This window comes from Psittacula echo (assembly GCF_963264785.1).
Source record: "Psittacula echo genome assembly, chromosome: 2".
Taxonomy (NCBI): Eukaryota; Metazoa; Chordata; class Aves; order Psittaciformes; family Psittacidae; genus Psittacula; species Psittacula echo.
In genome coordinates this window covers 161,698,947-161,771,035 of record NC_137737.1, presented here as the reverse complement: position 1 = coordinate 161,771,035, position 72,089 = coordinate 161,698,947, and the positions used below count along the sequence as shown (strand labels likewise).

Below are 72,089 nucleotides of genomic sequence, written 5' to 3'. Positions count from 1 at the left end.
TTGGTGGTAGCAGTAGTGATTTGAGTTACACTTTAGTTACTAAACTGTTCTTATCTCAACCCGTGGAAGTTGCATTCTTCCGATTCTCCTCCCTGTCCCTCCAGGAGTGGAGGGAAGAAAGGTGTGGGAGGGAGTAGACTGCGTGGTTCTAATTTACGGCCTGGGCTTAAACAACGATAATGTTAAAGAGACGAGGAGTAAAATATGAAAGAAACAATTTGGAACAATTGCTAGTATGGTTAAAAAGTAAAGACTTGCCCGCGGAAACACCGCATGTATTTGACTGTGAAATTTGGAAAAAAGCTGGTAATCTGATCTTTGACCATGCTACAAGGGGTGACTCAAATGCCGTACACATACAATCGATGTGGTGTTTGGTATATGAGATGCTAAAACAGATGCGTTGTGAAAAAACTGTGACAGAGGAAGTCAGTGGAGTATTAGTGACTGGAAGCCGAAACAAGGAATCCACTCACAGTGGAGAGTCAGCAAAACAGGAAATAGCAGTCCAGACGGACGAGAGTGAAGCAGAGCGGGAGGAAAGTGAGCCAGAAAGTTCAGATGAGGAGGAGACTGTGGTCTCACAAAAGATAACATGGCTGTCACATATGCGACCTGCAGTTTTTCGTAAAAAGGGTTCAGGCAGAATGATGATGGCTGCAAGCTGCAGGGAGCAAAAAGAGGAAGATGAAGGGAATAAAATAAGAGAAGGGTGGAGAAAGGTGCATTTAGACGGAATCAAGGAAGGGGAAAAGTTGCAATTAACCCCTCACTTGGCATTTCCGGTAGTAGCCCAGCCCAATCAGCCCGGGACCCATCAGGCCTTCAATTGGGAACTGGTTAAGGAGGTTCAAAAAGCTGTGATGCAAAATGGGCTACAGTCACCATTTACCCAGACATTATTGGAAAATGTCTTAGGTGGACAGCTTGTGACCCCATTTTATTGTCATCAATTAGATGCATTGATTTTAACACCAACCCAGAAGTTGTTGCGGAAGGACAGATGGGCAGAGCTGTGTGAGGTGCAGGCTCTAGAGAACTTAAATTGGCAACAGGGTGACCTGTGGATGATTTTCTGGCAAAGAACAGCCACATACCCAGATCAGCAAGTGCCTACATGGAGTTCGACATGAACCAAGGAACAACAAAAGGTGAAGGAGAATGGGAGCGAGGCACTGGGAGTGAGAATCCCAGCAAGATAAGAAGGAGCTGGAATTTACTGAGTTGCTAAATTGAGGACTGTTGGAAAACTTTGAAGGTCAGGTTCTCACACCTGTGCTTAACCAATTATATGTTAGTTGTTAAGGGCCTCACAGATATGTATCCAATCACAATGTGCCAAGTTAGTGAAAACAACTTTAAGAAATAGTATATAAAGAGTTAGTTTTCTAGAATAAATGGCTTTTTCTGATCACATTGATCTCCGACTGAGTCCATTTCCGTGACAGTGACCCACGCCTGGGAGTAGGGGTAGATCATCTAATGGGGACAGGTGCGTTTGCTGTTCCTGAGACTTAGGCTCAAATGGTGCCAGACGTTTTAAGAGACTCAGCACGCTTAGTGTTAAGAGCATTTGCGACTATTCTGGAAAGGGGGAAGAAACCTGTCTCTTTTACCTCGATAAGACAGGGGAAGGATGAGCCCTACACGCAATTTATAGATCGCTTGCGAGAAGCCGTAGATAGGCAGTTTGATCTTTCAGAACAAAAAGAATCTTTGTTACTAAAATTAGCTATTGAGAACGTGAATGTGGACTGTAGAAAGGTTTTGCTGTCCATGCCAAAATCTGCAACATTAATAGAGATGGTAGAGGCTGGGGGCTGCATAGGCTCTCTAGAACAGCAACAAACAATGTTAGCCGGCGTGTTTGCTACGGCCATGCAACCCCTAGAAACCACAAATAAAAGATGTTATGCTTGCGGCAAACTAGGTCATCTTAGCTTCCAATGCCCGAAAGGCAAAGCAGCCAAATCCAAGGAGCAATCAGACCAGGTCCCAGGACTGTGCCCCCGATGTCAAAAAGGTCGTCAGTATGCCAATCAATGTCAGTCAAAATACGATCGGGAGGGCAAACCCCTTGACCAGGGATGGGGAAACCGGAAGCGCAGCGCAGGGCAGGGCCGTGCCACGACACAAATGCCCCTGAATCTGGTGAGTGGACACCCATCGTTAAACAACAACCTTCAGGGTGCTTGGACCAGCTCACCCCAAAAACTTGTGGAAGTGCCAGAGTGGATGTAGTGACTCTACTGTCCACACGGTGGCGCTTAAAGCACATGGACTGTTAGGCCACGGCCTTAGAGCCCTGTTATTGGGACGGTCTTGTGTAACGCTGCAAGGTATCTTTGTGCTTCCTGCCGTAATCGATGCAGACTATATGGGACAGCTTAAGGCAATGGTATGGACTCCAAGCCCTCCAGTACATATCCCTAAAAACACACGTATAGCACAACTTACTCCATTTTTAAATCAGGCACCCAGAACTGGGTCAAAGAAACGGAGAACTGGAGGCTTCGGCTCCACAGGACAGGAAACAAATACTATGTGGACATTAGAGATTCAGGAAACAAAACCACACATTCGAATAACAATGAGCTGGGGAAATCAATCAGTGCAGCTTGGTATGCTAGTAGACACAGGAGCAGATGTAACAGTAATTGCTGAGAAAAATTGACCCCAAGACTGGCCATTAATTAATCCTCAGGGAACCTTAGTAGGCGTAGGAGTGTGGAGCAATGGCTTGAAGAACGAGGACACGGTCTTTATTTGGGGCTAGACAACCAAAGTGTGGACTCTTATGATGGCCTGCACAACCCTGGCTTGGAGTTAGTTGAAGTAACTGAGCAACCTTGAACCGTCCTTGACATCAAGTATAAGAGGAAGCTGGCGCTGGAGATTTTGAAGAGGAAAATATAATAAGGAACTAGCTAACCGCAAGGAACGTACCCTGCTGGCGCAGAGACTTGCACACAGAAATAAGCTTAGCCAATCATTGTTTAGAGTTAGGCGCGTGGACAAGGTATCATAGCCAATGATAAGATGAGTAGTATCGTGTGTACCTTGATCAATAGTATAAATATTGTTGCTTTGTGTCATTATAGAATCATAGAATCATAGAATAGTTAGGGTTGGAAAGGACCTTAAGATCATCTAGTTCCAACCCCCCTGCCATGGGCAGGGACACCCCACACTAAACCATGCCACCCAAGGCCTCATCCAACCTGGCCTTGAACACCGCCAGGGATGGAGCATTCACAACCTCCCTAGGCAACCCATTCCAGTGCCTCACCACCCTCTCAGTAAAGAATTTCTTCCTTAGATCCAATCTAAACTTCCCCTGTTTAAGTTTGAACCCGTTACCCCTTGTCCTGTCACTACAATCCCTAATGAAGAGTCCATCCCCAGCATCCTTGTAGGCCCCCTTCAGATACTGGAAGGCTGCTATGAGGTCACCACGCAGCCTTCTCTTCTCCAGGCTGAACAGCCCCAACTTTCTCAGCCTATCTTCATACGGGAGGTGCTCCAGTCCCCTGATCATCCTCGTGGCCTCCTCTGGACTTGTTCCAACAGTTCCATGTCCTTTTTATGTTGAGGACACCAGAACTGCACACAGTGCTGCAAGTGAGGTCTCACGAGAGCAGAGTAGAGGGGCAGGATCACCTCCTTCGACCTGCTGGTCATGCTCCTCTTGATGCAGCCCAGGATACGGTTGGCTTTCTGGGCTGCAAGCGCACACTGAAGCCGGCTCATGTTCATTTTCATCGACCAACACTCCCAAGTCCTTCTCCGCAGGGCTGCTCTGGAATCTCTTCTCTGCCCAACCTGTAGCTGTGCCTGGCATTGCTCCCACCCAGGTGTAGGACCTTGCACTTGGCATGGTTAAACTTCATCAGGTTGGCATCAGCCCACCTCACAAGCGTGTCGAGGTCCCTCTGGATGGCATTCCTTCCCTCCGGTGTATCAACCGAACCACACAGCTTGGTGTCATCGGCAAACTTGCTGAGGGCACACTCAATCCCACTGTCCATGTCACCGACAAAGATGTTGAACAAGACCGGTCCCAACACCGATCCCTGAGGGACACCACTCATTACCGGTCTCCAGCCGGACATCGAGCCATTGACCACAACTCTTGGCGTGCTGCCATCCAGCCAGTTCTTTATCCACCAAGTGGTCCACTCATCAAATTGATTTCTCTCCAATTTAGAGACAAGGATGTCATGTGGGACAGTGTCGAACACTTTGCACAAGTCCAGGTAGATGACGTCAACTGCTCTGCCCCTGTCCATCAGTTTCGTAGCCCCATCATAGAAGGCCACCAAATTGGTCAGGCAGGATTTCCCCTTAGTGAAGCCATCCTGGCTGTCACCAACCACCTCCTTGTTTTTCATGTGCCTTAGCATGCCTTCCAGGAGAATCTGCTCCAAGAGTTTACCAGGCACAGAGGAGAGACTGACTGGTCTGTAATTCCCTAGGTCATCCATTTTCCCCTTCTTGAAAATGGGGTTATATTTCCCTTTTTCCAGTCATCGGGAACTTCACCTGATTGCCATGATTTTTCAAATATGATGGACAGTGGCTTAGTAACTTCATTGGCCAGCTCCTTCAGGACCCCCGGATGGATGTCGTCAGGTCCCATGGACTTGTGTACATTTAGGTTTTTAAGATGGTCTCGAACTAGATCCTCTCCTACAGTCGGCCTTAGGGTCTTCATTCTCACAGTCCCTGCGTTCACCTTCCAAGACTTGGGTGGTGCAGTCAGAGCCTTTGCCAGTGAAGACCGAGGCAAAGAAGTCATTAAGAACCTCAGCCTTCTCCAAATCCAGGGTAGCCAGTTCTCCCGATATCTTCCGGAGGGGGCCTACGTTGTCCCTAGTCTGTCTTTTATTCGCTACGTACCTATAGAATCCCTTTCTGTTATCCTTAACATCCCTAGCCAAGTTCAATTCTAACTGGGCCTTAGCCTTCCTCACCTGGTCTCTAGCTTCCCGGACAACATCCCTGTATTCTTCCCAGGCCGCCTGTCCCTGCTTCCACCTTCTATAAGCCTCTTTTTTCCTTTGAATTTTCCTGAGCAGCTCCTTTTCCATCCAAGGAGGTCTCCTGGCCCTCCTGCTGCAGTTCCTTCTCATTGGGATGCAACACTCCTGAGCTTGTAGCAGGTGATCCTTGAATAACAACCAACAGTCTTGGGCCCCCGTGCCCTCTAGGGCTGTATCCCATGGAACCTTACTAAGCAGGTTCCTGAAGACGCCAAAGTCTACTCTCTTGAAGTCCAGGGCAGTTTTGAGCTGCTTTGGAGATGTGGGGCATTTGGGGGAGGTTTGGGCTATTTGGGTCTGGTTTAGGACAGTTGAAGCCACTTTTGGGGTCATCTGAGATGATTTGAGGCAATTTTGAGCTGCTTTGGAGATGTGGGGCATTTGGGGGAGGTTTAGGCTATTTGGTTCTGGTTTAGGACAGTTAAAGACACTTTTGGGGTCATCTGAGATGATTTGATGCAATTTGGGTGGGGTTTTGGTGCATTTTGGCATTTCAGGCTGGTTCGGGCTATTTTGGGACACTCAGCAGCTCTGGGGTATTTTGGGCCTTTTGGGGGCAATTTGGGCAGGTCTGGGGGCACTTGGAGTGGGCTTGGGACATTTCTGTCTGGTTTTAAGGCTATTTGAGGCAGTTTGGGGGCAGTTTGGGGTTTTTTTCTATTTTGGGGCAATTCAAGCTGATTTTGGCTGAGTTTTATGTAATTTGGGCTGGTTTGGGGGAATTTCAGGTGGGCTTTGGGGCAATTTGAGCTGGATGTGGTTAATGTGGGCATGTTTGGGGCACTTCGGTTGGGTCTGCAAGCAATTTGGTCAGGATTCTCTAGGATGCTTTCTATAGGACAGTGGTCAAATCAACACAGGGGTTTCAATCAGGTCCAACCTTCCCTGCAAGCACCAGCTTCAGGAGCCACTGCGGGCTTCAATCAGGTCTGACCCCGCCTCTTTACTGCTGCCCCCACCCGCCAAATGGACTCCTCCAGCCTGGGTCCCTTCCACATGGTGTGTCCTTCAGGAATAGGCTACTTCAGTGTGGGTTCCCCGCAAGGTCACAAGTCGTACAGCAAATGTCCAGTGTGGGCTCCTCTCTCCAGTGGTTCTGCCAGGAGTCTGCTCTAGTGCTGGCTTCTGACAGAGTCACAGCCTGCTTCAGGCATCCCCCTGCTCCGGTGTGGGGGTCCTCCCTGGGCTGCAGGGGGATATCTGCTCCACCATGGGCAGCTCCTGCCTGCTTCCTCCCTGACGTTGCCATTTGAAGAGCTGTTTCTCTCACACATTCTCACTCCCCTCTTTCTTTTGCTGTTGCACAGCATCTTTACTTTTTCTTAAATATGCCATCACAGAAGCATTACCACCATTGCTGCTGGATTCCGCTTTGGCCAGTGGTGGGTCCTTGGAGCTGTTTGGTTGCGTACAACATGGGGCCAGTAACCAGTGTCTTCCCAGAGAAGCCAACCCTGCAGCCCCTGCCCTCCGCTACCACACTGTTGCGCATAAACCACATAGAAGACTGCTCTAATCTATCAGTAAACCATCTACCAATCAGTAATATCTGAAGCTATAAAATTGAAATTAGAAAAGAAAAATTTCACTTTCAGACATTTTTATGCAAATCAATCAACCACTGCAATAAACAAGCAAAGGAAGTCGTCTCCATTATTACTGTGTTCAAGTTTAGATGCATTTCCAGGAACTTGTACTTTAGTCACAAATAGCCAGGTCAGACAAACAAGTAAACCAGTGAAATTCACTGCCTTATGCCACAGATATGCCAAGCTTATACTGTTACACACAGAGAGAAACAAAAATTCTCATGTACTAGGATTAGCTCATTTTCCCTACAAAATGCAGGAATTGCCTCCTAAACTATTCATTTCCTTTCCAAAAGCAGAAACTCCTCCATAAATAAGGACTGCATCTGCAAAACTCCTTTCTAGCATCTGCCTTTCAGATGTCACAAACATCCCCATATACACGCACCCCTTCTTCACTTTGTGGGACCTGAGGCTGCTTGCCAAACTGTTGGGAAGAAAATCCAAATATATGAACCAGAAACCCTCCAGCAGATACTGGCACCTAATTCCCAAAGAGGACTGTATCTTAAGTCTTACCTGTTCCTTTGGCAGTGAGCTGAGGCTGTTTCATTAATACATTGGCCACTATAAATCTTAATCTTAGAAGCCAAACTGCCTTTGTGTTTCGGCTTAACTGATTGTCTATCCCAGCTGAAACCAGGACCCTGATGCCAATAAGTAACAAATGTCACAGTCAGGCCCTGCAACCGAGCTGGGAACTGAAACAGCTCTGAGAATCTCACTTCAGAACTTCCTTTGTGACTTGGCATGTTTCATCGCCATGGACACACACAGCTAGCAAACAGCAGCATTCCTTAGAGAGCACAGGCTGGCAATCAGCAAATGCTGTCCAATAGACCAGGAACAGCAAGCCACAAGAAGCTATCTGGAAAATCCATGAAGACCACAGGAGCAGGAAAGGTCAGTATTTCCTTTAAAACACCCACCCCATTCTGTATACCAACTGCCACAAGGCCTGGCTTTCTCATGCAGATGTAGGAATTTCTCTAGCATTCATGCAGCTCTACAACTGCCTTTCCCCTAAAACCACACAATTAGTACTAACTCAGTTCTATTATTGCCTGTTGTGACACCCTTCTGGGTCAAGTCTGTTTCCCAAAACAAGTGCAATGATTTCTGTACAGAGTCTTATGTCTCCCCATAACTGCTCTACTTCTGATGCAGCTGCCATGTTCCCAGCTTGGAACCTGTTCTGCTATTACTGTGGCAGGCGATTTTAGTATATTTATTCTATTTTGTTCACTTACCTCCCTGAATTTTGCATATTTTCTTTAAAAAAGGTCACCATTTGTACTACAATAACTTTTATGTTCATTAAAACCATTAGTTACCAGACTTCTCTCCTGTTCTAAATCCTTGATTGCACTGTTCCTCTTTTGAATTAGTTTAGAAATTCAGCATGCAAGGTACTAGTTACCCCTCTATTTTCCTATTATATATGCAAGAATTATTAATAGAATCATACAGAACCATAGAATAATTGGGGTTGGAAAGGACCTTAAGATCATCCAGTTCTAACCCCTTGCCATGGGCAGGGACACCTCACACTAGACCATGTCACCCAAGGCTCTGTCCAACCTGGCCTTGAACACTGCCAAGGATGAAGCATTTACCACTTCTTTGGGCAACCTGTGCCAAGGCCTCACCACCTCAAAGAACATCTTTCTTATGTCTAACCTGAACTTCCCCTGTTTAAGTTTGAACCCATCACCCTCTTGTCCTATCACTACAGTCCCTGATGAACAGTCCCTCTCCAGCATCCTCGTGGCCCCCTTCAGATACTAGAAGCTGCTCTGAGGTCTTCACGCAGCTTCTCTTCTCCAGCTAAACAGCCCTGACTTTCTCAGCCTGTTGTTATAGGGGAGGTGCTTCAGCCCCTGATCATCCTGGTGGCCTCATCTGGACTTGCTCCAACAACTCCATGTCCTTCTTATGTTGAACCAGAACTGCACACAGTGCTCCAAATGGTGTCTCACAAGAGCATAGTAGAGGGGCAGGATCACCTCCTTCACACTGCTTTTGATGCAGCCCAGGACATGGTTGGTTTCTGGGCTGCAAGCGCACACTGAACCCAGCTAGTGTTCGTTTTCTGTAATAATGATGCACTTTCCTTCCTTTAGTATCTATTGTGGACTTCACTGTGCTTCTTGGATTGCAGGTATCTCAGCAGCTGTAAAACATAATGTTGTATGTTAAAAAAAACCCCCAACAAACAAATCCCCTTCTGAAATGAATACTTGAAAAAAAAAGGCAAATTCTTAACGTAGCATTGCAGGCACAGTGCTCACACTGCCTGAATATATATTCAAATCATTATATTATCACTTACTGTTATTTCAACAATTCCCTGCCTCATTCACATCACAGAAATTATGCTAAATACTAGACATCCCTTTTCTATGCTATATTATCTTTTAATAACTTGATATATACAGAAGATCAATTTTTAAAAGTGCTATATAGGGCACAATCATTATTCCATCACCTTCACTTGGTATCTCTCAAACGTTGCAAAACATCTTCGAACTTATTCCTCAAATTCAGGAAGTGTTTAGCTGCACTTACCAGTGAACCTGTGCCACACAGTCAAGACCAACAAAACCAATATTCTGAACCTAAAGGAAAAAGCATGAATACCATAGAATCATAGAATTGTAGAATAGTTAGGGTTGGAAAGGACCTTAAGATCATTTAGTTCCAACCCCCCTGCCATGGGCAGGGACACCCCACACTAAACCATGCCACCCAAGGCCTCATCCAACCTGACCTTGAACACCGCCAAGGATGGAGCATTCACAACCTCCCTGGGCAACCCATTCCAGTGCCTCACCACCCTCTCAGTAAAGAATTTCTTCCTTAGATCCAATCTAAACTTCCCCTGTTTAAGTTTGAACCCGTTACCCCTTGTCCTGTCACTACAGTCCCTGATGAAGAGTCCCTCCCCAGCATTCTTGTAGGCCCCCTTCAGATACTGGAAGGCTGCTATGAGGTCTCCATGCAGCCTTCTCTTCCCCAGGCTGAACAGCCCCAACTTTCTCAGCCTGTCTCCATACAGGAGGTGCTCCAGTCCCCTGATCATCCTCGTGGCCTCCTCTGGACTTGTTCCAACAGTTCCATGTCCTTTTTATGTTGAGGACACCAGAACTGTACACAATACTCCAAATGAGGTCTCACGAGAGCAGAGCAGAGAGGCAGGATCACCTCCTTCGACCTGCTGGTCATGCTCCTCTTGATGCAGCCCAGGATGAGGTTGGCTTTCTGGGCTGCGAGCGCACACTGAAGCCGGCTCATGTTCATTTTCCCATCGACCAACACCCCCAAGTCCTTCTCTGCAGGGCAGACATGTACAGACATGGTCAGACATGTACAGCTCCTATCTTGCTGCTGTGCTTCATTATTCATCATCCAGTAATGTCTGACCCTTCTGGAAAACAAGCCTGTGCTCTAAACATGCATTTTACTCTGGTAAATTTTTCTAGCATCTTGGTTCTATTCCTCTCCTGGACCTGATAGTTACAAACAAGGCAGTATTAGTTTGAGATGTGAAAGCTGGGCATAGCCTTGCAGTAACCACAAGATGATGCAGTTCAGGATCCCGAAAAAAGGGAACAATGCAAATAGTAAGATCACAATCCTGGACTTTAGGAGAGTAGAGTTTGAGCTATTCAGTGTCTGGAAAAATCCCATGGGAGATGGTCCTTGAAGAGAAGTGCAGGAGAGCTCCTCCAATCTCAAGAACAGTCCATCCCGAATAGCAGGAAGTCAAGCAAGGATGGCAGAAAGCCTACATCGAAGACCAAGATGCTCCTTACAAAACTCGCATGTAAAAATGAATCATCCAAGTGTCAGGATAACGCAACCCAGGATGAATACAAAGACACTGTCTGAGTGTGCAGGAAGCCAAAGCCCATCTGGAATTGAATACAGGAAGGGATGTGGATGGCAACAAGAAAGGCTTCTATATGTATATGAGCAGTAAAAAGACCACCAGGGAAACATGGCCTTTAAGCTGAAAGAGCCAGAGGATGATTGACAAAGGATGCCAAAAAGGCTGAGCTACTCAGTGCATTGTTTGCATTTGTCTTTACTGGTAAAACTGACCTTGTAGAATCTGAGGTCCCCGAGGCCAGGGAGAAAGCCTGGAGCAAGGAAGCCTTGCCAGTAATGGAGGAGGCTCAGGTTAGCCAACATTTCATTTGAACAAAATGGACGTACATAGTTCTACTGGAGCTGACAGGATGAAGAGGATGAAAAACTTTTTTACTGTGAGGGTGGTCAAACAGAAGGAACAGGCTGCCTGGTGGGCTTTTATAGTCTATGTCCTTAGAAATACTCAAAACCTGACTGGACACATAATTAAGCAACCTGCTGTGGTTAACCCTGCTCTGAGTAAGGGGCTGGACTAGGCAATCTCCTAAGGTCCCTTCCAGCCTCAGCTGTTTGATGGTTCTGTGAACATGTCCTATCAGTGGTGAGTGAGTAACACGGTGGGAAGTATCAGACCAGAATTCCTATGTGCAGTGTGAAGTGGTGTCTGTGTGTACCCAATGCAGATGAGCTGAAGCAGGACACTTGCTAGAAAGGCATTTCCAGTCAAGGACAGAAGAATGCTGCATAGTGCTTCCACTGCAAACCACTCCTGCTACCCCCAGTATGGACTCATTCTGCCTACCCAAAATGTCCTTGAAATCTTGAGAGTTTAAAAATAAAACAATAAAGTTTTATTGTAAAAATAAAACATTGTGTTTGACCTGCTATCCAGTGCTTTGTCACATACCTACCACAGGCCAAAAATACATAGTCTACTGCAGAAATACAAATACATTAGCTATGATAATATTGTGCTTTGGAATAACTTGACCAGTATAAATAGAAAATGACACAGGTAGAAAGAGAAGCTTCTCATTCTGCCTTAATCAAACTGTCTTTATTAAAGGACTGACACCGTCTCAGCAAGAGACAAGCCAGACAGAACAACTCGTAACAACACAGAAAACCAAGGCACGGTTACCAATGTACTCTGGCAGAGCTGTAACATCTTCCTCATGATAGAGTAAGCCATTTTACCTTAATTTGACTAAAACACCAAAGCAAATTTCAGGATATTTACCTATAACGAAACCAAAATAGAACACAGAAAAAGAGATGTTGAATTGATGTTCAGCCCTGAATGTTGTGTACTTATCTCCCACCCACCATCTCTGAGAGAAGAATCCAGTCCTAGACAACGCGCACATCCGTATGGCACATTCAATGTTCCATTAAAATCCATGGCACACTTTCCATGGCCAGATCTGGGAGGATGTTTCTTTAGCCATTTTTAGACCACCTTTATGGTCATTCTTTCACTTTCTCTATATTCATAAATATTTAGTTATCTGTGTCATATCTGAAATGACATTATAGTTTAAGATGGTGTCCAAGAAGGTATCAGTTTATGTTACCTCAGGCAGTGGAAGGATAAAAACATGGTTGGTCTCCAAAGTGAGTGAGTACTTTGCTTGATTACTGAATCCCAAGATTAAAACTGGTTGCAACGCTTCCTTTTCTGCTCTCATTTCATAAGAAAAGACTGACTAAACTTTCTAAATCCAGGAAAAGGATTCAGCTGTCTCTTCAAATACAATTGCAGGACTTAGCTTTGATGGAGGAATGGGGCTTAATCTGAACTACTGTCCATAACATTTTCTACAGATAACTTTCAGTCCAGCCTGATGACTTAGCACTTATGTTTTAGAATTTGCTTTATGAATATGGAAGTTTTGGGTATGCCTCTGTTAGCACTTTAGTTCTTAACTTGCTGCTGAAGTTTAAAGGACAAGGTCTACTGCCTACAGAAAGACAGTACAATAATTGGCCAGTGGAATTTGACTTTGTACTCCAAACTATAGAAATAAGACATTATACAATAAAAGAGAAATCTTCAAAAGATGTGTATTTTTAGATTAGCAGGACTACTTCTTAGTTAACTAGGAAAATAAAATTTAAAACATGCATTTGTGCATGTTTCAACTCACAACATAGGCCAGACATGAAACATTCAGGCCAAACATTCTAGCTGCCAGAATAATCACTGAGAACATAAGAACATAAGAGGACCTTCCCCTCTACTCTGCCCTGGTGAGACCGCATCTGGAATATTGTGTCCAGTTCTGGGCCCCTCAGTTCAAGAAGGACAGGGACCTGCTGGAGAGAGTCCAGCACAGGGCAACTAAGATGATTAAGGGAGTGGAGCATCTCCCTTATGAGGAAAGGCTGAGGGAGCTGGGTCTCTATAGTTTGGAGAAGAGGAGACTGCGGGGGGACCTTATTAGTGTATATAAATATATAAAGGGGGAGTGTCATGAGGATGGAGCCAGGCTCTTCTCAGTGGCAAACAATGATAAGACAAGGGGTAATGGGTATAAACTGGAACACAAGAGGTTCCACTTAAACTTGAGAAGAAACTTCTCAGTGAGGGTGACAGAACACTGGAACAGGCTGCCCAGGGAGGTTGTGGAGTCTCCTTCTCTGGAGACATTCAAAACCCACCTGGACACATTCCTGTGTAACCTTATCTAGGTGTTCCTGCTCTGGCAGGGGGATTGGACTAGATGATCTTTTGAGGTCCCTTCCAATCTCTAACATACTGTGATACTGTGATACATGGCGGGGGGGGGAAAGCAACACTCATACATGTGGCATAAATATTTGGTTAGAATTTGTCACTTTTCATTCTGTTACAGTTTGCCAGTGTTTGATACTCCCAGTGTGGACTATGGCATCCAAGACAAAGCAGAAGAAACAAGACACCACACGTGTTGGGAAAAACAAGCAAGAAATAACAACCAAGAATGGAGATACATCCAAAGGAGTAAGTGACATGGAAAGATTTGCCCAAGACAGAAAATCATACTTGCAGAAGGAATACAAGGTTGTTACTGAACATATGAACACATATATGGGAAGGATGGAGTATTTCCTGCAGGAAAATAAATTCCTAGAAAAGGAAGCCAAACAGAATCAGGAAGAGGGCAGCGCTTACCTCTCTTACATAAAAAAGTACAGCCAGAAGTGCCAGGATCTGATAATAACATTAAATGACCAGAATCATGCTGATCTGTCTGAAGTTGGGATGCAGAAAGAGAAGCTCATCTCACAGTACACAGAAAAAGAAAAGGATGTAAGGAGCTATCTGATGAACATGGAGTCAAAGTACTCTCTTCTGAGCATGGAGGTTGAAGACCTGAAGCCTTTCAATGACCCATCTTATCGAAAGGAACAGATGAAAAAGATTAAGCAGCTGGAGAAGGAGCTGTTGGTCACAAAGATACAGCATTCAGATGAAATGCATAAAATCAAGAGCAGATTTCTGCAGGCCAAGGATGGCTGTAAGATGGACTTTCAGCAGAAGATCCAGGTTCTCACCAAGAGAGCAGAAGAAGCAGCAATACAATCTCTAATTCAGCATATCAAACAAGTAAAAGCAGAGACTTGGCATCTGCGGCAGGAATTGCTCAGACTCATCCAATACTCAAAAATCCTTAAAGAAACTGAAGTTCGATTGAGAGAGCAGCAGGAGCAGCTTCTTCGGGAGAACCAGTACATTCAGCACATGGCACACGCACGACACTGTTTACACCAGCACCAGGTGCACATGGTGAAACCTACAGGTCTCACAGCCTGTTCAGATGTGCCCAATAACCTCACTCATGCCAGTGTCAGCAGACATTGCTGGACTGCCAGCTGCTGCCAACATTAGCTAAGTAACAGAGTATAGAGAAGAAAATATTCTGTGGGAAGATGAAAGGATTGACACAGCTCACGCTCAGCACGTGATCCAGACAACAGATCTTAAAAGTAACATCAGCTCTAACTTTCATGACGTCTATACTAAGACATTTGAAACTGCAATCCCTTCATGTCCCAGAATAAACGACGACATTTTCTCTTTGACATAAGACTTTTTTGTTTCATTAATTAGCAATTTTCCATGGGCAAGTTATAATCTTAGGCAGTGAGGCAAACTTCATCTAAAAACACCATAGTACCCAGTGTAGGCCAACTCTTACTTTCAGCAATATTCATTTTCCCAAATCTTCTACATGGCAAAGATTTATTTTACCTTCTGCTAGTCTCCAAAGAGAAAATAAATAAAACCAAATAAAGGAACCAAATCATTTACACAATATAAGCAGTTGAAGTATTTGACCCTTAGTCATAACTATCAATAAAATACCTTCATTTAATATATGCATATCAATTTTTACCTCATTCTTTTCTTGCTTTAGTGTTTTACTTGAGAAGCAAGAGGTAAAGAGTTGTTTCTAACACACTTCAGCTACATTCTTTTTCCAAGTTGAACATTTCTGGGTTTCAGTTACCTCACTGACAATGACACCAGAGGTCACTCTTAGTCTAAGTTTTAACATTCACACTGTGCTATTTTATACAGAAGCCGACCTTTGTTTCAATTGGAAGAGACCTCAAAGTAGGATCAACCAGAGCAGGACCACTTTCAGTGCTTTTTAGTATCTCCAATGTCTCCACATCCTCTCTGTTCATCCTGTTCCCATGTTTTGCCACACGAGTAAAAAAAAAAAAAAAAGAAAGAAACGGAAAAGAAAAGAAAAATAAGCTTTTCTTATATTTAGATGGTATTGAAATTCCATCACAACTTTCAGTTTCAGAACAATCTGGCTCTGTCTTCCCCCCTCCTCTGCCTGAAATTTAAACACATTTCTAAGATCCCCTGAACCTTCCTCTGGCTAAACAATCCTAGCTCTCAGCCTCCTCTCATATCACAGATGCTCCAAACCTTAATCATCTTTGTGTCCTTCTGCTGGACACAATCTCATATGTCCATGTCTGTCATATTAGGGAACCCAGAACCATGCAAGATACTCTAGGCATGGTGTCTCAGTGCTGAGTAAAAGGGCAGGGTTGCCTCCCTCACTCAGCTTCCTCATGCAGCCCAGGACGGTATTTGCTGCCTTTGCTGCAAGAGCACATTTGCTGGCTTGTGATCAAGCTGGTGTCCACCAGGACCTCCAGGTCCTTTCCTGTCAAGCTGTCTTCTAACCCAATAGCTACCAGCCTGTATTGCAGCATGGGATTATTCCTCCCCACGTGCTGGACTTGGCATTTTCGAGTGATGAAATTCACTGACTTCCTCTTGGTCCCTTTCTCCACCCTGACAGGGTCCCTGGATAGTAGCACAACCACCTGCTCTATCAACTGTAGGCCCAAACTCTATCAAATGCTCTATCAAATCCAGGCCCAAACTGTGCAGGGGCCTCAAGTGTCTCCTGCAGCTCATGGAGGAGAGGAGGAGGCTGTCAACCCAGAAAGCTGGGAAATAGTAACAACAAAAAACAATAAAAAAAGGAGGAAGAGGACAATTAAAAGCAAGGGCCTTCCTTCTAAATCTGTTGTCCCACCCAGAACTGCTTTGCTGTCCTGCAGGGGGCTAAGGAGGAAGCGCACTTGCACCAGAAACAACCGGCTAATGAACTGGTAAAGAAGATCTCTACTGGTGCTGCCAGGAAAAAGAGGTGGGTCACAGTGGTATGGGACTCTACTTTGAAAGGGACAGAAGCACTCACCTGTTGGCCTGACCTGGTCTCGAGGGAGGTGTGTTGCCTGCCTGGGGCACGGATCAGGGATGTTGCAGAGAGGCTGCCTGCTCTAGTAAGTCCCACAGACTATTACCCACTTCTAGTGATCCATGTGGGTGCTAGTGATGTTGATAGCAGTAGGCTGGAGAACATAAAGAAGGACTACAGAGCCCTGGAAGAGGTGCTTAGGGGCTCTGGAGCTCAGATTGTTTTTTCGTCAGTTCTCCAGGATACAGAGGAGGACCTTAAAAAAGCTAGTTCAGATTAATAAATGGTTAAAAGGATGGTGTCATAGTCAGGGGTTTGGGTGTCCTGAACATGGGACCCAAGTTTGTAGGCCAGGTCTACTGGGGGCTGGAGGAGCTAGTCTGACAAAGAAGGGGAAGAGTGGGTTTGGTAGGAGGCTTGCCAGGCTGGTCAAGGTTGCTTTAAACTAGATGTGCTGTTGGAGGGGGGCATCATTCCACCCCAACACACCCGGTCAGTTGCCAGCACCTATAATAAATGCTCAGAGCGATGTAGATATATTCCAGCTGCTCCAGCCAATGAGCCGGCTTCATTTGGAGCTCGGCTCAGACGCCTCTATAGAAATGCCCGTAGCATGGGGAACAAACAAGAGGAATTAGAGATGTGCGCACGTCTATGGGGGTATGATATAGTAGGCATCACAGAAACATGGTGGGATGGCTCCTATGACTGGAGTGTTGGAATGGAAGGTTACAGGCTCTTCAGAAAAGACACGCCTGGCAGGCGGGACGGGGGAGTTGCTCTTTATGTTAGGGATAGGCTGGAAAGTATGGAACTCTGTCTGGGGATGGGTGAGCAGCCAACAGAGAGTTTGTGGGTCAGGGTTAAAGGGAGAACAGCAATGGGAGACATTACTGTGGGGATCTGTTACAGACTGCCTGATCAAGATGAATCTGTGGACGAAGTGCTCTACAGACAGATAGGAACAGCCTCACACTTGCAGGCCCTTGTTCTCATGGGAGACTTCAACCACTCTGACATCTGTTGGAGCGACGGTACGGCCTGGCACAAGCAATCCAGGAGGCTCCTCCTGGATTCCTGTGTGGAAGGTAACTTCCTTCTGCAAGTAATAGAGGAGCCCACAAGGAGAGGTGCCATGCTTGACCTTGTGCTCACCAACAGGGAAGGGCTCGTTGGAAATGTGATGCTCCAGGGCAGCCTTGGATGCAGCGATCACAAGATAGTTGAATTCGAGATCCTCAGGACAGTGAGAAGAGCGTGCAGCAAGCTCACTGCCCTGGACTTCAAGAGAGCAGACTTTGGCCTCTTCAGGAACCAGCTTAGTAAGGTTCCATGGGATACAGACCTAGAGGGCACGGGGGCCCAAGACTGTTGGTTGTTATTCAAGGATCACCTGCTACAAGCTCAGGAGTGTTGCATCCCAATGAGAAGGAACTGCAGCAGGAGGGCCAGGAGACCTCCTTGGATGGAAAAGGAGCTGCTCAGGAAAATTCAAAGGAAAAAAGAGGCTTATAGAAGGTGGAAGCAGGGACAGGCGGCCTGGGAAGAATACAGGGATGTTGTCCGGGAAGCTAGGGTCCAGGTGAGGAAGGCTAAGGCCCAGTTAGAATTGAACTTGGCTAGGGATGCTAAGGATAACAGGAAGGGATTCTATAGGTACGTAGTGAATAAAAGACAGACTAGGGACAACATAGGCCCCCTCCGGAAGATATCGGGAGAACTGGCTACCCTGGATTTGGAGAAGGCTGAGGTTCTTAATGACTTCTTTGCCTCGGTCTTCACTGGCAAAGGCTCTGACTGCACCACCCAAGTCTTGGAAGGTGAACGCAGGGACTGTGAGAATGAAGACCCTAGGCCCACTGTAGGAGAGGATCTGGTTCGAGACCATCTTAAAAACCTAAATATACACAAGTCCATGGGACCTGACGAAATCCATCCGGGGGTCCTGAAGGAGCTGGCGAATGAAGTTGCTAAGCCCCTGGCCATCATATTTGAAAAATCATGGCAGTCAGGTGAAGTTCCCGATGACTGGAAAAAGGGAAATATAACCCCATTTTCAAGAAGGGGAAAATGGATGACCTGGGGAATTACAGACCAGTCAGTCTCACCTCTATGCCTGGCAAAATGTAAGGAAGAAATTCTTTACTCTTAGGGTGGTGAGGCACTGGAATGGGTTGCCCCAGGAAGCTGTGAATGCTCCATCCCTGGCGGTGTTCAAGGCCAGGTTGGACAGAGCCTTGGGTGACATGGTTTAGTGTGAGGTGTCCCTGCCCATGGCAGGGGGGCTAGAACTAGATGATCTTAAGGTCCTTTCCAACCCTAACTATTCCATGATTCTACGAACTGCTCCTCCCTGGTTTGTATCGTAGAATCATAGAATGGTTTGTGTTGGAAGGGACCTTAAAACTCATCCAATTCCAACCCCCTGGCAGGGACACCTTCCACTAGAGCAGGTTGCTCCAAGCCCCTGTGTCCAACCTGGCCTTGAACACTGCCAGGGATGGGGTAGCCACAGCTTCTCTGGGCACCCTGTGTCAGTGTCCCACCACCCTCACATAGTGGTGCAAACTCGCTGGGGCTGCACTGCAACCCATCATTAGCTGACTGACAAAGAGGTTGATCCCTGGGGTACTTTACTCCACTGACCTCCAACTGGACTTCATGTCACCAATGGCAGACCTCTGGTTCCAGAGCTCTGTACATTTTCAGTCTGCACTTACTAGCCTGTATTTGGTCAGTTTGTCACCAAGGACGCTATGGGACATGGTGTCTGTCAGAGCATGCTCCCGGCATGCAGAGCTCTGCAGCATTAGCGATGGTTGGAGCTACATTTTTTGAAAAATAAAAACACTTTTTTTACAGTGCATTCGAATGGTGCCGATTTGAGAGCAATGTCTGGCATCCCCCTGATGAGAAGGGTTAACCGATGTACAGGGGGGTTAGGGTTAAGCCGCTTACTTGACAATGTTACTCCTTACTCATGCTTACTCAAGAAATGCATGATCAACAGTTATCGTGCTTGCTGGAACAGGGCGGGAGGACCAAGGCTATTGATAAAAGGAAGGAATAGTAACTCGGTTCCTGTTCTCCGGACCCCTAAACCGGCTGAAATCAGCTTTGTGGTTTGGACAGTGACTAAATCACCAGGGAACATGTGCTACGACTAGACGTGAAAAGTTCAAGGAAGACTCGTTTACTTCATCTTGAGACCCTCGCCCACGACCACCAGGAGACGCTACACGAGCAAGGACCTTTTACCTCATTATAATACGCGAGGGGATAGGTCGTGAATACGCATAAGTGTGTTGTGTAACCTCATGAATATGTAACAGAGGATAAATAAGAAGGAGAACAACGCTGAGGTGCGCATGCCTTTGGAGGAGCCATCCCCCATGCGCCTCAGCGCTGAATAAAGCATATCTACTTTACAACTTTAACGAGTTGTGGAGTCTATCTGCGCATCACCTCCGCGCGCTCCAAGTTTATCAAGTAAACTTGTCCAAGTGATGGCACAGGATGCGCTGCCCCGGAGCAGTCTCACGCCCGGCGGGGGCAGGAGAAAGGGGGAAGCGTGAAAGTGGATGGGGGAAAAGGGGAAACTAGGAAAGGGGGAAACAGCAGCCCGGCGCCTCAAACCCCGGAGACAACCCCAGACGGCCCGCAACCGCTCCGTGCGGGACGCCTGACGTTATGCTGTGCGCCTGCGCATGCGCTGCTCGGCGGCGCCGTTTCCATAGCAGCAAAAACCAACGGGGCGAGCGAGGCGCGCGGCCTGGTGCAGGGCGGCGCGGTGCGGTGGGGTGGGGTGGTTGCCTGCTCCCCCAGCCTGCTCCCGTCGCCTCCCGCAGCTCAGTCCGGCCCGGCCGTCATGATCGCGCCGGAGGTGGAGGCGCTCGTCTCCCAGAAATACGAGATCAAGAGGCGCCTGGGCAAGGGGGTGAGTGCCTGGGGAGGCCTTGGGAGCTCGGGGAGCTGCACAGCGAGTCCAGCGCTGCCTGGGGGCGTCCCGGCGGCGCCTTGGTCTGAGGCTTCCCGGTCCCTGCCGCGGGGAATAATACATTATATATAAAATATATTATATATATTTTATATATATAAAATATATTTTATATATATATTATATATATAATATGATTTATATATATTATATATTATATAATATAAAATTGGAGCTGAGCCAAGTCTAGTGATGCTGGTCTGAGAGTTTATATCCTAGAAACCCAGACTGGTTTGGATTGGAAGGAACCTTAAAGCTCCTCCAGTTCCAACCCCCTGCCACAGGCAGGGACACCTTCCACTAGAGCAGGTTGCTCCAAGCCCCTGTGTCCAGCCTGGCCCTGAACACTGCCAGGGATGAGGCAGCCACAGCTTCTCTGGGCAACCTGTGCCAGTGCCTCATCACCCTCACAGGGAAGAACTTCTGCCTAATATCTAATCTAAATCTCATCTCTTTCATTTAAAGCCACTACCCCTTGTCCTTTCACTACATGCCCATGTAAAAAGTCCCTTTCCATCTTTCCTGTAGGCCCCCTTTAGCTACTGGAAGCTGCTCTAAGGTCTCCATGGGGCCTTCTCCAGACTGAACAAGCCCAGCTCTCTCTGCAACCCGAATGGGACAGAAACCTTTTACTAGCATTATCACTGCTGTGGCTGAGCTGCAGAACCTCCTCAGCTCTGCCCATCCCCTCCCAGTACCTCATCCTTTGACTCACAGAAACTTTCACACCAAGCACAGCATTTAAGATCATTTAAGATCATCAGGGCCAACCACTCAACTGGTACTGCCAAGTGTACCACTAAACCGTATCTTTTAAATACCTCCAGAGATGGTAACACAAACAGTGCCCTGGGCAGCCTGTTCCAGTGCTTGACAACCTTTTCTGTGTAAAATTTATTCCTAATATCCAGTTTAAACCTCCCCCGGCACAACTTGAGGCCACTTCCTCTTCTCCTGTTGCTTGTTAGAAGATACCTTGCTCCATCCTCCTTTCAGGTTGTTGTAGAGAGTGATAAGGTCTTCAATGAACTTACTTTTCTCCAGACTAACCCCCCCCAGGTCCCTCAGCCATTCCTCATCATACTTGTGCACCAGGCCCTTCACCAGCTCTGTTGCCCTTCTCTGGCCCTGCTCCAGCACCTCAATGTCTCATGTAGTGAGAGGCCTAGAACTGAACACAGGATTTGAGGTGCAGCCTCACCGGTGCCCAATGCAGCGGCACAATCACTGCCCTGGCCCTGCTTCAACACTGGTGCTGATACATCGGTGTATCATATGCGTGGATGCCATTGGCTTCTCAGCTGCCTGGGCACAAACTGCTCATGTTCGGCTCAGTCAGTACCTCCAGGTCCCTTTCCATGAGCAGCTTTACAGCCACTCTTACCCAAGCTTGGAGCGTTGCATGGGGTTGTTGTGGCCCAAGTGCAGGACCAGGCACTGAGCATTGTTGAACAGCATCCCACTGGCCTCTGTTCCTGGATCCAGCCTGTCCAGATCCCTCTGAAGAACCTTCTGCCCTCCAGCAGATCAACACTGCCACCCAGATCGGTGTTGTCTGCAAACTTACTGAGGGTGCCGCAGATCCCCTCATCCAGATCATTGATTAAACGACTAAGAGATTAAACAGAATTGGTCCCAGTCCTGAGCCTGGGGGAGCACTGCTTGTGGCTGGTGCCAACTGGATTGAAGTCTATTCACCACCACTCTCTGGGCTTGGACAGTTCTTTACCCAGTGAACAGTGAATGAGTTTACCCATTCAAGCCATGAGCAGCCATTTTCTCCAGAAGTCTGTGCGAAAAGGTGTCAAAGGCTTTACTAAAGTCTGAGAAGAAAACATACACAGTCTTTGCCTCATCCACTCAGCGGGTCACCTTGTCATAGAAGATCAGGTTGGTCAAGCAGGACCTGCCTTTCATAAATGTAAAGAAATAAAGAAAGTTAGTCGGTGTAACTTACTCAGCCTTAGTAGTTAGACGTGCTGAAACCTTAGGCTGTAAGGTGTGAACTTTCACATAGGTATGCTGAGCTTTTTACCTACTTAAATAAAAGGATGCCCCAGAGTTCATTTGCAATATACGTGAGAAAGCCAGGAAGCTCGCTAGTCTTGTCAGCAGAAGCTGCAACCTTAGAGATAGCAGAAGCTGCAACCTTAGAGATAACAGAAGAAACACCCTGTCTAGAGGCAGTGAAGAGACCCAGTGGAGAGCAAGGAAACCCCAGATCCTAATGTTATTATTTGGAATTATCATGTGAGGAGTGGGAAGCTTAGATTGCAAGAGTATGATTGCTCAGGGATTTCTTTGTTCAGGGTCTCTCTCTGGAGGCACCCAGCTCACGCTGTAGCTCACCACTGTACCAACTGAATGAATTCAATGAAGTCTGCCTGAGACTCTGCTTGGGAAAGCTCAGGATAGAGGCAAAAAGGGAAAACAGCTGCCTGAGTGTGTGTCTAGAGTCTACATGCGGCACCCATCTGTCCACTGAAGCTGCCACCACCAATGGACTGCAAAGTCCCAGTATTTGAAGTCTTAGATGGTAGTAATGTGATTCCTTGATTGGGTGTGCGACAAGTCCATATTCCATAACAGTAGCCCGTGCTGACTGAGCCTGATCACCTGGTTCTTCTTTCCTTGCAGCCCAAGATGCAGTTGGCTTTCTGAGCTGCAAGCATACATTGCCAGCTAATGTCCAGTTTTTCATCCACCAGTACCCCCAAGTCCTTCTCCTCAGGGCTGATCGCAGCCCATTCCTCCCCCAGTTTTGACAATGGGGATTGATCTGACCCAGGTGCAGGACCTTGCACATGGCCTTGTTGAACTTCATGAGCATGTACATCTGCTATTGGCTGCTTTGAGAACCAGTACACTTTACCTTGTGGACATTTGGTTGGACTCAGTGTAGCTGTTCTTAGTCCTTGACTCAACCAACTGTTGCTCATTGGCCTAATCTCTCTTTCTTCTAAGTAGCTGGTGATTACCCCTTCTTTCAGTCCTTCTAATGAGCACGGTTTACTTCCACACTGAAGGTCTGAACTGTGCTTTAAATGGCATAGTACACTGTTCATCTGTAGCTTTTACTCTCTAGGCTTATGGCATTGTATGGAAAGCAATTGATCGCAGGACAGGAGAAAGAGTGGCTGTTAAAAAGATTTATGATGCTTTCAGAAACAAAACAGATGCTCAGGTGAGAAATCATTCTAATCGTTCTAATATGTCTTGAAAGATGTGGTGGGAGTTCATAGATATTTTCAGGATTTATGTTTTTGAAAAATGTTAGTTATTTGACAGTTATGCATGTAATAAAATAGTCGACATCTATATTAGGATATTATTAGGATATATTAGGAGCAATAAATGTCAAGCTTTGTATATCATGGCATCTACAAAATACTGTTTGATATCCCTGAGGAAAAAGTGTCTTTATAGACATGCATAATTTGATTCTCCCATGTGTTGTTATGCTGTAGTGTCTAAGCAGAGAGCACACTTGTAACTAGTGAGCAATTGTTTTTTCCTAGCCTGTCTACCATATAAGGGTTTCCTCTGCTTTAGAGATGAGAAGTCTATGCTCTGTTCTGTCATTCTGTTGAGGTGATAATAAACTTGTTTGTTGTTTATTTCTAGAGAACATTTCGAGAGATTATGTTCCTACAGGTAATGTCCATTGTCCCCACTTCTCTCTGATTTTTCGTTATCTCTGATGTTCACATATTTTCTTCCCACTGTTTTTCAAAATGCAATGATCAATGTTGACAATTCTGTTAATTTCTTTCCTGCACCATCTTGGCAAACAGTCTTTCCATGACTGGGCAAAACCACCTGAATGAAATGGACAGTTTGCCTTATTTTTCCTTTAAGACATGCTATCATAACTATGATCTTCTAAGGACACAAGCGAGGCAGGGCTCATACGAAGAGGTATTTCCTAAGACTTCAAGCTTAAGTAGGTAAGAGATGAGGTTTTTTGCTTTTTAATCCTTTAATTCTTTAAGCCTGAAATGGAAGCTGCAAATTTAAGAGATAAAAACATATGAGAACAATTCCTTAGAAGTGAATTACCTCTAAGATCATCTCTGAAAGTGTAGCACTTCTGGAGTAGACTGGTGCAGGAGGAATTGGGAGAAGGTAAAGTAGAATATTTCTCCTGAAGGAAAGAATGAGCCATCTGGGGGGAGGGACATTAATGTGCCATTCAGTCCTTATTTTAATGACTTTCGGTGCTCAATAGATTTAAGAAATTTAGTTTTCTGCTCCTATTTTTGAAGGTCTGTATACCTCTTTCTTGAGGTTCAGGACTGAGAGATCATAAAGGGAAAGACATAAGAAATATTATTTCATTGGTAGCTGGATGTTTGTCTTAGTTTGCTTATGCAAATTCTTTCCTGTGCATAACAATTGCTTAGTTCAGTCTGTATGTTTATTATAGGGGCATTGGTGGGCTGGCTGAAGTTTAGTTCTTTAATTGAGAAGTGCTTATATAGAATCTGGGAATTTTGATGATTCCCTTCTGAGTGATATGTGATATTGCTGGTCATTACGCTGCTTGCAGGGTTTATGTTTATTGTTCAGTATAGTTGTAGGTCTATTTGATACATTTTGATACATTTTGGGACACATTTTAGAGTGTTGTTTTTGGTAATTATTAAGAGCATTGTTCTTTAAGCAAAGAGAAGTAGGACTGGCTCTGACAATATGTTTTTCAAGGTAGGATTTTTTTAGTATAAATTTAAACTTTCTCATAACTTTCCATTATCAGTTCCAGGACAAGACAATAAGTTCTTAAACAATACTGAAATAACACTGTCAAGACTGATGCATCTCTAGAAAAATATCCCTTTTGGGTAAAAATTTTCTTTAGATTATTTGGATGGGTATTCTGAATATTGTCCTCAGAATAAATGCAAGGGTGTTTGATGGTCAATGGCTCGATGCAAGGGTGTTTGTGGTCAATGGCTCGATGTCCGGCTGGAGACCGGTAATGAGTGGTGTCCCTCAGGGATTGGTGTTGGGACCGATCTTGTTCAACATCTTTGTCGGTGACATGGACAGTGGGATTGAGTGTGCCCTCAGCAAGTTTGCCGATGACGCCAAGCTGTGTGGTTCGGTTGATACACCGGAGGGAAGGGATGCCATCCAGAGGGACCTCGACACGCTTGTGAGGTGGGCTGATGCCAACCTGATGAAGTTTAACCATGCCAAGTGCAAGGGCCTACACCTGGGTGGGAGCAATGCCAGGCACAGCTACAGGTTGGGCAGAGAAGAGATTCCAGAGCAGCCCTGCGGAGAAGGACTTGGGGGTGCTGGTCGATGAAAAAATGAACCTGAGCCGGCTTCAGTGTGCGCTCGCAGCCCAGAAAGCCAACCGTATCCTGGGCTGCATCAAAAGGAGCATGACCAGCAGGTCGAAGGAGGTGATCCTGCCCCTCTACTCTGCTCTCGTGAGACCTCACTTGCAGCACTGTGTGCAGTTCTGGTGTCCTCAACATAAAAAGGACATCCAGAGGAGGCCACGAGGATGATCAGGGGACTGGAGCACCTCCCGTATGAAGATAGGCTGAGAAAGTTGGGGCTGTTCAGCCTGGGGAAGAGAAGGCTGCATGGAGACCTCATAGCAGCCTTCCAGTATCTGAAGGGGGCCTACAAGGATGCTGGGGAGGGACTCTTCATCAGGGACTGTAGTGACAGGACAAGGGGTAACGGGTTCAAACTTAAACAGGGGAAATTTAGATTGGATCTAAGGAAGAAATTCTTTACTGAGAGGGTGGTGAGGCACTGGAATGGGTTGCCCAGGGAGGTTGTGAATGCTCCATCCTTGGTGGTGTTCAAGGCCAGGTTGGATGAGGCCTTGGGTGGCATGGTTTAGTGTGGGGTGTCCCTGCCCATGGCAGGGGGGTTAGAACTAGATGATCTTAAGGTCCTTTCCAACCTTAACTATTCTATGATTCTATTCTGTGATTCTATGATGGCCTGGGTGTATATTACTGCTTTGTAAGTGTATTTTCATGGGTTGCTGCAGGTAGGTCTGTCGGTTTGTGTTTTTTTCTAGATGTTATACGTCATAACCAATTTTTGTCCTGGCCTCAGAGTCTCGGAAGACAATGCTGTTATAAGACTGTACTGGGGTAGCTTGATATTATGCTTTTTGATACTGTTTATAACTGAATTTGTGATAGAAATAGATAAAGAGTCAACATTACTGGTTCATATAACAAAAAATTCCCTCATTTTAGATACAAGCATAGATTTTATGGTGCAGCTCTTTATAATATTATATACAGGGTAGTTCATGAAATGTTGGCATATTGTGAAGTGTCTACAGTGTCTCTGGCTGCACAGAAGTGCTTATAGGTATAGGGAATAAAACATGTTGAAATAAGCTATAGGAAATGAAGAAATTATCTTGACAGTATTGTCAGTCTGCAAATGTGAGGGTAGAATTCACCTGCAGTTTATGGTATCTGTATTTAGGTGTCTCTCTGCTGTCTGCTCTCCCATTACAGTCAGCTCAACCAAGGCAGCCTGTGGAGGGTTTCAGCCCACTCTCAAGTTGGTTGGATTTGTTCGTTATGGATGTTGATGGCAACTTTGCTCTGCTTTCACTCATTCTTTGCATTCAGTAGGAAATCTGAGATGCATAAAGATGATTGGATTTTATTTGCAAATGGTATAGAGGGGTTTTTAGAACTCATGTCTCAGATGCTAGATTTTCATTTGTTTGCATTTCCTGCCTGGTTTCATACTATGGAGCAAGCATAAATACAAAATTAAATGGGTTATTGTCCCTTTTTATGGTCCACGTGCAAGACAAATGATTTTTGACAGTTGGGTCTCTTCCCTCTGCAGGAATTTGGAGAACATCCAAATATCATCAAGCTGCTGGATGTTATCCGAGCTCAGAATGACAAGGACATCTACCTCATCTTTGAGTCCATGGGTGAGACTTAGCATTGCATCACCCATTTAAATATAGCCTCTCCTATGAGTTATCCTTGTTCCCTACTTTGATAGTGTGTTGATGATTTACATGAATATTCATGTAAGTAGGAGCAGTAGGTTTTTCAAAACAAGTATCAGTTGTCAATAGATTTGAATAGCAGTGAGACTTTAAAAGGAATAATAATTACATGGGAATTGTCTGGTTTAGATGAAGGAAAGACAGCAGTGAGCAACAAATTTGAAGGCTTAGAGAGACAGGAGAGTTGCATATGGAAGAGACTGTGCAATTTTATTATAACAAATGATGCAAAAATAGAACAGCTACTGTAGCATGAACCACAAGTCAGACTGATGATAGTACAGAAAGACTGCAGTATGACTGGTAGTTGCAGTGTTAACTTCTGTTGAGGATGCACTTGAAAGATTACAGTTTGGACAATGGTCTATTCTGGCCTTGCTTTGAGGAACTTGCATTCCTTTACTGATGTAAATATATTACTAATGTAATATATTACAGAGACAGATTTACATGCTGTGATTAAGAAGGGGAATTTGCTGAAAGATATCCACAAGTGTTACATTCTCTACCAACTCCTGAAGGCAACTAAATTCATCCACTCAGGAAATGTTATTCACAGAGATCAGAAGGTATATTTCAGTCACAGTATTTATCCTTCACTCAAGTTTTCTGTTAAACACTAACTGGAAAATATATTAAAAGAATGAGACTAATAAAAGAAACTTGATAATAATCTTCTCTCATCCAGAGAGTAAAAAGCTTATTAATTTTCCTTTGTTCAATTCAGCCTTCAAATATCTTGCTGGATGCAGACTGCTTTGTCAAACTTTGTGACTTTGGGCTGGCCCGTTCTTTATGTCAGATGAATGAGGATCAAGTCAACCCTGCTCTAACGGAGTATGTGGCAACACGCTGGTACCGAGCCCCTGAGATCTTACTTTCCTGTAGGAGGTAACTGTTTAATATTGAGTGAAGGGATGGCATTCTGTAATTTCTTCCCACTGGGAAAACCTAATGTCAAAAAGCTTAAATATTTTCATTTTGGATGTCACCAGATGCAATGTCATGTTAGCTCACTTTCTCAATATGCATTTCAACTTCAGTTCTGCAACATAAAAAAATCTCTCATTATGTGTACAGTTCCATCCTGGCTTCTTGGATTGCCTGCTTACATACACTATCAACTCATCTGTTTGTCGTCCTTTCTACTACTACACTTATTCTTTCTCCTTTTAAATCTGCATCTTTGCAGAATTTAGTTGACTACCCTTGTTCTCTTTTCCAAATTTATGGAGAATTTTTTGATAGACCTTCAAAAACTATCCTGTAATCAAATGTTAAATCAGCAGCTAGTCAGGCCTCGTCCTTTTTTTGACTTAAACATGCAACATCTTTTTGATCAGAAAAAAAACCAAACCCTACAGGCTGGCTCAGTATCCCAAATTTGAAATGTGGATGTTTTGCAAACTGTCATTTACCCATTTTTTGGCATTTACTTTGCTTAATAATTGTAAGTACTTTCTAAATACATTATGTCCTGAAAAGTCAGTTGTTTCCAAACAGCAACTTGTATCTTCACAGTTGGTGGTATGAAAAGTGTATAGTACCTTGTCTTGGCATTTACATTTAATATATTTGCTTTTACGGTTTCCTAGAATGGGGGGTCAGTAGCATAAATCTCCTTTTATGCTTGCCAGTTTCATGATTCTCAAATCTCATTCACTTTATAGTTAAAACCTGTGAGCATTCATATTCAAGGAGTCAACAAAATAAACTAATGTAGGTGATGTGAATACCAGGTACAGAAAAGCAGTTGCTTGACTTTGTCCTAACTCTATTCTGTTCTTATTTGTAGTTACACTAAAGGTGTAGACATGTGGAGCATTGGCTGTATTCTGGGAGAGCTGCTACTTGGGAAACCTCTTTTTCCTGGAACTTCAACAGTGAATCAAATAGAGCAGATCTTGAGGGTCATTCCTGCCCCATCCCCAGAAGGTAAGACTCTTCTGTGAAGAAAAGTATTTAGAGATTAAAAGAGTGAAGGAAAGCAGCCCAGCTGGATCAGGGAAGAAAGTGTCTCTTCTGAGACATTCTAACATCTTTCCAAGGAAATTAAAGACTTAATTATGAAACCGATACTTGATTGGATGAGAAACAAGAACCAGGCCTTCAAAGCAGTTTTGAGATCTATAAGAGGATAACAGTTTAAAACAGTGTCATACTTCAGGGGGACTTGTATAATAAAGAGAAATTGGACTTTCTTATCTGGAAATATAAACATCAAAGTGAAAGCTGGAAGAAGTATATGTTAAATCTAAAAGGGATTATTATTATGTCTTCTATGAGTTCCAGTCTAACAGCCCGTACAGTTTATGAACTTTTGCAACATGTTGATATGTTCTAACTGAGCTAGCAAATAGGGGTTTTTTTTTTTGAAAAATAACTACCTTCAGTTTAAGGACATGACAGTGTTGGAGAATTCCATTCAAGCTTAAAGTTATTTATAGTTTTTATTAAGAGATTTGGTTGCTGGGGATGAAATATGAATGGAAATGTGTGTGAAAACACTAAAACAGGAGTTAGAAGAATAGCCAATTACTAAACAAAAAATGCTATTCTATTCTCAGTGATATAATTGAGGAATGTGTTGATAATGTCATAACCAGAAGGTCTGCACTCTAAGACAAGACCAGAGGACAGTGGCTCTTTAGCAGAAGGGCTTGTGTCTTTACTACAGGACAATGGCTGCAAGGTTGCAGCATGTCACAGGCACAATTTCTTCTTTTAGCCAAAATACTGAAAAGAGACAGTTGTTCAAAACATTACTGCAAACAAGGATACCCAGTCTACTAGCAACAACTTCGCCTAGTTTATGGGGACCGAAGCAGCAAGATTCTGAAGCAGAAAGCATTCCATAGCAACTGTTGACTCTTCAAGAGTATGACAGATGTGTTCTGCAAACAGTTCATCATCACCACTCAAAAAGAACCCCAGCGGATGTGATGATAAAATCAATACCTGGTATCCGTTGTTCTTTGTGTCCCACACAAGTGATCCTGGACAGATCATTTGGCCTCAGATATCTTTGTACTTCTGCATATGTGGGTATAAGAATGCAAGTTTATGAAATCTACAATAGAATGAATAGGAACTGAGAAAATCAGCTTAAAGAATTTGTACGTAAATATTCCATCTGCCTTTCATAAGATCTCCATTCAAGTTTTATCAGGATAATTTCCTACATTAATATCAAATATTTGCTTTCCTTCATAAAATGTGTAGCTGGTAGTCGTTAGCATAAAATTGTAGAACACTTTGGTTTGGAAGGGACCTTAAGATCATCCAGCTCCAACCCCCTGCCGTGGGCAGGAACACCTTCCACTGGAGCAGATTGCTCCAAACCCTGTCCAACCTGGCCTCGAACACTGCCAGGGATGGGGCAGCCACAGCTTCTCTGGGCACCCTGTGCCAGCACCTCACCACCCTCACAGAGAAGAACTTCTTCCTTATATCTAATTTGAACTTTCCCTGTTTCAGTTTGAACCCATTACCCCTCGTCCTGTCACTGCAGTCGCTGATGAAGAGTCCCTCTCCAGTATCCTTGTAGCCCCCTTCAGATACTGGAAGCTGCTTTGAGGTCTCCACTCAGCTTCTTTTCTTCAGCCTAAACAGCCCCAATGTCTCATCCTGTCTTCATATGGAAGGTGCTCCAGCCCCTTATCATCTTTGTGGCCTCCTCTGGACTTGCTCTAACAGCAAGCTGGTGACATCAGAACTGCCCACAGTACTCCAAGTGGGGTCTCACAGGAGCAGAGTAGACAGGCAAGATCACCCCTTTCGCACTGCTTTTGATGCAGCCCAGGACATGGCTGGTTTCTGGGCTGTGAGCGCACACTGAACCCAACTCATGTTCAGTTTTTTGGTCACCAACACCCCAAGTCCTTCTCTGCAGAGCTGCTCTTAATCACTTTGCCCAACCTGTAGTTGTGCCTGGGATTGCCCTGACCCAGGTGTAAGACCCTGCACCTTGCTTTGTTGAACTTCATGAGGTTGGCATTGGCTACCTCTCAAGTGTGTCAAGGTCCCTCTGGATGGCATCTCTTCAGTGTATCAACTGAACCACACAGCTTGGTGTCATTGGCAAACTTACTGAGGGCGTCTCAATCCTACTGTCCCACTGTCCGTGTTGCTGACAAAAATGTTGAACAGGATCAGTCCCAACACTGACCCTTGAGAGACACCACTTGTTACCTGTTTCCAGTTGGATATTGACCCATTGAGCACAACTCTCTGTGTCCGGCCACCAGCCAATTCTTTATCCACCAGATGATCCATCTATCAAATTCATGTCTCTCCAGTTCAGAGACAAGGATGTAATGCAGGACAGTGTCAAATGTTTTGCACAAGTCAGGTAGACAAGGTCAGCTGCTCTGCCCCTGTCCATCAGTTCTGTAGCCCCATCATAAAAGGCCACCAAATTGATTAGGCAGGATTTGCCCTTAGTAAAGCCATGTTGACTGTTACCAACCATCTCGTTGTTTTTCATATGCCTTAGCATGCTTTCCACGAGAATCTGCTCCGTGATCCTACCAGGCACAGAGGTGAGACTGACTGGTCTGTAGTCTTCCCATATTTCCCTTGAAAATGGGGGATATATTTCTCTTTTTCCAGTCATTGGAAACTTCACTGCCTGCCATGATTTTTCAAATATAATGGACAGTGGCTTAGCAACTTCATTCGCCAGCTCCTTCAGGACTCGTGGATGGATTTCATCACGTCCCATAGACTTGTGCACATTCGTGGCACTAACAGTAATTCTTTTCACTGTTGCAGATATTTTGGCTGTGCAGTCAGATTACAGACCCTCAGTTATTAACTGCATCAGTTCCTGGTAAGCCTTCTGTGTTCGCTGTGTCTCAGAAGTCAGCAATCTGCTGTATGAACCTGACAGAAAATTCCACTGCAGTTCTGCAGTTCACCTGCCACTGTTCCCCAGTGGAAATGGTTTCTGCTCTCTGCAGATAAAAAAAAAAAAAAAAAAAGACCAATGACATAATCTGGGAATAACAAACAAAAATGAGGTTGGGCCCATGGGCTGACATTCCAAGCTATTGTCATGTGAACTTTCTGAAAATTGGAGTATGTTCTTATCCTGAGGCGTTTTGATTAATTTTCTTTTTCCAATATCTGTCATGGTTCTTTTGGAGCATACAGTTATGTACCCAGAAAAACACAACATTCTGTATTTATGACATACCTCATTAGTAAACATTAGTAAACTTGATGCTCTTACACTATCTTATAGCCATAGCAAGTTACTCACTGGTGTCTAAGTGTGCTTTACTCATATGTGTCATGAGTATCCCGGTGAGCATCGCTTCTCATTGAGAAGTCTGCAACATGCATAGCTCAGCTATGTGTGGTGTGAGTCCTCTGAATGCTGTTTTCATAGGTGTAGATTAGGCTGGCTCAAACCATAAACTCTAGTAGGTCTTGTTCACATGAGCAGCATGTGGGTTTTCATGTTGACTTCTGTTTTTGAGGTCCCTTCCAACCCTAAGCACTCTGATTCTGTGATTCTCAGTTGCCCAGCCTGTTGGCAAATCCTTCTGTTGTAGGGCTGCTGCATGTCAAAAGGCAGAGAAGGGAAAGTGAGCAAGCAACTTAGCTGCTAGCGAGGGTCAACCCCCACAGCACCTCTGAGAAGAGCTCTCTCATTACTATAACCCTTCTCTGTGTAGTGAAAGACAGCAACTGGAGCTCTCCGTTAACTCCTGCCTGAAATGCACTTGTATTTGACAGCGCTTCTCTTTGGATGTTATCTTCTCCCCTCACCCCCCCAAAAAAAATATGAAAGTTGTGTGGCTGAATTCTGATAGCTGGCTCCAGATAGGTAAAAGGCAAGTGAAATGTTATTCTTCAAAACAAAAAAGATTTTTTTCTGAGCCACTCAGTCCAAATGCTATGTTCAGTGATGGATCATTTTTCTAAACTAAAAGAATATTGTCATGGTGTAACAATGTTATTTAAAATATGAGCAAGAATTGTGTTTTAAAACTGATTTTTCAAATGTATTAGATGTACTCACGTTCATGATGTTAATAATTATATTTAAGACTTCTAAATGCAAAACCAGACTTTTAAAGTTCATCTTCTCATTGCAAATTCTACAGAAATACATTTCTGTGGTCTAAAGGCTGGAGTCATGGGATCTTTCACGGTTGAACTGAAACATCCAAGTTAGGAATCTGGGCTTCCTGTATTTTCAAAAGAACAGAAGAAGGACTCATTGGCCAGAGAACTCGTTATTTCCTTGTGTCTGACACTGTCTGGTATCTATCACTCTTTCCACTGAAACAAGACAAAGACTAGATTTGCAAGTTAGGTACTTCATGTAGGTTCCTAGTGCTAGGAGGGAGGCATTCAAACCTAATCAAAGGGGTGAAAACTTCACCGTACTCACAGGCCTCTACTTCAGAGTGTTTCAGGGTTATGGCACTATTTGTGAGTGAACTCTGCAGTCACATGTCCCTTGATGTGATTCCCAGAACTATTAATTCGTGCCTTCGCTGTGAATTAGACACTGGAAGCTTACATCATTTTTTTCTGACTTCTAGGCAGCGAGTAACGTTTGAGGAGATTTTACCATCCTCTACTCCATTGCCTGCCTTGGATCTTTTGAAGAAACTTTTAGTATTTAACCCTGACAAACGACTCACAGCAGAGGAGGCTTTGCAGCATCCTTATGTGAAAAGGTGAGAGTAATACCAAAGTGCAGTTTCCCTGATGTCTTCTGAGATGTTACAGACCCGCATTTGGCACAAGTTTTCTTTATATACCTGGTAGAAAAATAAAAACCCTACCCAAAGCTAACTGTTCATTTTCTCTAACCCTGGTTACACTAGAGGTCACCCTGGATGATTTAACAATCCTTTTTAACATTATTGATCTGTGGTGCTGGTTTTGCTCTAAGTGAATTACATTATGTGTTATCATCTTCTTAGGTTTCACTGTCCTGCCACGGAGCCCTCTCTGGGTCATGATGTGATTCTTCCTTTAGGTGATGATATCCAGCTGTCTGTGGCAGAATACCGGAATAAATTATACAAGGTACTTTTGCTTACTTTATTTTTCCAGAATCCAAGGTAATTGCACATGCTTAATGAATGCTGTCATTTTCTTCATTTCATTTAAGGTGTTCAGTAGAAGAAAATGAGTAAATTCTATTGTGATAGAGCATTAGGAGTCAGGAGAAGATGAATTAGTAAAGTGAATATGGAGCACAGGTAGAAAAGATATTCCAAATGTCAATAGATTGGTCACACATAATGTAGGTACAAGGCTAAGAAATAAGTGAATAGTTTTGAATTATCTTACTGATAGGGTGTCAAATTTGGGATGACTTATTACAGGAAGTTGAGACCAAATTGTCTATACCAAGACACAAACCTTGTCAAGGATTCTTTTGCTAGATAATATTGTGTAGAGGTAGATGAGAAATAATTATGTACAAATCAGAGTGAATATTGCTTTGACCATTAAAAAATCAGCTTTGCAAAGTTCTAGAAAGGGATGATAAGGAACAGCATAATGTTAATCTTCTGAACTTGTAGATTGTCTTTTCCAAGGCTAATGCTCATTTTATTTAGCGGTGTCCTCTCTCAGCATATATTGAAATTGCCTGTTCACCCAATACTCTTTCTTAATGCTTCAGCCTGTTCTTTCTTTCCACTGAGAATTTTATTTCTATCTTCTTTCCAACCTAAATTAATTTTAAAATTATACTTATTACCTATTCTGTGAAAGAAATTGCAGCTTGGTTTTATGTTTTGTTCCTCTGCTGTGTAGCTGTGTTAATTCTAACCAACTTCTCCTTTCTGTAGATGATCCTTGAAAAGAAATCAGATAGCCATCCAAAGGAGCAAATGTGGAGAGAAGACATACAAAGAAGTCAGTCTGAATCTAGGCCGCTTCCAAACTCCACTTCTGTGATTTTAGCTACCAAGAAAGGCCAGATAGAACCAATACCACCTCTTCTAAAAGCTCCACATGTGCATGCTGGAACTACATGTGGTATCCAGCCAGAAGTATCCAGCCAGAACGAAGATTTAGCAAGACGTTTATGTCAGAGATCAAAGATCCATGTGATACACAATCCTATAACACACACTGCTGTTCAAAGTAGGTACTACCCTCCTACAGTGGGATGTAACCCATCATGAGGTATTATTATGGGGAAGAAAGAAGAAAAGACATTGAGTGGGGAAGAGAAATAAGGGGAATTTACATGGCAAAATGAGAGGGTGAAAGTGTGCCAAGAAAATTACATAAGATCAAAACACAGTTGAATGAGTTTTGAGTGTGTGACCTTCTCTTTGTCTGTTTTGCTTCAGTCTTGACTCTGTGTTCCTTTCTGTCTTCTCTTTACTTTTCTACTGCTGTTATATTTTCCCATGCCCTTTTGAACTGGTTTTCTTTGCTACTACAGCCTAATTCTGAATATTTAGTGAGATGAAGTTATGTGGCAGGGGCTGACTCAGTTTCTATGTTCTGTCCCTGCCTCAGTCACGGTGTTCTGTGTCCTTATAATTTTCCTACTTTCTCTCTTTTTTTTTTTTCTGCTGCAGGTAATGCAAATTCTGATGCTCTTATCAGGAACTCTTCAGCATCACTTTCTCGACAGGCCATAACCTCCAACAATAGTAGATTGGGGAGACAAATCACATGGGCAAAAGCAAATGCTGGGCTACCTCCTACAAATGTACAGAACCTTTACAATGTGAGTAGCAGCCCTACCAAAAAAACCCCCAAAAACCACCTTATCTTTTTATGGCCCAAAATCATATAGACACAAAATATCTTAATTTGCAACTTTGTAAAGATACTTAAATGAGAGGCTGCTCTGTAACTAAATTAATACATTTTTATCAGTTAAAATTACTTATAACAAAAATATGCATTACAATATTGTTGCTTCTATGTAAGTCAGTCAAATGGTACCTGTAACCTAGTTCGATAAAGCAGTTGGGCTTGTATAGAGTATGTTCCCTTAAATAGAAAGCTAAGTGTGCTAACTCTTGGGTTAACTCAGCATGGGCAGATCCTGCTTGACCAACCTGATCTTCTATGACAAGGTGACCCACTGAGTGGATGAGGCAAAGACTGCATGTTTTCTATCCAGACTTTAGTAAAGCCTTTGACACCTTTTCCCACAGCCTTCTCCTGGAGAAAATGGCTGCTCATGGCTTGAATGGGTAAACTCATTCACTGTTCACTGGGTAAAGAACTGGCTGGATGGCCAAGCCCATCCAGTGGTGGTGTTCACCACCAAGTGGTGGTGAACAGACTTCAATCCAGTTGGCACCAGCCACAAGCAGTGCTCCCCCAGGCTCAGGAGTGGGGTCAGTTCTGTTTAATCTTTTTATCAATGGTCTGGATAAGGGGATCAGGGTCACCCTCAGTAAGTTTGCAGACACCACCAATCTTGGTGGGAGTGTTGATCTGCTGGAGGGCAGGAGGCTCTTCAGAGGGATCTGGACAGGCTGGATCCAGGAACAGAAGCCAGTGGGATGATGTTCAACAATGCTCAGTGCCTGGTCCTGCACTTGGGCCACAACAACCCCATGCAATGCTACAGGCTTGGGTAAGAGTGGCTGTAAAGCTGCTCATGGAAAGGGACTTGGGGTGCTGATTGACAGAGCCAAACATGAGCAGTTTGTGCCCAGGCAGCCAGAAGCCAATGGCATCCTGGACTATATCAGCACCAGTGTGGCAGGAGGGCCAGGGCAGTGACTGTCCCCCTGTACTGGGCACTGGTAAGGCCACACCTTGAACTCTGTGCTCAGTTTTAGGCCTCTCACTATGAGAAACATTGAGGTGCTGGAGCAGGTCCAGAGAAGGGAAATAAAGCTGGTGAAGGGCCTGGAACACTACTGTGATGGGGAACGGCTGAGGGACCTGGTAGGGGGTTTAGTCTGGAGAAAGGTAGCTTCAGGGAGACATTATTCCCAACAACTACCTGAAAGGAGGTTGTATCAGGGTGAATGTCAGTCTCTTCTTCCAAGTAACAAGTGACAGGATAAGAGGAAACAGCCTCAAGCTGTGCCAGAGGAGTTTTAGGCTGGAGATTAGGAACAATTAATTTACCAAAAGGATTATCAAGCACTGGAACAGGCTTCTCAGTGCAGTGGTGGAGTCACTGTCCCTGGACGTATTTAAAAAATGTGTAGATGTGTGGCACTTAGGGACATGGTTTAGTGGTGGCCTTGGCATTGTAAGGTTAATGGTTGAACTTGATGACCTTAAAGGTCTTTTCCAGCCTGAACAAGTCTGTAATTTGATGATTCCAACTGAAGAGTTTATGCTAGAAGTGGAAATAACTGGACATAACTTGCCTCTAATATGGCTTAGATACATACAAAATCACAGACTCATAGAATAGTTTGGATTGGAAGGGACTGACCAGCTTGTAGTTCCCCAGGTCTTTCTTTTTCCCTTTTTAAAACTGGGGGTTGTATTTCCCTTTTCTGTCACTGGGAACTTCAGAGTGCCACGAGTTCTCAAATACGATGTCCCACATGACATCCTTGTCTCTAAATTGGAGAGACATCAATTTGATGAGTGGACCACTCGGTGGATAAAGAACTGGCTGGATGGCAGCACACAAAGAGTTGTGGTCAATGGCTCGATGTCTGGCTGGAGACCGGTAACAAGTGGTGTCCCTCAGGGATTGGTGTTGGGACCGGTCTTGTTCAACATCTTTGTCGGTGACATGGACAGTGGGATTGAGTGTGCCCTCAGCAAGTTTGCCGATGACACCAAGCTGTGTGGTTTGGTTGATACACCGGAGGGAAGGGATGCCATCCAGAGGGACCTCGACACGCTTGTGAGGTGGGCTGATGCCAAACTTGATGAAGTTTAACCATGCCAAGTGCAAGGGCCTACACCTGGGTGGGAGCAATGCCAGGCACAGCTACAGGTTGGGCAGAGAAGAGATTCAGAGCAGCCCTGCGGAGAAGGACTTGGGAGTGTTGGTCGATGAAAATGAACATGAGCCGGCTTCAGTGTGTGCTCGCAGCCCAGAGAGCAACCGTATCCTGGGCTGCATCAAAAGGAGCGTGACCAGCAGGTCGAAGGAGGTGATCCTGCCTCTCTACTCTGCTCTCGTGAGACCCCACTTGGAGTACTGTGTGCAGTTCTGGTGTCCTCAACATAAAAAGGACATGGAACTGTTGGAACAAGTCCAGAGGAGGCCACGAGGATGATCAGGGGACTGGAGCACCTCCCGTATGAAGATAGGCTGAGAAAGTTGGGGCTGTTCAGCCTGGGGAAAGAGAAGGCTGCGTGGAGACCTCAGAGCTGCCTTCCAGTATCTGAAGAGGGCCTACAAGGATGCTGGGGATGGACTCTTCATTAGGGATTGTAGTGACAGGACAAGGGGTAATGGGTTCAAACTTAAACAGGGGAAGTTTAGATTGGATCTAAGGAAGAAATTCTTTGCTGAGAGGGTGGTGAGGTACTGGAATGGGTTGCCTAGGGAGGCTGTGAATGCTCCATCCTTGGCAGTGTTCAAGGTCAGGTTGGATGAGGCCTTGGGTGGCATGGTTTAGTGTGGGGTGTCCCTGCCCATGTCAGGGGGGTTGGAACTAAATGATCTTAAGGTCCTTTCCAACCCTAACTATTCTATGATTCTATGATCTAAGTGGCTTTGCCACTTCATCTGCCTGCTCCCTTAGGACCCTTAGATGCACCTCATCAGGTCCCATGGACTTGTGCACCTTCAGGTTCCTTTGGTGGTCTCGAGCCTGCTCTTCTTCTACAGTGGGTGGTTTTTCATTCTCCCAGCCCCTGCCTTTGCCTTCTGCCACTCGTCAGTGTGGCTGGAGCACTTCCCAGTGAAGACTGAGGTAAAAAGAAAAGGCCTTCTCCATATCTCTGGTAACCAGGTCTCCCATTTCCTTTCAGAGAAGGCCGTGTTTTCCCTAGTCTTCCTTTTATCACCAGGGTACCTATAGAACCTTTTCTTGTTGCCCTTGATGTCCTTGTCCAGATTTAATTTTATCAGGACTGTAGCTTTTCTAACCTGATCCATGGCTGCTTGAACAATTTGTCTGCATTCCTCCCAGGCTGGCTGTCCTTGCTTTCACCCTCTGCAGGCTTCCTTTTTGTGCTGGAGTTTGTCCAGGAGCTCTTTGTTCATCCACATAGACCTCCTGGCATTTTTGCCTGACTTGGGATGTGTTGCTCCTGAGCTTGGAGGTGTTCCTTGAATGTTAACCAGCTTTCTTGGGCCCCTCTTCCCTCCAGAGCTTTAGCCCATGGTACTCTACCAAGCAGATCCCTTAAGAGGTTGAAGTTTCCTCTCCTGAAGTCCAGGGCTGGAAGCTTGCTGTGCACCCTCCTCAATGCTCTAAGTATCTTGTACTCCACCATTTCAAGGCTGCCCTCGAGCTTTATGTTCCCCACCAGCCCATCCTTGTTGGTGAGAACAAGGTCCAGCAGGGTACCTCTCCTCGTTGGCTCCTCTGACACTTGGAGAAGGAATTTATCATCAGTGTATTCTAGGAATATCCTGGATTGCCTATGTCCTGCTGTGCTGTCCCTCCACCACATATCAGTGATTGAAATTCCCCATGAGAACCATGGCTTATGAACATGAGGCTGCTCCTATCTGTCCATAGAGGGCCTCATCTGCTCCATCTTTCTGGTTGGGCAGCTGTAGCAGACTCCCACTATAATGTTACCTATCCCTACCCTCCCCTTAATCCTGACCCATAAGCTCTCAGCTGGCTCCTTGTCCATCGCCAGGCAGAGCTTGGGCATAGGAACTTGCATATTGCAGTCTTTAGGGTTGCAATACCTACATTCAGGTGTTTTGTCTGCTAATGAACTTTACAACCCAAAGTTAAGTTCTGTGCATAAGGCAGAGTGTTGAGAGGAAGATGAGGAAGACCATCTGTCGGAATCACCAGCAAATTGCAAGGGCACAGATGTGGCCTTACTTCTGCAGAATGTGTAATGCTGATCTTCAGCTGGTCTGGGTTTATAAATACTTTCTCCTGGATTTTGAAGTCTAACCCCAGTCTTTTAAAACAACCCTATCACCTGTGACTTGAGCAGCAAGAGGAGGTTCATGCAGGAATTCTGTGAATGACTGTTGAATTTCAGTATGGGAATTAGGTACTTCAGAGAACATGGAGGAGCGGCCCTTTGGAAAATCACTCTCTGCCTCATTAGCAGTATTTAGTTGGGGTTTTTTTCCACAAATATTAACTGTAATGGATTATATGTGTCACCCAACAGTAAGCAAAGTAAAAATATCTCTGCAGATCCTCTGCCTCTACTTCCTTTTCCCATCTTGAGTTTCTAGTGCAACATCTTTAGAGATGTGCTGAGATACATGACTTTTCCACTGCCTTTTTCTAGAGGACAGGCTGATTTCAGACTGCATTCTAGTTTCAGTGTTATCACTTCAGACAAGTGGTTATCACATTGTTCAGACTGTGAGCAGCACTAAAAAATCCCTTTGACTGAGAATCACAAATCAGTTGCTTTTACATTATCTTCAGCAATGGCTTGTCCTGTCCAAAGCGTGTAGGTAGCAAATTATTTTTTAACCAAATTGAGACTGTGGTATATTCTAAACTTAGATGGAGAATTCACACTACCTCTGAAATCAACTTAATGGATTGCTGCTGCTGAACAGTGATATTTTCAGTCCTGTCCTCTCTGCTCCTCCTTTTTCCCTGTTCCTGGTCACACTTCCTTGTGAAAGTTCTTAAGCTCATTGGGTTCTTATATGACCTCCTTGCCCCTGTTTTTTCTTTTTCCTGAGCCAGTTGTCTGCTGCCTGGCTCAAGGAGTCTAGCCAACACAAGGTGATCAGAGGAAGCTTATGGCAGAGGAAGAATATGGAAGGAGACATTACAGATTACCCTTTCTGTGACACTAAGGATTGACTTTTTTGTCATGGGACTTTCTCACATCCCCACAAAAGAATACTGCTCCAGTGCCAGTAGTTCATGATACACCCATTCTTAAGCCCTTCTCCCTCACATCCTTCTCACCATCCTGTTCTTGATCTTGCAAAACCGTGCTTGTTGTTCATACAATATTCATGATCTGTCCTGCTCCAAGCTGAAGTAAAATTTGTGTTCCTTTTTTGTATTTTAGAAAGCTACTACAGGTTACTATCTTGGCTTTTCTTTATTGCACAGAATCCAAGAAATACTCAGTTTCACAGCAAAGATGTTTGTCCCCCTCTGAAGTCCAGTAAAAAGATGTTCCAGATTACTGCAAATATGGGAGCTGCTGGTGACCCGAAAGCATCGATGGGCAGTTACTCTCAGGCCTATGGAACCATATGTAAATCTGCGCTGCAGAGTCTTCCAATATCAAAGTCCTCCCAGTAACTTGGGCAGTGAATATGGAAGTGTTCTAACCAGGTGAAGTCATGTCATGAAGCTCATGTCATCAGTCCCCTAACTGAGCCCTTCAGTTTGTTTTCCACTATTTTCTATGACTCTTCTGGGGTAAATGAACATAATTAGTGGTGGCTTATTTTCATTAAAATAATGTAGAAAATCATTTTAAATGCAGACGGGTTCTGCTACATTTAATAGCTTACCTACCACGTAATACTGTGATATTGCAAATATTGTAATAATAAATACTTTACATTGCATTACAGAAAATCCTTGTCTTTCAATCAATGTTTGCTGTGTGTGAAAGGGAAAATCCAGAAGTATCTTGTTCAGTGAATAATACAGTAATTTATTTGTTTTTTGCTTTCAGAAAGCAATGTCTCAAGAGATGTTGCTGAAACATCATCAAGTTGTTATCAGGCAAAAGGGGGACAACAGTGAACTTTAAAACTAGATTCCTGTTTTAATGCTGATTTCTGATACATTTTCCTCATTAACTTAAAGTTATTATAAGAAGTCTTTGTCCCTGAAATTTTACTTTATCTATGATAAAGGATTCTTATTCCAGAATGCTGGGACTACAGTTACAGAGGGGATTAAGGCACTAAATTTTAACATGTGAATATCACTGCCATTGATGGAATATCCATTTTATCTTGTAGTATGTAATCACTATTTTTAGTTTATATAGATTATATAGTTAGTTATATAGATTTAGTAATCTAAACAAAAGGCTAGTTAAGTAAAAAATCAAAATATTCACTTCTGATACCTGGTGCGGTCACTCAAGTCTGGTAATACTAGGCTGGGAATGCAACTCTCAGGGAAGTCCTGGTTTATTCTGGTATATTGATGAAACAGGCATTTCCTATCTAATCCAGGTACAGGTAGATACAGAAAATGGCAATGACAGCGTGAACATGTTGTGTAGTGCTCTGTGCAGCGTGACAGCTCTTGTGAATCCAAGATGCCTTTTCTCATGGATGGAAAAGGGAGCCTACTGCTTAATTCAGGGTTGACTTCCACTGAAAGACAGCACCCAGCAGTTTGATGATACAGTGAGATATCGAAGATCCTCTGTGAACCTGATCTCAGAGGTGACGGGCTGTAACATTAACCTTTTAGTCTTAAAATGGATTTTGTTATTACAAAGTGAATTAATTACTCTGCAATATTTGTATGCACCTACAACATCTCGTAATCAACTTAGCACTAAAAGAGATGTGTCATTCTAGTTCTGGTCAGGAACATGCTTTTACACTGAACACACCATGCTGAGTAAAAGAAAATTCTAAAATTAAAATATACAGCAAAATTCTAAAATATTAATGTAATCTGTGACTACAGCAATCATTAAATATCTAACTTTGTTACGGAATGGTGCTGGAGCTGGTGGGTTTGGGAAAGGCTGGGGAGGTGTGGAATGATGTAAGACTTGCACGGAACAGAGCTAGCACATATATAATAGGATATGTACCTATATAGCCTATCTTCCTCTCTAGAGTAAAATAATTTCTATCTGTATCATCTGGAAGAGAACAACTGTATTTATCATTACAGTTCATTCTGGGACCCACCAATAACTGAATCTGATTCATTACTAAGAACAGACAAAATAAGTATACACACAGCATTACAGCATTCTTTTATGAATTTATAGGTATGTAACAGATTTTGGGTTGTTTCTGAAATAGTATACAGTTGTACAATATGGAATAAGAAATCCAGTTCAGCTTTGTTTCCAGTAATTGTTACAGATATGTAAATAATATAAAGCCTGCTGAGCTATGTAAAGCCTGCTACCATGGGAGCTGGCATTCTCAAAAAGGAACTAAAGTTTTAAAGACTCTCTACTAAAGTTACCTTCAGGAATTGATGCAGCCTCTTGTCTCCATCTGTCAGCCACATACCTGAACTGGTTTGCTGAGCTTGCAGCTAGTGTCACAAGTGACTACTCAGGAACCCCAGGCTAACGCGAATGGGAAATCCATGTGAGAGCATCTCTTTGGACTATGGTACAAAGATCAAGGGGAAGAAAAAAAAAAAACAAACAAACAAAAACCCCACCAAACAGTTCGGCAATCCTGCTGGATGCCAAGCAGAGAGAGTCCAAGCTGAGGAGAAAAAAAGCTAAGGAACTAAATATTATGTACAGTGTATTCATGATAGCCTCTGTGTCTACCTTCTGTCATCCAAAGACACTGTAACTCAACAGCATGAACCTACAGGCTAATCTGGACTGGTTAAGCTGCATGGTTAAGCTTGGTACCAAACTACATGACAGAAAACACTCCTGAGCTTGAAAATTCCAGTAGGCTTATTCCTTCCATTGTTCTGAGTCTCTTCTTCCCCTGTGTTCACATGGACAAATGCGCTAACAAATGAGCGTCCCGCCTCCCTGCAGTCACTTAACGAATTGGAGTTACACTGTCAAGGAAGTTACTACTTCGCCAAGATGGCATTTTAGATGCTTCATTGAACTCTGGTCTCAGCTGAAGGGAGTCCTAAACCCAGGTCTTTCTCCATTAATACCATGTCCATGTCCTTTCTTACGGCATTTCAGCTGCTGCTTTCAGCTCACCCCTAGAGCAATACTGCCATTATACATAAGGGAATAAACCAACAGAACCAGAACCAACAGGCTTAGGAAATGGTAAAAACAAAAGCTGAGCATGTTCTGCTGGACAGGACCATGACCACAGATAAGGGTAAAGTTGTTTACAGTATTTTTTTTCTCCTGTAAACCTTCAAAAAGGTGCCTATCTCATTTGATTTGTTATTAGATACAAAGAAGAGATAACTGTACCTGAGAAACAGTTGTTTTTAAACACGTTTTTCCAGTTCACATGCGTGTGTCTGTGTGTCTGTGCGTATCTTTCCTGGACTGAACTTAAGTCTTGAATTTTCTATTTTTTATTCTTTCCTTCTGAAAGTGGAATTGTTTTGTTTGCTGAAAATATTCCCTGAGCATAATATAAAGAGACTCTGACTTTATTTCTTTGGTTTAAGCATCTTGGCAATTTAATAACTTTATTTGAAACATACTGTGATAAGGATGCTGGATACCACATGACTTTATTGGGCAAATTGTGCCACAGGAGTCTAATGCTGAACACATTTCCACTCACTAACCATGAAGAGCATTGCCTATGGTGCTTAGAGCTGTCATAAACAAGTTACTTCCTCATTCCCCTTTGACAGTCAGTGATTATATGGAATTAAATAGTATTTCTATGATCATTTTTTAGTCTTGAAGGTCCCCAGGATTTTGGGCATGAATTTTCCCATCTTCTTGTCTTTGGCATCTGTGTCATATTCCTCTTCACTCTGACTTGTGTGTTCATCCTTTTTGCAGAAGACCTCAAATCTGCTGTAGACTCGCTTCTCCTTCCGCATATTCTCCATTTTCTTTAGTAGGGTATCTCTATCCTCTGATGGTTGCCGCTGAAGATTTCGTTTCTGACTCCCAAAACTCTCTGACCTGTGGATGTTACAGCTTTTCTCCTTCTCACCTTTCCTTTCCAAGCTTGTAGTTGACTTTGAAAGATCAGGATTACTAGTGGATGGTAGTTGCTTGGCCAGTTCAGCTCTGTTCTTCTGACTGTTCGCAGAGATTTGTTCCAAAATCACCTTGGTATCATCACGGAGGTTGCTGCTGTAGAGGATGTTAGCTGTGGATGAAGGAAATCTCCCCTGTGTGGGCTGGCTGCTTTTGGGAGGAAGTGGTGTTGCAAATTTATGGGTTTTTTCTTCCTCCATCATTTCCTGACAGTCCCCTATTGAAGATCGCTTTAGAACCACAGCTTGCTTATCAGACTTTCCAATCTCCAAAGTGGGCTCCTCCTCCAATTTCTTTTCACCTTTTGGGTTCAAAAACTGCTTCAGCCGTAGTGACCCTTTTCTTAAAAATTCCATTGGATTTTGTTCTTGTTTAGAACAGTCTTCCTCAGATTTATTGAGAGAGCTGTCAGATCCTTGACTTCTAGATAAGTTTTCAAGAACTGATGTGGTACTTGTCCTAATCTGTGGTTTCTTCAGTTCTGTACTGACTAATTTCTGAGTGTCTTCTTTGAATGTCACTCTTTCCTTCTTCTCTGGAAGAGTCAACTTTTGAGTGTCTCCTACAAATATAAGACTCTCCTTCTCTGGAAGAGCAGGTTTACTGTCTATGGGGTAAAATCGAGATGATAATTTGTCCACCTTAGTGCCAATATGTGCTAAGGGATCTTTATTCAATGTGTCAATAAGCTGGGGGGGTGATGAGGCCATTGCAAATGGTCTTTCAGCTTCTCCGTGCATTTTGTAAGTACTGCAGGAGTCTTTGGATTCTAGTACCCTACTCTCCAGAATCTTATATTGCACGGATTTGGTGCATTTCTTCTCTGCGTTCTGTGATTCTTCCTGTAGATAACTGGAAACAGCTTTGGTATGAGTGACTGTAGCTCGCTCTGTGTCTTTGCCCACAGCTTTGTACTTCTCTAAAAGTTCTGCCACTTTCGATGAGGTGGCTGTCTTTATAGTTTCATTGTCTTTTGTCAACTCACTGGACATTTGTTCTTTCTGGATCATCTGAACCTTTTCTATTGCGGTGTTAGGCTGATCTAACTTGGCAGCACTGAAAATCAGAGAGGACCTGAGTCTTGAGCTCCTCTGGATCAAAGGATTTATTCTGGACCTAAATGCATCTTGTTTCATTATAGGAGTTTCTTCACCTACTCTATCAGGATCTGCAAATTCTTTGGCACTTTCAATTCCCAGTGACTTGTTGTTAAAAGACATAGGGGATTTGAATGCTGGGATGAGGTCAGTGGGGTGCTTTGGGAGGGTATCCCCAAGAGCATCATTGTATGCCTCTGATTCCATAGGCATTGGAAGACCTTCTTCTGGTTCAGACTGGTATGCATTCAGGTATGAGGAAATCCTCCAGTTACGTAAACCTGTTCTGTTTTCCTGTGTGTTCTTGTCCTCATCTTGGTCCTCCTCTTTGTCTTGTAAGAACAGGCGTTGTTCCAGGCTTTGCTTCTGTGTAGGAGAAGTCTGGCAAATAAATTTCTGTCCTATATTCTGCCTTCTTAACATCATTCCCATTGGGCCATTCCCTGCAGGATTCAGCTGATCAGAGCCATGTCTCACTTCCCTGGAAGAATTTGAAGGTACATAATCCAGCCTTAAGGGGAAACCCTCTTGTGGAAAATTGGATTCAAGTTCAGGGTATCTGGACCCCTCTCCATAGTCTTCCAGTTCATTGAATTGCCTACCACCTCGGATTCTCTCAAAGAGTCCCTGAGGCCTGCCAGGAAGATGGGGATGTTCAAACTGGTACTGGTAGAACTGGTCCTTCTGAAAATGGCTAGACTGGATTTTGAATTCATCCATATTGTTCAAGAACATCTGCCTGGCATACTGCTTAGAAGAAGCAAAGTTTTCAAATGTTCCTTCTGCAAAACTGTGTCTCTTAAAAGCATCCAACTCCAGTTGCTTGGAACGGAGAAAACCCCTGACAGGATCCATCTGGGAATTCTCCATTTCTACCTTTTTATACATTCGCATAGCTGACCCTTCCACAGTATGGCGCAACATGTCATCCCGCCTGAAATTTGACAGGAAGTACCTGTCTGGATCAACTCTGTCCATAAAGGAGGGAAAAAGATTGTCATCCCTTTGGAACATCAGGGGTGCTTTTCTTGGAAAGAAAGGCATGTTATTGCCAAAGGGAGTCATGGCAAATGTGTTGTCTGCCTTTGCCAAGACATTTGCTGGAGGAATAAGAGGTTCTGACTGTGCAAAGAGAATTCGGAATTCTTCATCGAAGCTGGCCACCAGCTCCCCCTGGAAGATGTGTGCAATGCTCCTGTGAATCTTCTCAAAAGACCACATAAAACTACAAAGAAAAATAGAAGTCATGATAGTGTATTAGCATTATACTTGAAACCATTTGCTTGCCTGAAGAAAATTCTCCTGACACTCTTTACTGCCCAGGCAGGCATTCATTGCACACCCTTGTTCCCAAACCTCACAGTTATGAACAGATTTGGCACCACATCTTTGTAGAGGATTTTACAAGGCAATAAATGACCTCTGTTCTGAAAAAGCCAGTCAGGAGTAACAACAGCAAGAGAGCAAGCTGGTGGTAATCCTTGTACAAAGTAGTTGTTCCTGCAATTACTTTGGGTTGTAATTGCTTTTTCATAACTAAAATGTTATGCCCAACTTTAGAAAGAGCAAAGGAAACAACAGCAAGTCAGCCCTACCTCAGCCTGAAGGCAAATTGTGGAGCAAATCTTCCTGGAAGCCATTTCCAGGCACAAGAAAAACAGAAAGACAACTGGGATCAGACAACAGGGATTTACCAAGGGCAAACAATGCCTGACCCAATCTGACTGCCTTCTACAAAGAGATGTCCGGCTGCATGGATGATGGGACAGCATAGCAAGAGTGTCCACATGGCCTTTAGGTCTCATTTTAGCCAAACTGGACCATTAGACTGTATGTGTGACAGTACACAGGAAATTGTGTGGACTGTCAGGCTTAACGGGTGGTGGTCAGTAATTTGAAATCTGACTGATGGACAGACAGTAAGTGGTGTTCCCCAGGGGCCAGGCCTTGGAGAAATAGTCTTTTACACTGTCATTAATGACCTGGACATCAGGGCAGTGTGTACTCTCAGAATGAGGAGATGGTGCAGTTCATGTGCCAGGCAGGGGCTGGGGAAATGTACTGGCAGGAACCTCATGAAATTCAACAAGGGCAAATGCAGAATCTTGCACCTGAGATGGAACAACCTCATCCATCAGTGCAGCTGAGCAGGACTATCTAGGAAACAGCTTGGCTGGAAATGTCTTGATGGTTCTGGCAGGCTTCTCAGGACTATGTAGAGTCTCCCTCCTTAGAGATACTCAAAAACCATCTGGACACAGTCCTGGGCAACTGGCTGTAGGTGTCCCTGCTTCAGCAGGTTGAGTTGGGCCAGATGACTGCCAGAGGTCCCTTTCAACCTCAACCATTCTGTGCAGGAAGGAGGAAGACATTCAGTGTTATGGCTTTTGTCTTCCCAAGTCAAGCTTTCCTTGAAATGGCAACATACCTGTCTGCTGATGGGAAGCAGTGAATGGATTCCTTACTTTGCTTTGCTTGTGTGTGCAGGTCTGCTTTAGCTATTAAACTGTCTTTATCTCAACCCACAAGTTCTCTCATGTGTACCCTTCTCATTCTCTATCACATCGTGCTGCGAGTAGTAAGTGCACATCCGTGTGGGTCTCAGCTGCCTACTGGAGTTAAGCCACAACAGCCTGTAATTAGTGTATCATTTTTACAGATGGTTTACACTCTTGATGTGAAGGAAGCTTGGCTTCAGGTGTCTGGGCTTGTGGCCTTGTTTAATTGGTGTATCTATCTCCGCTGCAAAACGGAGTATTTTTTCTGAAAACTGCTGCTCGGTATCCTTCAGTGAGAAGAGCTTTTGTCACTGGTTTTGGTTTGGAAGTGCCAAAGCACTGCTTTAGCAACTAACCAGCCTCTTGCTCACTGAAACTGGACATGTAACATTGCAGGGCTTCTCACCTGTAGTTGCCACTCAGCACCACCATGCAGTCCACCAAGAGGAATTTCTCTTTCACATGGCCTTTGAAGGACATCCCTGTGCGGCAGTAGTAGGTTGGGCCAGAAACTGTCCTCACCCTTAGGAACTGCAAACAGACAAGGCACTCAGTTGGAAGCTGTTACTTCTCTCCCCCTGCCCCTCCTTCTTCCCCTTGCTCTTATCACTTCCATCCTGCCACTATTCTTATATTCAGCGCTGGTGATTCTGTCTGCATACACCATGGATAGATAAAACCATTTATTAGTGTGTCCTCAGCCTTCATCCCTGTATTGTTGTGTCAGCTCTCCCAGCTTTCTTCATACTCATCTTTCACTAGGCTCTGGCCTGCTTTACCCTTTCTCAGGTTTTTACAGTCACAGCAGCCCCCTGTATTCCAGGACATTTCCCCCTCAGGATGTGAATTAGAGACAGGGCAGGTCTTTGGTTTGCTTACCTCCACATAGTTAAGATTGACTCTGCATTTAGCAGCTGTATCGAGGAAAAGCTGAGAGTTCATCTCATCAAGCAAGATGTACACAGGAACTCTGCGAGCAGCAGCATCCAGCACTTCAAACAGCAGATCCACATCAGTGAAAATGTCCATCACTATGGCTACCACCTAGGAAAAGAATGCAAGAAAGATATCAGCAACCTGCATCTGCTCACATTCCCAAGCTGTGCCAGTGTCTCCATTTCAGCTTCCTTTTTAAACCTTCCCATTTAAAGGTTCCTTTAAATATTGCAGGCCCAAGAACTGGAAACAGAATTGCTATCTAAGGTGCAATTCTGTGTATGAGGGTGAGTGGTGAGGAAAAATCTCACTGCCCCTGAGCAATCCCTTACTCAATAATCCAATGAGAACAGGTGTATTTTTGGTCACGAAAACACAGTGGAAGGTTGTATTAAGCTGCTTGGCCACTACTTGTTCACTACCAGCTTAAACCACGACACTCTCCAACACAGCCCTGCCATTTTTAGATAACCTCCTGGCCAGTGTTCAGTCAGCTACGATACAGCTGCACCTATATGCTGCTAATATGAGAAGAAGCTTCAAAGCTCTAGCTCCCTGTCCTTCCAAACTCTTACCTTATCAGTGAGCATAAATACCTGATGGAAGGGTCTAACGAAGATGGGAGTCAAACTCTTCTCAGTGGTACCCAGTGAAATGACAAGACACAAATTGAAATACAGGAAATTCCAGCTAAACAGGAAAAACCTTGTTTACTGTAAAGGTGACTGAACGCTGAAACTGGTTACCCAGAAAAGTGGCAGAGTCTCCATATCCATCCTTGGAGATACTCAAGAACATGTCCTACATAACCTACTCCAACCAACCCTGCTTTGAGCAGGGAGGCTGGACTAGACCGTTCCCAGAGGTCTAGTCCTCTAGAGGCTCTAGAGGTCTGCAGAGGTGAGGTTCAAAACCTCAACTATTCAGTGATTCTGTGAACTCTTGGAATGTTTTCACATGGCTTTACACACTTTTTCATTAAATCAGAGAGCAGAGGCTAACTTTGATGCAGTAACAGTAGTTTTAGACTCATCCTTCCCCTTTGTCAGGTCCTGGGAACAAAGTTAAGGGAATTAGCAGCAGACCTGATGCATTCCAATTCATCTTTTGCACACATATAATTTTATCTCTGCTCAAGTTGAGCTCTTCATCTTCTTACCTGTTGAGCTGCTCGAATCATTCTGCGAGCCTCCTCCTTAATGCTGGGATTGTCAGGGGGTGGCGGCTGCACGAGGGTTGTCACCTCTGTTCCCCTGAACCCAAAGACCATTGGCCAGCCCAGGTCAAGCTCAGGAACAGCGAGGTCTGAGTTCATGGGCCAGTAAGTCCCAGAGGATCCATCCATGTCATTGTCACCTGCAGTGTCTGTGCTGCCTTCCTGATTGGCGTATTGGGGTTTCTGGAGGTTCTGTATGATGTGGTCCACCTCTGAGTTGCAAAGAAAATCAGGGGCTGCTTCCTCTGTCAGGAAGCGTTGGTAACTTTCTTTGCCCTCTTCAGTAAGCACATCCAGAGCTAAGCGGTAGTACTCCTTGTAATGGGGGGGCAGATAGTTAGGGTCAAGGGGATTGTCCCCCTGTGAGGAGCTTTGAGATCTACGAGCCATGAGGGGAGGGAGAGCTGTAAGAAAAGAACCAATAGTGAGAGCAGTTCCACTCCAGTGACACATCCATCCTCATAAACGGTGAGAGTTGGGGTCCACGATGGCAAAAACCAAAGAGAAAAGATTCAAAGCACACAGAGTAAAGTCGGAGACAGTTCATCCCGAATGGATGGGGAGCCTAGGCAAAGGCGGTAATCACTTCAGTGTTACTTTAACACAATTAAATATTTTGGGGCAAAATAAATAATAGATCAAATTAGGCAGCACTGTGATGAACAAGGACGATGCATCTAACAAAATTCCCAACTTTCTTTTTTAGGCTGCGACTGCTAAGCTTAAATGTGTGGGTTTATTTTAAAGCTATCTTGCCACATACACACCTCTAAAGAACAATGCTGCTGGTTATTACCTGAACTCTATTAAAACTCATTTCAAAATGCTACAAAAATTATTTACTGTATGTAATATGGCACTAAGCCAAAATGTATCTGCATGCATACAAATGCACTCACTAAATTCTTAGAAATTGGGTGTTATAATCTCTCAGCATACGAATAGAAGCAGGGTATGAGTGGAATGCAGGCAAGTATAAGGATATCCTGTTGCTGTGACATGGTCAGACATCAGACAAGTTTTTTGAGATCCATGAAGAAATAAAACCCAAGGGACAAAATTGCTTCATCAGATTCTTGATGATGGGAAAAATCTGAGCTGACGGGGCTGACATTCACTATTGAGACTAAAGACAAATTTGATTTTAACCAAGTTTTGGAATAAAAGCTTGTTGTGCCACAAATACATCTCAGTAAATAATATCCTGCTGATCTGCAAGAAACTCCAAAGCACTTTGGCTTCTGCCCCTCAATTAACATCAATGCTTAGATATCCTCCTCCTGTGGCCGCAGCACTGACATGCCAACAGAAGCTTCCTCATAAGAAAAAAAGGAGCGTGGCTTCCTTGACCACTCATGCAAACTTACATCGATAGGAAGGGATTGCCATGGATGTGGGAGGACGAAAAAAATTTCAGGCCTGTACTATCACTCTTGTTAACAGCCGTAAGTATAACACTAGAATAGTTTCAAGATAAAGCCTGAGTGAGCTTTTTTATCTGACTATGGGCATAGCACCGATCAGTGCTTTGTTACTCCTACCCCAAACTCCCGCAAGTTACTCCTGCTTCAAACTGCAACTCCTAGTAGAGCTGCATGATAGAACAGGAAAAAAATATGGTCTTAATATAAAGGCAGGAACTGAATCTAATATATCCCTGTGTAAAGTACTGCAATAGATAATAATCTTTACATTCTGTACATACCGCTTTATTTGTAATCTGGATTGTCCAGATTTATTTTCCTACTCCATCTTTTTTCTCTAAAAATAAAATGCAGTCCACTATATACCTCCATTCTGATGTGGTTGAGTCTCCCGTGTACCTGCTCTTAACAGGTTTAGTAGTGTCTTTAGCCTTTCATTTTAAGGAAATGCTCCCAGAGTTCCCTTCATTCTTGGATAAGAGACCAACATACTCAGATATGACCCATAGGGGATGAGTGGTTATGTCAACAGCAAACTGCTTATAATGCCACCTTGCTCAGAACAGGAATTATAAGAGCCAACTACAAGAACAAAAATTCAGAAGCAGAAGAAACTGATGATACCGTCTGGACAGCAGAAATGGCAGAGGGAATATAATGCTAAAAAAGTGGTGAAACAACTTTAATTTTATATTTTATTAATATAATTATTTCAGTACTATTAATAAATCAAGAAGAAGATAGACCTTTAATGGAAAACGTCAGCTAATGCTAAGCATTATTAGATAAGGAATAGAGAAAATAACACAACAGATTCAGAGGTAACTCACTCCCTGAATGTGTTGTGAATATGGAATTCTCATTCCTCACATCTTGAAAAAGGCTGCTATATATCTGAATTATGACCCAGTTAGTCTAGAGAAGCCATCTACAAAATATCACCAGGGACAGCTGTCCATTTTCTCCTCCCGTACAGGAACTAAAAGGATATAACATTAAACTAGCAGGTAGTGGGTTCAAATTGAACACCCAGAAACACTTTCAGTTATATGTAATCTGGAAAACTCCTTTCACAGGATGTTTTAGGATGGCTCAAGTATGTACAAACAGGACAGGCAAGCAATACTTTGTAAGGACACTTTTCCTCCAGCTCACAGTTTGTGGCTGGAAAGGTAGGTCAAGAAAACACAGGGGGAAGGTTAAGTGAGGTAGTTTTTATGGTAAGAGGAGTCACTTTAGTTCCCTAAGGATTTGTGGTAGTCAACATATTCATGAATAAGCAGGAAAAATAGTACCTGTGAAGAAATACATTTGATGCAAAAGCAAAATAATCCTCATGGAATCAAAAAATGGTTTGGGTTGAAGAGACCTTCAAAGAGCATCCAGTTCCAACCCTCTGCCACAGGCAGGGACACCTTCCACTACAGCAGGTTGCTCCAAGCTCCTGTGTCCAACCCAGCCTTGAACACTGCCAGGGATGGGGCAGCCACAGCTTCTCTGGGCACCCTGTGCCAGCACCTCAGCACCCTCACAGGGAAGAGCTTCTGCCTAAGAGCTCATCTCAGTCTCCCCTCGGGCAGGTTAAAGCCATTCCCCTTGTCCTGTCCCTGCAGGCCCTTGTCCCAAGCCCCTTCTCCAGGTTTCCTGCAGCCCCTTTAGGCTCTGGAGCTGCTCTAAGGTCTCCCCTTCAGGAGCCTTCTCTTCTTCAGACTGAACTAGCCCAGCTCTCTCAGCCTGGCTCCAGAGCAGAGCTGCTCATGGTTTTCTCTAAGCCACTGGCCACAGGGAGAAAACAAATCTGGAGCTGGCGGGGCTCCTGGAATGACCGAACATAGCGGTCACAGTGTGAAGCGGGACAGACGGCCCCAGGAAGGCCACTGGTCCGTGGGAATGCTCGAGGGGCTCCTGCGCTGCTCCGCTACATGGAGCACCACCTGCCCTGACCGCTGCCGGGGCAAGACCAGGATCTCGGGCGGGCGCTGCCTCCTCCCGTGGCGTCCCAGGGAATCGCGTCGCCGTATGCGCACCGGGGAACGCACAGTGAGCGCCCTCCGAGGACCCGCCTGCCCTGTGCCCTGGCTCTCCCACCTAAGCCGGGCCTGCGGAGACTCCAGCCCCCGGAGAACCAGCACAGCGAGCAGCCTGAGGCCGGGGAGCCGGGGCCGGAGCTCCGGGAGCCGGCCGGGCCGAGCGGGATTGCAGGTGCCGCCTCCACCTGCGGGAACAGGCCCCGAGCTCCGTAGCCAACACCCGGGTTGGAGCGCACCGAGCACGGCAGTCTCCGGTCCTGGCTGACGAACAGCGCTGGGAAACGTGCTCCGTCACTCCCCCTGGCTCACGGGAGAGAATGGAGAAGGGAAAATGCCGAGTCTGACTTCTTAGGAGTTAATGCTGAGAAAGCACCATCAAATTCTGCCTGGGAAGAACCTGCAGGCTGCTGAGTGTGCCATTCCTGTCCTTGCCCAGGCACAGTTCTAGTTATTAAGCCTCCTCTGGTGATTTTAATTTCTTCCAAAATAGACACACAAACGTGAAAACACAAAGCTGAAAAAAATACCTCGAATCCTGTGTCCAGTTCTGGGCCCCTCACTACAAGAGAGACACTGGTGCTGGAGCAGGGCCAGAGAAGGGCACCGGAGCTGGTGCAGGGCCTGGAGCACAAGTGTGACGGGGAACGGCTGAGGGACCTGAGGGGTTCAGTCTGGATCAACCTGGTTGATTCTGTGATTCTGTGAAATAAAAACCAGAAACTAGGCTTCTACCACCATAAGCCAAAGTAATTCATGACCTGCTGGGATAGGAAGGAATGCCATCAGGGAAGGAATGCCATCCAGAGGGACCTCAACACGCTTGTGAGGTGGGCTGATGCCAACCTGATGAAGTTTAACCATGCCAAGCGCAAGGTTCTACACCTGGGTCGGAGCAATCCCAGGCATGGCTACAGGTTGGGCAGAGAAGAGATTCCAGAGCAGCCGTGCGGAGAAGGACTTGGGGGTGTTGGTCGATGAGAAAATGAGCATGATCCGGCTTCAGTGTGTGCTCGCAGCCCAGACAGCCAACCATATCCTGGGCTGCATCAAAAGGAGCGTGACCAGCAGGTCGAAGGAGGTGATCCTGCCTCTCTACTCTGCTCTCGTGAGACCTCACTTGGAGCATTGTGTGCAGTTCTGGTGTCCTCAACATAAAAAGGACATGGAACTGTTGGAACAAGTCCAGAGGAGGCCACGAGGATGATCAGGGGACTGGAGCACCTCCTGTATGGAGACAGGCTGAGAAAGTTGGGACTGTTCAGCCTGGAGAAGAGTTGAGTGTGGAGACCTCATAGCAGCCTTCCAGTATCTGAAGGGGGGCCTACAAGGATGCTGGGGAGAGACTCTTCATTAAGGACTGTAGTGACAGGACAAGGGGTAACGGGTTAAAACTTAAACAGGGGAAATTTAGATTGGATCTAAGGAAGAAATTCTTTACTGAGAGGGTGGTGAGGCACTGGAATGGGTTGCCTAGGGAGGTTGTGAATGCTCCATCCTTGGCGGTGTTCAAGGTCAGGTTGGATGAGACCTTGGGTGGCATGGTTTAGTGTGGACTGTCCCTGCCCATGTCAGGGGGGTTGGAACTGGATGATCTTAAGGTCCTTTCCAACCCTAACTATTCTATGAAGATTCTGTTCTATGAAGATATAAGTACAAGTCCCTAACAAGTAGGCACAATGAATTTAACAGCTACAACATGTGTGTTTGACCATTACACCGCTCTCAAGGAAAGGCAGGAAAACCGTTGAAACAAGGAACCTTTTTTCACAAGATCACCCCAGTTTACCCTGATCTTAAGCCTGAGAATAGTCTAGAATTTCCTCCCTTTCAAAGTATAGCTGTTATTTACTTGATTCCCCTGAATAGATACTTGTTTTAGCAACAAAGTTCAGGAAGAATCTGCTGATTTCATACCTTTGGCTGGATGCTTGTGTGAGAACATTCTTGCAGCAGCAGTTGTAGTTCTGAGTGAGCAGCCTGCTATGCACACACCAGGAGTTCAGTGCCCTCAGGTAGTGCCAGAGCAACAGCACTAGTGCATGCAGGAAACAACACACTCAGGACACTTGTCATAGCTGCATGGATAGTAAAGATATACAAGAGTGCCAGTTTCAACCATCTATACAAGCTGCACTCACTGTGTACAGACTGGAGTACATCTCTTCATAGAATCCTTGGTAGAAGTAGACCCATTCTGGTTTGTGATGGCTTAAATGATAACTACGCAGGACTTTACTTTAAAAAATATCTTTGTCATTCTGCAACTCTTAAGAGAAAACTAACTTACTGAATAGGATTCCAGAGAGGGAAAACACTTGGCAGGTCTTTGGAATTATCTGGAATGCATCTACTCTGCTCTAGTGAGACCCCCACTGGAGTACTGGGTTCAGCCCTGGAGCCCCCAACACAAGAGGGACATGGAGCTGCTGGAGCGAGTCCAGAGGAGGCCACGGAGATGCTGCGAGGGCTGGAGCAGCTCTGCTCTGGAGCCAGGCTGAGAGAGCTGGGCTCCTTAAGGGCAGGCTGAGAAGGCTGGGCTCCTTAAGGGCAGGCTGAGAAGGCTGGGCTCCTTAAGGGGAGACTGAGAGGGCTGGGCTCCTTAAGGGGACACCTTAGAGCAGCTCCAGTGCCTAAAGGGGCTACAAGAAACCTGTAGAGGGGCTTTGAACAAGGGCCTGTAGGAATAGGACAAGGGGAATGGCTTTAACCTGCCAGAGGGAAGATTGAGATGAGCTCTTAGGCAGAAGCTCTTCCCTGTGAGGGTGCTGAGGCGCTGGCACAGGGTGCCCAGAGAAGCTGTGGCTGCCCCATCCCTGTCAGTGTTCAAGGCCAGGTTGGATGGGGCTTGGAGCAAGCTGCTCAAGTGGAAGGTGTCCCTGCCCGTGGAACTAGATGATCTTTGAAGGTCTTTTTCAACCCGAACCATTCTATGATTTTTATGATTCTATTCATCGATTGGCTTAAATTCCCTGGTCTGCAATAAGAACTGTTCTAGGCTGATGAATTCTCAGCGTGCATGAAGAATGCTGGTTTTTATATATATAATGTATTTGTATTGCAGCATGTTTGTAAGCTGTAAAAAGCATGGGTAATTTCTGTGGAGATATATCTCAGGAATACTTAGCATTGGTATCATCCCAATAATCTCCCTCCAGCTTCTCATGTGCTGCTATCTACAATGAATCTATTCCGTGCTTTGCATAAGAAGACATGCACAAAATGACTGATTCTCTTTCAGTACTGCTTCTAACTACTTCCCTGCCAATTTAAGAAGGGGTGAAGTTAACTGGAACCTCAAAGGATGTATAATGCCAGAAAGCACATAAGTACATAAAAGTGTAAGTACTTTCTCATTCTCTCTTAAACCTTTGGCAGCTGACATATAGGATGCCTGGAAGAGCAAAATGAAGAAAACACTTTGCACAAGCAGCAAACATTGGGCAAGAGCTCTGTGAAATGCATGGCCCATATGGGCCCTTCCTCACTAGTGACTGTCAAACAGATTGTCTCATTAGACAGCAGTTCTTTCCTTTTATGCCTTCATTCCTTTAACAACAATTCACTGAACACCTTCTCAAATTTTCTTAATCCAGAGTGAATGAATGAATGCCCAGATTAGGGCACACATAATTTAATAGCATTCTTGCATGATGGCTGTATTTTCCTAGATTACTGTGGCATCTAAAATAAAAGAGGAATTCCAAGAAGGGGTAGCCTCCTTGCTTGAACTTCGCCTGCAAATCTATTTGCTGCAGTTTCATTCACCTCAGAAGACAGACATCATATTTTGTGAACCCCTATAACTGTCAAAGAAAATAAGTCACAAACTGAAACAATACCACATGTATATGGGAGCCTGTAGCTCCGGGTTAATGGAGAATTTCACTTATTTATATGCTTGTTTATTTTATTAGGAATTTAATTTTATTTTTATGACCCAACTTATGGGGAATCTCATGAAAAATGAAGATGCTAAGAAGAATAGTGTATAGCTCCTCTGCATTGCCCGTGAGGGTCCTTATAGGTTATTAGATATTCTGTAATCCAGTTATGGCTCATGAACTGAATTGCATAGGGTTACAGGAACAGATGAGATCCCATAGAAACATAGAATAGTTTGGGTTGGAAAGGACCTTAAGATCATCTAGTTTCAACCCCCCTGCCATGGGCAGGGATACCTCGCTCTAAACCATGACTCTTCGTTAGGGACTGTAGTGACAGGACAAGGGGTAACGGGTTAAAACTTAAACAGGTAAGTTTAGAATTGGATATAAGGAAGAAATTCTTTACTGTTAGGGTGGTGAGGCACTGGAATGGGTTGCCCAGGGAGGTTGTGAATGCTCCATCCTTGGCGGTGTTCAAGGCCAGGTTGGATGAGGCCTTGGGTGGCATGGTTTAGTGTGGACTGTCCCTGCCCATGTCAGGGGGGTTGGAACTAGATGATCTTAAGGTCCTTTCCAACCCTAACTATTCTATGATTCTATGTCCAGCCCAGCCTTGAACACCGCCAGGGATGGAGCATTCAGAGCTTCTTTGGGCAACCCATCTCAGTGCCTCACCACCCTCACAGGGAAGAACTTCTTCCTTATATCTAATCTAAACTTCCCCCGTTTACATTTTAACCCGTTACCCCTTGTCCTACCACATAAGCCCAGCATCTGCAATTGTGAACAGCTATGTAACATATGAGCACTCCAAAAGGAATCACTGAACAGCTCCCCTTCCATTTACATGATGAGTACTGAAAAAAGACAGACCCTAAAGACCCTTAGTACAAAAGCCACAGAGCCATAAACCCTACAATGTACCACCAGAAGGGAAGAGGAAAGCTCAAGCACACCACCAATGTCCTTCATGCCTTCAGTAGCTGCAACTTTATAAGGAAAAGCATCCGAGGAAGAGAGCTGCTCCTACCCTGTACAGAGAAGCAAAGGACTCTGACCATATCTTGCCAGTATGACATGGAAAAAAATCCCAGTTTTAAACCTGAGCTTATGAGCACAACACACCAGTATGGGACCTGAGAAGTTCTTGAAGACAACTAAGCATGCTGGCATATGCTACTACTTATCCTGCTGTCCAGTAACTGTTTCAGAGGAAAAGGAAAGAAAAATTCCAGAAGCCAAATTATGTAGCAAGGGGAAGAATTCCAACTTCTTCCCGGCACCTGGCCGTTAAGCCTCAGGTAAATGAAATTTAAATAACTTGCAAACAAACTACAACCAGGGGAACAATTCAGGTGTCTACACATGGGTGTTTAATGTCACTTGGGATGCCCTAAGGTATCTTGCCTGGCCTGCAGCTGCTGGTGGAGAAGGGTGTGAGTCTCTCATAGGGCTTGTGCCACATTTGCTGTACTTCAGATACCCTAAGGCACCTGCAATGATGGGAAATAAACATCTAAGTTTATTCCTTGGTTCTATGAAGTTTAGGGACCATAACTGCTCCTGAAGGGTCAGATTCATTAACTAAATGCAGGTGTATAATATGCCTATATGCAAGCTAAGTGTTTTGTGTTCCCCCTTACAGTTGAAGGAGAATAAGTTAACAAAATCAAAGGAATATGGGATAAGATTCATCTTCTAATATAGATTTGGCCAAGTCTTCTCTTAATTTTTTTCCCAGTGACATTAACTAACCAGCCTTTCAAAGCTTCAGTCTTCATATTTTTTTAACTCCAAGATTACCTTTATCCTGTCATACAATCCATTCTACCAAGATCCAGCTTGAAACTTTCAATACTTTATTCCAGAACCTGCTTAGGAGAGGGGTGATTCCAGAATTTCAGTTTTTACATGGCTAATAACAGAATTGAAACAGGGCGTTTTTACCTTTTCGGTTGTACTTTCAAACATCTACAGCAGGACATATCAGTCTCACCCAACTTCAGGTATCCTCATTGCAGAACATTGCCGTGAATGTTCGTACTACTATGACCAACCACCAAATCTAGTCAATACAGTGACTTGAGTAATTGTCTCACACTGAAGTAGACACCCACACCAAGACTAATGAGTTCCACAATTACAACATTTTGTGAGCCATCGAATTCTAATAGTTCTTTTGTTCTCTGCCCCAGGTCCATTTTAAAATGCAGCCAACCAAGCTGAACACAATATATAATTATAGAATCACAGAATGGTTTGGGTTGGAAAGGACCTTAAGATCATCCAGTTCCAACCCCCTGCCATGGGCACGGACGCCTCATCCTTGACCATGTCACCCAAGGCTCTGTCCTACCTGGCCTTGAGCAGTGCCAGGGATGGAGCATTTACCAGTTCTTTGGGCAACCTGTGCCAGCGTCCCACCACCCTCACAATAAAGAACTTCTTCCTTATATATAACTTAAACTTCCCCTCTTTAAGTTAGAACCCATCAACCCCTTGTCCTATCACTACAGTCCCTGATGAAGAGTCCCAGGCTGAACAGCCCCAGTGTTCTCGCCTGTCTTCATACGGGAGGTGCTCCAGCCCCTGATCATCCTCATGGCCTCCTCTGGACTTGTTCACATGTCCTTCTTATGTTGAGGACACCAGAACTGTACACAATACTCCAAGTGAAGTCTCACGAGAGCAGAGCAGAGGGGCAGGATCACCTCCTTCAACCTGCTGGTCACGCTGCTTTTGAAGCAGCCCAGGACACAGCTGGTTTCTGGGCTGTGAGTGCACACTGAACCCAGCTCATGTTCAGTTTTTTGGTCACCAACACCCCAAGTCCTTCTCCGCATAGTTGCTCTGAATCACTTCACCCAACTTGTACTTGTGCCTGGGATTGCCCTAACCCAGGTGTAAGACCCTGCACCTTGCTTTGTTGAACTTCATGAGGTTGGCATTGGCCACCTCTCAAGTGTGTCAAGGTCCCTCTGGATGGTATATTCCGATGGTTCTCTTACCAATGCTGTATTTGTAACAAAACTGCCTCCCTACTCCTGCTTGGAGTTGCCATGGAATTGCACTTGAGCTCACTGGCTACTCTGAGACCCATTAGTTTTTGCAGTGGTTGTTGGAATACAGTCTCCTTTCTATAGGTATGAAATGTATTATAGTGTAGTAACTAATTGTGATGCATCAGTTTATCAAGTGATCCAAGGTGGTCTGCACACCTGCCTCACCTTCTATTTTTATTGACTTTCCCAATAATCAAGCACCTAAAAGCTTTATCACAAGTGTTTTTACTTCATTGATCAAAATATTCAAGAGATAAAACATAACACTGAACTTTGGTCAAATCTGTTAAAAACAAGCCTATCCAATGGTGATATTTTGGAAACAAAACTTATTAATAAAGTGCCTGTTTTAATTTTGACCTGTCTGTTGTCTTGAGTATCTCACACCTGCTTTTTAAAAGATTAAGAGCAGATGATGGGGGACTGTAAAATCATCTGATGCAGTACTGCAAACCATTAGCTTAGTACAGAATACTGCAAGTCACTGAGCACCTGGCTTGCATACTGCAACTCCGCACTTCACTGTCTCACTCAGCTGTGGACAGCTGGGTCAAAGGAAGATAAAAAGCCCTAAATAAATTTATCCAGTTCTGCAATGAGGAAAACTACTTCCTGACCCTTCCAGAGAAGTCCTACAATAAAAGACTTTCTTATCACTGCTATTTTGATGTACAGATGAAAGAGCAGTGGCCACAATCAGCACGCAGCACACTCTCACTCTACAAAAGGCCTGACCAACAGAGGAAAACAGAGCAGAGGGGAAAATGCAGATACAAAGGGCAAAAAAGGGCAACAAAGAGCCAAACAATCTTCATCCTGAACACCCCAGTTGCTTGTACAGTCAGGCAATAACGTTCCTCCCAGTCACCATATTTAAACATGTATTAGAAAGATTACCTTTTTAAAAATACAAATGGCTGAGTCAACATTTTCTTAGCAAGCTACTTCAGTGTTCCTTTACCTCTATTGCAGTGAAAATGCACCTTATTTCATGAAGTAATCTTTAACTTCAGATCTTAACTGTATTCTGATGCCTCTGCACAACTGAAACATCTCCTAATACTGGGTCTTTTGTCTGTTCAAGAACAGTATAAATCCCTTCTCAGCTTTCTCCACAGTAACTGGAACAAGCTTTCTGCTGACAGGGCTTGTTTCCTAGCCCTGGACAATACCTCTGGCTTTTCCTTAGGAATTCTCTGAACTTTCTCTGGTAATTTACTTCCTCTTCACATCACTGAACCTTGAATTCTGAAAATGCAGCCTTCATTCTGGATTTTTGAATATTGTTTTATATCTGAACGTACTGAAATAAATTTCATCAGACTGTAGTGTAGATTTACCATTTCCTCAAACTTTATATTATCCTTGAACTTTACCAGACTATCTACTGGTGACATAAACATTTCATTGACCTCCTGAGCAGCACTGGAGACAGACTCAGTAGCTGATAAGTCTGATAAAAATGGACATTATTAATACCTTCTCTTTAATGATTGATACAAATAAATTACTATTTCATTAACTACCTAATGCAAGACCTGTTTATTTAGCATAATGTAGTATTTAAATTACATTTCAGAAAGCATTTATTTAGATGACTTGGAGAAATCAAGGCTTATTATAGTAAGTATTCTTAGACCTTCACCATCCAAAACTGTGTATTTACTTGAGACCCAGAGGGCATACAATCAGATCTGTTTTTTTCCTTTGTATAAATTACCCTGCACTGGCAGCATGTGGTTCCATTTGCATTATCCTGGCCATCCAGCTCACTTGGTCAGTTTTCTTCCAAAGCTCCCTACAATTATCTCAGGATTTAACAATTTCAGTGTTTATTACCACTGACTTTCAATGAACTTCACAAGAGATCTTATTAATGGTTATTTTGAAAGCAATGCACTTTTACTCCCTGAAAGGATTTAGGCATATCCAGCATCAGGGTATGGATTTGTGATCAAATTACTGTGAACTAAACTAAGTTTGCACAAACATCATGATCCACAGTCCCCACCATACACATTCCTTGTCATGAATGAAGGGCAATTCCTTCTTCAACAAAAGTGAACTGTGGTACCTTGCATTTACCAGAGAGTATTATAGATAAAGGTACATGCATAGAGACAGCTGCTATAAAACCGTTCCTCTGCAATGACACACCTGAGTGTACAGTGTTTCTGTGTGCACCCACATCCTTCAGCTGAAGCTGTATTCAAAATAATGTATTCCAATCAACCTTCTTTGTGTACATGATTGAGAGATGGCTTTTCCTCACATAAATCCTGATAATTTAGATTATTATACTCCAGAGAAATTATAGATTTTCCCAATCCTACTGTGAAAATGCCACTCTGATTTTATGCATGTTAACTCTCCCATCACTCATCACCATTCCAGATGGAGAACCATAACTTACTCAACTGTTTCTGTACACTGAAACCGCTCTGTGCCTCTGATGATCCTCCAGAATATTATCTTCTCTGAATCTGTTTCACTCTACTGTATTCTTTTTTGAGTTGGTGGGACTGCAGCTGACAGATGGAAATGAAATATGGTTTTATATAGAGTGTTTACATTCTGTTCCTTTCCTAATATGCCATTTGCTTTTTTACCACCGAGGAGCAATGAGCATCCTGCTGATTTATGGCACAGGACCATGTTTGTGGTTTTTTGATTTTAGTCCTGCTGTTGCTGAACTGCCCCAGTGACCACCAATTGATTTTCCTGAATTCCAAGAGGTTACAGGCAAACAGCCTTGCTGGTTTGATTGAATGTACAGTTACAGTAAATGACTGATGATGAGTCAGAAACTCATTGTACTAGATGAAGTACCAGCAATTATTAAATTGATTTCTTGCTTAGGACGGTTTCTTAATTTAGTCCCCACTACACATAATAAACAGATGAAAGAGGAAAATGAGCCAAGAGATACAAAGGCACAACCGTGAGATGTGCAAATTTCGCATTGTACTCAAAATGAGTTGTTGAATTTGGTGGTCTGTAGGCACTGTACTACAGACAGCTTCTATGGGGACATTTGAAAAACAACTTTTTGAGGGAGTTTCTAAACATAAGGAGAAGCGTGGGAGAACCATCACAATGCCTAAAGGACAGGCAAAGTAACTGGAATCAGACAGATAGTCTGTTAAGGAACGTACTTGCTCCATTGCACCATGAAGAGTGCATGGACCAAGATGAAACATTTGTGAATTTATTTTCACAGGGATTCCAGGCTAGCTTTAATTTATCATTTGACAAGTCACCACACTGGTTCCCATCTTCTCTATACAAGCCGTGCAGTGTTTTGCACTTACTGTTCTTCTGATTATGCACTCAGAATTGGTATTCCATGAAGTCAGGAAAAAAAAGCATTGATCTACAATGTCTTCTCCTCACATGTTCTAGAAGGCTGTTCCCATTATTTAGCATTTCATGCAGTTCTGGGCTATCCTAAGCAATCAATTCGTAACACCAGCCATGATCAGAACCTTACCATAGGTAAGAACTACCACTTAGGTAGTGAGTGAACCAAGACTGGAAACTTTAGTTCCTTCCCAACAAATCCTTTCTTTAAATCTAGTAGGTTATACAGTGATGAACACAGAAAGGTACAGAGAAGGCTGTAGAAAGAAACAAGTATTCAGTACACTAGCTCTTTAGCATGCTAATATGGGATAGTTGCTGGGGTTTTTCAGGAGGAAACTGAAGGAGAAAAAGAAGGTTGGCTTTGTAGCTGTTATGAGTAACTCCTCCCATGCTTGGGGGTAGTGGATAAAGGAGAGCACGAAGGAGCTTGTTGAAAACTTAACAAGTGGGAGATGAAGGCTGATATAATGGGCTGATGAGAGGCAGGATTCAGTCTCTCACCAGCAAAGGTCTCCTCCACTCCTATGCTTGGGCTTTCCCGAAGATACTGGGTTGTTTGCTATGGTGCCAATGCAGCTCTTGCACAGCCAAAAAACCATTAGCAGGGGAGAAACAGGAGGAGAGAAAGGAGCATGGAGCTAAATTACCGAGAGCTTTTACTGAGGAGGGAGTCTGCAACAGAAATTTCCCTTGGCTTGGCCTGAGGCCTGTTTCTGTTCACGCTGGTGTAACTGGGAGTGACTTTACTAGCTTTGATACTTATCACAAGCATTCCGGTTTTGTGATCCACAAAAGCTATCAGACCCTCTTAATATTGGGAAGGATAAGCAGTGGTGTGATCACAGTCCACAACTATCTCTGCAGAGAAAAACATTTAACCATAAGGAAATTTTTAAGGCAGGCAGAGCATGGGAAAGTGACAGATGAAGTGAGATGCAAAAAAATCTCCCTTTATCCCTGGATTAACACTAAGACCAGAAACTGGCAAAAGTATAAACCTGTTGGCTTGTGCATCATTTGCTGCCTGCCCAGATGACGTTCCATTTCAATGGACTTTAACTGTTTGGGTGTTGTTTTTTTTTCTAAGAAAGTAGCACAAAATTCTAGTTTCAGGTCTGCTGAGGGGCTGAGCACCACCAAACCCTCAGAGTCAAATAAAATAAACCAAAAGGACCTGTATTTTTCTTGACTCTTTGTGCCAGGTGTGAATCAAGAACAATGGACTGTACCCAGTCTAAGCAAAAGGAAACTGGCTCAATGTTTCCTTTCTGTCTCATCTGCTGCTGCCTGATGTCAGTCCCTGCTGATGTCTCAGCACCTCAGGCTGGCTCTATCTTCCTTTCCAATGCTGACTCCAGTGCTTGTTGTTACGTGTTTTGCCTGCACAGCAAGTTCCCAGCCTGCCTCTCTCAGATCATCACTTTGCTGGCTGGACCTGCTCCTCTGCTTCAAGACACTCCCAAAAGCTGGGGCCTCTGTAGGTCTCTGCAACAGCAGAGGGAACTGCCTGTGAGGAAGCAAGGCTCTATCACTGGCTAGTGAGATTGGATCTCTGCCTGACACCCCATGCTTATGTGCAAGTATAGGCACAATTTTCGGGGCTCAAACACCTTGTCGTTTCATCACACTGGACATCAGCAAGCAGAAAAAGGCCACACAGACAGAATAATTTACTTTAACCTGTTGGACGGCAGAGTCACAAAACCCCTCCATGCTGTTAATGTCTGAAGAACTTCCAAACTCAGGTCAAGAAACTAATCGAAGCAATTCTGAGAGTCAAAGAAGCAGCAAATTGTAAATCCAAGATAAGAATGTAAAGCACAGTTTCCAAACAGTGGTCCAAGAGGCACACTGGATCCATGCACCATGTTCAGTGACAACACTTATACCTCCTATGAGGGGATGTGGAAAATTTTCAGGTTTCCAAAATGTCTAGAACTCTCAAAGCTTAGAAATTATGAAAGAAAGAAAGAAAGAAAGAAAGGCCTGATAATATAGAAAAGATTACATGAACACAGGTTGCTAATATTCAGGAAGGGTCAGTTTTAGAAGAGGACAGTAATGCTTCAAACTACCTGAGCAGACATTGTGACAACATGACATGGAAAATGTTGGTTTGCTCTCAATAACATGTAGTAGGTAAAAGATTTGGGGAGGGACCTGTTTCCTGCAATGTGGTTTAAGATGAGGTTTAAGGACAGGGTTTTTTAATTCTGCATTGTGTGATGGAAGGACAGTTAGTGCCTTCTAATCCTGCTGCAGCAGACTGAATAACTTGTACTAACAGTGACAGGTATGCTCATCCTTTCCAGAACCTACTCCTGCATGTACTAGCTGTCTTTATGAAGAATTGCACTTCTACTGAGAAAGGATCTCTCATTTTAAGGCCTCTCACTTGCCAGTCTCACAGTGACGTGCCTGTAGCTCTTTACGTTTTCAAGTGCACCCCAGAATTTCCTGGTTTAGCCATACCACATTACCATGGGAATTTTACAAGAGCTGTGGCAAAGGATGCTGGATACCTTGCTACAAACTGCTCTTCTCAACAAGCAAGGCTCAGGTATGTTCCACAGAACCACATGGTGAAACGCGGCTAATAGTCTGAACTAAACCCTTTCTCAGACACAACTTTGTCTGCTGAGTCCTCACAGCAATTATTTTTCCTCTTTCAATTTTCCTTTCTGTATTTCCTATTGAAGTTGCTCTGTGTTCTCATTCTCAAGGTTCTCTCAGTTTTAGGCTGTAGGCTCCAAGCCTGGATTACTGTTAAAATTTCTGTTTGGAACACCAAAATAAGGGATTTGTTATTCCTGCTACAATGTCACATATATAACTCCCAGGCCTTTTCTTTTGGTCATCTGCCTAGTCTGTACTGATCACCCTGTGTTAAAGCATCTGAGTGAATGTGATCCCATTCTTTACTCTAGGTGGTCTTATATGGATCTCATTTTAAAAAACCCTGTGTGTCTGCCCTCTGTAGTGTGCGTTTCACTTCATCTGAAGTCATGATCATCACATGAGAAACTGCTTCAATTCATTTAATCAATTCATTCATTGAGCTTCCAGAGATTAGAACTTTACTTCCATTATTACATATATTTGTCATTTAAACCTATGAACTGGCAAAACAAACTCTTTCTATGTCTAAGGTGAGTAGTACATGTCTTGAATGCTACAGGCATGTGGCGTGGTATTGGGAGCCTGGTCAGCACCTCAGAACACCTACTGGACTTCCACTCACCTCTGCTTAATAGTCAGTGCAAGGGATCCCACAAAATATTCTTTGGAGAATCAGGGATTCAGCCAGATGTTCAGAATGTCCAGGGGATCTTTTCACAGGCCAGAGGAAGGGAAAAGTAGCAGAAAAAAATTACATGTAATTTCCCTTGTGAAGTAGTTATTGAGACAGCACCTGAGCGTGTCTATCTTAGCTGTCCTATGCAATAAAGGGTCCAGAGTGGCATGCGTAAATCCAACCTGCAAAGAGTCACTAGGGCAAACCTGATGTTTACATCTACCGAAAAGTGAAATGCAATACAGCGTGCAAAAGAGGCCTCTTACAGAGAGCAGATTACCTGAAGAGAGAGAAGCACAGAATCATTTAGGTTGGAAAAGACCATTAAGATCATCAAGTCCAACCATTAACTTACCACTGCCAAGTCCACCACTAAAACATGTTCCTAAGCACCATGTCTATGACAGCAACACTTACGCCAACTCAGTCCCTTTCCTTGGGTTATTATTTATTAGGCAGCAGGTATACAGAAGTCTGAAACAGAGAACTTCAAGAAAAGGTCCAACAGTGTAAGGTATAATTTGGAGAAAGAGAACTACATGCTGCCCTTGACTTTTACTTTCCCTCACATCCTGATTTTAAAAGAGCACTCCTGAAACTCCTCTTCCTCATTAGGGCTACAAAAATCCAGCAAAATGGGTTCTACTAAGCAGTCCAAAAGTGTTCCATTTAACTGTAAAATACAAAGAAGTCCAATCCTGGAATGTTTGGAGGTGAATTTCAGTTGCTTGGAAAGCTTGTGATTGCCTTACAAATGATGTACAGAACAAAGGTGTCTGTTCTCAGCCTTGACTCTGCTCTGGCACAATCATACCAGACTCTGGGATGTGACATTTTCACTTTTTGCTACAAGCACACAAAGAGTGTAACTTTGTCCTCCTCAGAACACTACTATTTCCACTGCCAGGTGGCAGCAGATAAAACTCTTGGTCGCTCAAATACAGCTCTTAAGCCCCTCACATAAAAGGGAGTTAGGCCAAAAATGAAAAAAACCTTTCTCCCCAAACTGCAGCCCTGCTGTGGTTTTGCAATAGAGTGAAGGCATGCTGTCTTTTCTGCTTGCTTGCCTCCTCCTCTAGTGAAAACATACGCTATCGCAGGCTGCGGAAAGGCATCACGGGCCGCCAGTGCTCTGCACTGCTCTGGGCCGGGGCTAGTGTGTTGTTGAGAGTTGTCTCGATCACAGCTGAACTTACTGAAACTTCCACGAAGCAGATGTTTTCAGCAGAAGGATGCTATAAGCACTTCTGTCCCTTTACAAGTGCCTCCTCCCCTCTAACTGTTTTAGAAGATAGAGAACTTCAATGAACCTGGGTCCTCAGGCCAGACACAAGCCATAATTGACCTCTATTGACCTTATTCAATTTAGGAACACAAGACCTTCCCCTTTCTCCATGCTCACACACAAAACCTGAGGCCTATCAGACAAGCTCACATCTGCGGAAAAAACTAAGTGAGAATATGCACGTGTGCCTGTGCACGCATGTGTCCACACGCATCTGTCTGTGCTTTTGCATGTACGTGCATGGATGTCTGTGTCGCTGCTTGCAGGCCATGTCAGCAGACAGCTACACACCCATGCATGTGGAGTGCAGGCACAGCAAGGAAAGGTGCAGTGGGCCTCAGGAGCTGTTTCTCAGCTCTTTGCCTACTGCAGACCATGGCCGTTCCAGCACTACCACCAGTGAAGTCCTCTTTGTCCCAGTCTCTTGTCTACATATCCCTACCATGTTTCTTATCAAAAAAAGCCAGATCAGGCTCTGTCATAGGAAGCTGAGTCAGGCTGTAATATCTCTTTGTGAAGACAGGAATAAGTTCTGAAATAGCCAACCCTTTGGGCTTCCCCAAAGGAGATGGGACAAAAGTCTGGTGAAGGTTCACTAAGCAGTTTTGATCACGCTACCCGAAGATTGACAGGTCTCTTTCCTCACCATCCACAATGCCTGCATTCTGTTCCCCTTTCCCCCTTGCCCATCCTGCCTCATGGGACTCTCCTTTCTCCCATGACAGCCACAGTGTGGTTGAGAGCTCCTGCTCCAGCATGGTGCCTTTCTGCTTTGAAGCAGCCATCTCCTGCCCAGACTGCCTGAAGAAGTCCCTGCCCCAGATCCCGAGTGCCCAGCCCTGTGCAGAGAAGCAAGGACAGGACCTCTCCAGCCCTTGCCCGCCAACTCACATGGCCATTCGGGTACCCCAGGAGGTGCCTACACTTCTCCTACCTTCCCAGGTGAGCCAGGGCAGGTGGTGGGTCGTGCTCTCCGGCTCTCCGCTCCCCTGGACGTGCCTGCAGCCTGATTCACTGGCACCTCCAAGCCAGCGAGAATCAAGCTCCACCCAGGGCAGAGGGTGAGTAAGAGCGAGAGAAAGGCAAACTCCGGAGAGCTATTCCCTCCCCAGGATTGCAGGGGAGCCAGAGATAAGGGCTGCACATTCCTGAGCCGCAGGCGGCCTCTCCCTTCCCGTCTGCCCTGAGCCTGTCAGACCAGCTCGGGCCTGGCTGCGGAGCAGGCCTGGGAGCAGGCTCAGCGCTGGCAGCCGGGCAGGGGCCCTGGCCAGCGGTCCCAGGGTCGGCCCGGCACGCTCAATCCAGCAGCCACCCAGGGAAGAAGGGTTCGGGCTCATCAGGGACTTCCCGTTCTCCGGGGTCCCTTTTGGGGAGACAGCAGTGTGCTGCAGCAGTAACTCCTGGGCAATGGCACCACTGCAGCAGGAGTGGGCAGGGCACTGTGCCTTCCTCTTCCACAGCAGCAGCTTCCATCCGTGTGCCCCGAGCTCCCTGGGGTGCCGTGCCAAGGGTGTCCGAAGCCAACCCGTGACCCCCCGTGTCCCTGAACGTGCCGTACAAAGGGCATTTGCGGCCGTACCGGTGCCCCCGCCTCCCTGCTGCCCTCGCCCCCGGGCTGGCTGGCGGAGCAGCCGCCCCTCCTGGAGCCGGAGTCACTGCGGGCGCAGGTGGAGAAGGGTTAAGCGAGATTCCCCGCAGCCCCGGGCGTGGCAGCTCCTGTTATTTCACCTTTCATGTTCTATCTTATTCAGCCTGGCAACCGCCGCGGCTGCTGTGTGCCGGGCGGTGCCCGGGCGGCTGGGAGGGAGCGGCGAGAGGCGGCGGTGACTCAGGCCGGGCAGCCCGGTTCTGGCGGGCCCGGGCACCGCGGCGGGCGTGGCCAGGGCGGGGCGGGCGCCATGTTCTAGGTGCGGGGAGGGGAGCGGGGTCGCAGCGGTTTGTGGGAGTTGGTGTTCGTTTTTCTTTTCAGTCCTCGCTCCGTCGGCGTTCGCAGCGCGCATCGAGGGCAGGGGGCAGGGGGCAGCGGGCAGCGGGAGAGCTGTGGGCAGAAACCCGGCCTCCGGCGGCTGAGGGGAAGCGGTGTAACTTGGCGTTCATGTGCAGTTAGTGCCTGCCTGCACATCCCGCGCGGTGCGCTACGGGCCGCGCGCTTGTACGATAACTTAGTGCGTACATTATAAAAGGTAATGTTAAGGGGCCATGATGAGAGGAGGTGTCCTCGAGGTTTGTCAGTAAGCATGATGATACAGTTACGTATTTGTGGGCTGTTTGTCCTATGGGAACCTGCTTGACTCGGTGTGAAGGATGGAGAATGCCTGCTGAGGAGGCAACCAGTCAATATTGCTCTTAAACATCCTCTACTGTGTTGCCCTGGGCTTTATTCACCACATGCCACTTAAATACCACGTTGAATGGAGTTATTAACTTCCACACAGGTGTCACTATGCTGTTCATCAGTATCCTACTGGAATGCTTCACAAACAGCAATTAACTTCTTGGTACTCAATTGGGCTGTGATGGTGTGATTATCCCTATTTTGGAGGAAAGGAACTGGAGCAGGAATATTACATTTAAAATGCTCCACTGGCTGTGAGTAGTTCAAGATTTCAGGACTCACACCTTCTAGGGTCTCTAGCAGCGGGGAATAGCGGGAATGCAGGGTGGATGGACATCACTACATGTAGGACAATGCCCTGTAGTTTCTTAAATTTTCAGTGGTTTCAGCCTCAAGTAACTGCTTTCCAGTAGCATATTATTGTGTGACTAATTTATCTTCCTCTCAAGTATAATTGTGTATGTCCCAGAATATTTTTCTTTGATAAGGCTTTTACATTCAGTTCTTGATTT

General features: G+C 44.6%; 3 protein-coding genes across 3 annotated transcripts; 2 read left to right on the top strand and 1 right to left on the bottom strand.

The window, feature by feature from the left end:
- Positions 1-13,391: 13,391 nt before the first annotated feature.
- On the top strand, positions 13,392-19,631 carry CCDC166 (coiled-coil domain containing 166; the record flags this gene model as incomplete). The annotated part of the gene is made up of 2 exons (XM_080609785.1): positions 13,392-14,273; positions 19,551-19,631. The coding sequence occupies 2 exons, from the start codon at positions 13,392-13,394 to the stop codon at positions 19,629-19,631; spliced, it is 963 nt and encodes a 320-aa protein (XP_080465911.1).
- A 455-nt stretch (positions 19,632-20,086) lies between these two features.
- On the top strand, positions 20,087-41,581 carry MAPK15 (mitogen-activated protein kinase 15; the record flags this gene model as incomplete). Its single annotated transcript, XM_080610680.1, has 13 exons — positions 20,087-20,155; positions 23,301-23,399; positions 23,840-23,869; positions 27,059-27,149; positions 27,669-27,799; positions 27,958-28,121; positions 29,026-29,165; positions 32,004-32,061; positions 33,788-33,925; positions 34,175-34,280; positions 35,054-35,351; positions 35,798-35,949; positions 41,387-41,581. 13 exons carry the CDS (start codon positions 20,087-20,089, stop codon positions 41,579-41,581), a joined length of 1,671 nt encoding a protein of 556 aa, XP_080466806.1.
- Positions 41,582-44,830: 3,249 nt separating this feature from the next.
- Positions 44,831-51,298, bottom strand: FAM83H (family with sequence similarity 83 member H; the record flags this gene model as incomplete). Its single annotated transcript, XM_080610677.1, has 4 exons — positions 50,843-51,298; positions 49,627-49,791; positions 49,154-49,278; positions 44,831-47,474 (listed from the first exon to the last, which is right to left on the bottom strand). Exons 1-4 carry the CDS (start codon positions 51,287-51,289, stop codon positions 44,831-44,833), a joined length of 3,381 nt encoding a protein of 1,126 aa, XP_080466803.1. The 5' UTR covers positions 51,290-51,298.
- Positions 51,299-72,089: the final 20,791 nt, after the last annotated feature.